This window comes from Salminus brasiliensis, chromosome 14, assembly GCF_030463535.1.
Source record: "Salminus brasiliensis chromosome 14, fSalBra1.hap2, whole genome shotgun sequence".
Classification (NCBI taxonomy): Eukaryota; Metazoa; Chordata; class Actinopteri; order Characiformes; family Bryconidae; genus Salminus; species Salminus brasiliensis.
In genome coordinates, this window is record NC_132891.1 from 32,383,671 (window position 1) to 32,455,293 (window position 71,623).

General features: G+C 42.5%; 3 protein-coding genes and 3 non-coding genes across 12 annotated transcripts in view; 2 read left to right on the forward strand and 4 right to left on the reverse strand.

Moving 5' to 3' along the window:
* Positions 1 to 1,105, reverse strand: part of ednrab (endothelin receptor type Ab) — a 10,106-nt gene extending 9,001 nt beyond the window's left edge. Inside the window, exon 1 of one of the 2 annotated variants that reach the window (XM_072696400.1) lies at positions 954 to 1,105. The gene's annotated coding sequence lies outside the window, so the exon portion shown is untranslated. Of the gene's footprint in view, positions 1 to 948 lie in introns of both variants that reach the window. The other variant, XM_072696402.1, reaches the window with a different exon arrangement.
* An 8,891-nt stretch (positions 1,106 to 9,996) lies between these two features.
* On the forward strand, positions 9,997 to 15,121 carry ttc29 (tetratricopeptide repeat domain 29). 2 transcript variants are annotated; one of them, XM_072697071.1, is made up of 10 exons: positions 9,997 to 10,403; positions 10,579 to 10,668; positions 11,130 to 11,347; positions 11,550 to 11,735; positions 12,055 to 12,267; positions 12,698 to 12,783; positions 12,878 to 12,969; positions 13,113 to 13,236; positions 13,943 to 14,165; positions 15,006 to 15,121. In XM_072697071.1, the coding sequence occupies exons 1-10, from the start codon at positions 10,330 to 10,332 to the stop codon at positions 15,017 to 15,019; spliced, it is 1,320 nt and encodes a 439-aa protein (XP_072553172.1). In that variant the 5' UTR covers positions 9,997 to 10,329; the 3' UTR covers positions 15,020 to 15,121. The 2 variants fall into 2 exon arrangements, with proteins under 2 accessions (XP_072553172.1, XP_072553173.1); XM_072697072.1 differs by having other exon boundaries at positions 12,701 to 12,783.
* A 1,271-nt stretch (positions 15,122 to 16,392) lies between these two features.
* On the forward strand, positions 16,393 to 47,101 carry calcrl2 (calcitonin receptor-like 2). Of its 5 annotated transcripts, XM_072696680.1 has the most exons (15): positions 16,393 to 16,479; positions 17,124 to 17,194; positions 17,834 to 17,989; positions 29,690 to 29,795; positions 30,661 to 30,829; positions 32,628 to 32,735; positions 33,468 to 33,580; positions 35,082 to 35,173; positions 35,456 to 35,582; positions 36,546 to 36,699; positions 37,086 to 37,146; positions 38,945 to 39,008; positions 39,288 to 39,506; positions 40,779 to 40,820; positions 43,097 to 47,101. In XM_072696680.1, the coding sequence occupies exons 4-15, from the start codon at positions 29,739 to 29,741 to the stop codon at positions 43,364 to 43,366; spliced, it is 1,476 nt and encodes a 491-aa protein (XP_072552781.1). In that variant the 5' UTR covers positions 16,393 to 16,479; positions 17,124 to 17,194; positions 17,834 to 17,989; positions 29,690 to 29,738; the 3' UTR covers positions 43,367 to 47,101. The 5 variants fall into 5 exon arrangements, with proteins under 5 accessions (XP_072552781.1, XP_072552780.1, XP_072552784.1 ...); XM_072696679.1 differs by lacking the exon at positions 17,834 to 17,989; XM_072696683.1 differs by lacking the exon at positions 17,834 to 17,989 and having other exon boundaries at positions 40,779 to 40,815; positions 43,097 to 43,298.
* trnal-uaa (transfer RNA leucine (anticodon UAA)) lies at positions 32,949 to 33,031 on the reverse strand. The gene has a single exon. It is a non-coding gene; the product is annotated as a tRNA-Leu (tRNA).
* Positions 47,102 to 49,473: 2,372 nt separating the features above from the next.
* trnaq-uug (transfer RNA glutamine (anticodon UUG)) lies at positions 49,474 to 49,545 on the reverse strand. Its single transcript has one exon. It is a non-coding gene; the product is annotated as a tRNA-Gln (tRNA).
* A 1,561-nt stretch (positions 49,546 to 51,106) lies between these two features.
* trnaq-uug (transfer RNA glutamine (anticodon UUG)) lies at positions 51,107 to 51,178 on the reverse strand. The gene has a single exon. It is a non-coding gene; the product is annotated as a tRNA-Gln (tRNA).
* Between the last annotated feature and the right edge of the window lie 20,445 nt (positions 51,179 to 71,623).

The following is a 71,623-nucleotide window of genomic DNA, read 5'->3' on the forward strand; positions in this document are numbered from 1 at the left end:
TTATACCCCTCTAGTCTACGCCTAGCATTAGGCAGCATGGTGACAACAGATTCATGCTTATTTGCTCCAGAGAGTCTTCTCTGTTCTATTGGCAGTACTACAGTTCTACAGGGACTAGACAAGCTGTGTATGTGCATTTGCACGTGTGCCAGCAATGGGTGCAACTTAACGTAGCTGAATGCATTCATTAAAAGGGGTGTCCACAAACATTTTGACACATAGCTTATGGTAACAAGTGATTTTATCTTAAACTCCTCAAAATAAAACGTTCTACCAAAGGTTCTTTAAACAATGCCATAGGAGAACCACTCTGGAATTCCATGAATACCATTTTGGTCATTTAGGAACCATTCATTCATCAAATAGTTCAAGCGAAGGATCATTAAGTCTTTAAATGGTTCTCTTTTCTTTGAGCAGTGCCATAGAAGAACCACTTTGGGTTCCATAAATGACCATTTTTGAGCTTTTGTAATGGGTCCAGTCTTCACAGCCCATCTTAATCTCACATGGGTCCCATCTGGGCCCCAATGTGCAGTGTGCAACCCAGATGGAGCACACGCTTAACCCTCATGGAACCTGTGGAAGAAAATTTCTGGTTCCCAGTTGGACTACCCATAAAGACCCCATGTGGGCATGTTATCTGGGAGAGCACCTCCAAAACTCCAAAACATCAGGCAGGTCTTGTGGGGTTTTCTGGTATGCAGTGGTCAGAACCTACCAAACGTGCTGCAGGGTCATGGCCATCCATAGAGAGAGAGAGGAATACAGATAGAGATCAGGAGCAGCAGGCACAGAGAGAGAGAGAGAGAGAGAGAGAGAGAGAGAGAGAGAGGCAGACAGAGGTTTACAGATGTGCGCTTGCACAGTAGGTCCACCAGCGTTCCCTCACAGTCAGATCAGTGCTCCAGTAGAACCTGGAGCTGAGAAATACAGATGTTAACGTCTTACCTTACCTTACAGATGTGTCAGACCAACGTCCTTCGGCCCAACCCTCTGCTCCAATGGTCGTGTGTGTGTGTGTGGAGTAAAACCAGTACAGAGGAGTGTGTGCGCTTGATCGGAGCGCACAGACAAGAGTGTATCGGAGTGTGTGTTGACAGTTTGAGCAGGACAGAGGTTAAATTGCCGTGACGCCCCTTATAGTTCCCTCCCTCTAACCCCAACTACCTACCCCCCCCCCCCGCCGCCCCCCTTCTCTCTCTCACACACACAAACTGTCTGTCTCTTTCTCTGTCCCTTTCCCTTTATTTCCTCTCTCACTTTGTACAGCTCTCTCTCGCCCTCTCTTTCACTTCCCTTTTCCACTCTGTCTTTTAATCTTATTTCATATGTCTCTCTCTCTCTCTTTTTCTCTTTCTCTCTCTCTCTCTCTCTCTCGCCCCATTTTCACTTTTATTTTATTTTCACTCTATTATTTAATGTGTCTCCCCATGTCTCCCTCCCTCTCACTCTCTCTCTTTCTCTCTCTCTCTCTCTTGTGGGATGTGGCTTTACAGGCATGTTGTTGTTATTTCACATTTAACCTATTGGAGACACACACACACACACACACACACAAACACACAAACACACACACTGGTTTACTACTATGAGAAAATCCTTTCTTTTAAATTGGAATCTGAATGTATTTAATCCACTTTTGGTACTTTTGAATGTATTTTTTTTGCCTTTCAAGTCAAACGCATCAGCACAACAGAGCCAAGCAGAGTGAAGACAGGCAGACAGACAGACAGGCAGACAGACCACCCAGTGGATTTTGTCCTGCAATATCTTCTGATTTTTGCTGCCAAAAATTCATCAAACCTAATCTGTGTTTCCTGCTGTTAATCCGACCGGGCTGAGGGACGACTGGCTGGGTGCTTTTCTTCAACCTTTCCAGGAACAAATAAACCAATCTTGTAAATACCAGGACATAACCATGCCAAAAGTGTCTGGAATATTCACCAAGACCACTCTGGAGAGAGTGCACGGGGGAGCTGGGGGTCAGCCGGAGGACGCCCAGTCCTGGGGCCCTATTTGGAAAGGTCTCGTGAGAGAACGCTCTGGTGGGAATCTGCTTCGGTGTCCTGCGTACGTGCGTGTTTACTGTAACTAAAGTAATTCAGAGTGTGTGTGTGTGTGTGTGTGTGTATGTGTGTGTGTGTGTGTGTGTTTGTGTGTGTTCGTGTGTCGTACAGAAATCAGATATATGGCATACATATCTAACAACATACACAATACACGGACAAAAGTATTGGGACACTCTTCTCACATCCCATGCCTAAACCCATAGGCATTAATATGGAGGACGACCCCCCCACCCCCATTTCACCAGATTACAGAACCACGCTGGAGTTCAGTGAGCTCTTCAGAACCACCCATCCTTTCACTAATGTGTGGAAAGGCTGACTGTATGGCTAGGGGCTTATGTTTATACACCTGTGGTAATGGGACTGAATGAAACACCTGAACTCAATGATTAAGTGTCCCAATACTTCTGCCCATATAATGTATTTGCACATATTGAAATACATGCCATATAAAAATTGGCCATCTTCAAATACGTGACAAATTTTATCTGTATATCAACATATGCAAACATATACACTCTGAGGACAAAAGTATTGGGACACCTGCTCATTCAATGTTTCATCTCAAATAAATCGATGGTAATTAAAAAAAGAGTTTCTCCTGCTTTTTGGGAGTAACTGTCTTTACTGTCCAGGGGAGGCGTTCTACTAGATTTTGGAGCACTGCTGTGAGGATTTGATTGCATTACTGAGGTCAGGATGTTGGACGATCACCACCCCATCTCATCCCCAACTCCCCAACTCATCCCAAAAGTATTGGATGAAGCACCATCATCATGTATTAGTCTTAGTCTAGTTTCGCATGTGCGTCCAATCTACTATGCTTACATATATGTATAAAATATATATGCATATATGGGCATGAATCAGATTTCCGTCTTGTGGCTGCTGTGTTTTCTGCAGTGCTGTCCAGAGGACGATTTGGACACGAGTGGTCCAGAAAGACTGGTAAGAAAGAACGGTGGCTGGTTTCACAAATACAGAATAGCATTCTTTCTCACATGATGGCGGACATTCCTCTTCCGCTGTGGAAATAGTGGACGTGGAAGTGGCCTGTAGGAGCTGTATGAAGAAACGGCGAAGGCAGTCACAGTTTACATAGCCAAGATTTGTCTATGACTGCAGTGATCCATTTATAATCCCACCACAATGCGTGTTGAGAGTGAGTGTTTACACCTGACTTTTCATGCGGCCTACTGAGATCTGAATGCAATCTGATCCGATCTGATCAACGAGAGAGAGGGAGAGAGGGGGAAAGAGAGGGTGGTTGGAAAGCGACAGCATGTTTTAGTTTGTTTTCAAATGAATATGCTTGTGGACCACACACATAGAGATGCACACACACATACACACACACACACCAGGTACAGACCTTCTTTCATTTCATGTACCAAGGTCTCTTGGTGCATAGATGCATGGTTGGACGGACAGATGGACAGATAGGTGGGTGGCTGGAAAGAAAGTAAAATAGCTTCTCATAATTCTGTAAACATATTCCAACAATTCTGCAAAGAATGTATCAAGAACGCACTTCTTTCAGAGCAGATCAAAGGTCGTCCTGTGCCGAGAGGCAAACCTCTGGGAGCAATTACTGTCATGACCTCATGACCTTTAGGGCAACATTACGATTGCGATCGCCTTAAGTCCGATTCTCAAAACTCTAGATCTCGCCTCTCGGACAGATACACTCCTACACATGAGAATTACTATGACCAACAACAGCAACAAACCACAACCTAAAGCTCACCCAAAGGTGTCCATTCTGCCCAGCATTGCCTTCCAGCATTGACGCTCCCACAGAGCCACTTTGACCACTTTCCTTTGTGCTGGTTTAGGGGCCATGTCTACTCACGTGCACTGAGGTGGGGGTAGGGGAGGAGAACTTCAGATCAGTGCTGTTTCATTAACTTTTACTAATGTTTTCTATTTGCAAACAGCATCTTTCTGGATCCGCATCTCCGCAATAAAGCCTGCTTCTTTGAATCCTCCGGTTACAAACATCTGCCGCTGATGAGCCAAACCTCAGAGCTCAGAGTTAATGGGTCTATGGCTCCAGGCTCATAGGAAGCCAAGCAGCTGTTTCAACAGCTCCGCAAGACAGATGTTGATCAAATCAGTCTTGTGTGGAAGCCACATCCACTTTTTTTTTTCATTGGAAAGCAGACTATATAACTATAAAGCGCTTGCAGTCATGTCATGAATGAATTTCCACATTAATAAAGAATAACAGAGACGCTCCGGAACCTCACACAGCACCTGGCACCTGTTAGAGAGACTGGGAAAAACAGAGAGGGAGAGGGAAGGACAGAGAAAGAATGAAATGATGGAAAGGAAAGAGAGTCCAGCACCTTCCAGGTTCCAGGTTCCATCGTTACAGCCTACCTTTATCTCACATGGGTCCCATCTAGCTCCCATATGCATTGTACATTCCAGATAGGGCTCATGTGTAACCCCTCCTGGTCCCATCATTGATCCTGGTGGGCATCCATGTGTGGGGCCAACGTGGAACCCTGGGACAAAACCTTTTGGTTACCAGTTGGACTACTCATACAGGCCACACATGGACATGTTAGCTGGGTTCCTAAAAAGATTCAGTGGATGAAAGCATCATTCTCTGTCTCCCAACGTTCAACCTCCACCACTCCAGAAGGAAGTGTCTGAGTTGCTGCCCCAGAACCTGAGTGAAGCTGTGGTTCTGATTAGCCGAGCTCGTCTACCTCTACTACCTAAATGTCCTTTGCTCGTTCTGATCGAAGGAACCCTGGGCACCCAAGTGGGAATGTGCCGAGGGTTCTGCTTAGCTTGTCTGCAGTCAGTTGTAGCTGAGTTATGGTAGTGTTTTCAGCTACATTTGCAGCTACATTGGAAGACCTGTACACCGACTCATTCATACCATTATCTAATCAGCCAATCGTGTGGCAGGAGTACAGTGCCATAGTGTGCATTTATAGGTAAAGCTGGCTAAATAAACTAGTGAGTAGGATATTCAGATAGGCTAAAGGCATCAAAGGCATCGTATCAGAGAATGCTCCCAGCAAAGGTGAAGGTTTACTAGCTACACCTTCCCAATATATCCAGAAATGACTAGCTACCCATGCTATCAAGTACATGTGCTACATAGGTGCATGTTGTAGGTGTGTAATTACAGCCTGTAACCCATTAGTCCTTGCTCAGTCAGACAGACTCAAACTCCATCAATTAATGGTCAAGGAACACCATAAGAACCACAATTAGGCCTGAACTAGACATGATAGGCCTCTACCAACCCCATTCGAGCGTACATCAACGTGGCAGTGGAGCTGTACTTCCACACAGAATATTGCTCATTCAATAGTAGTCTGTTGTGGTTTCTATTAATGTGATTGAATGCGGGCAAATAAACATGAAATTGCGAGTGTGCCGGCTCATAAAACTGCTTTAGATCTAGAGCTTTAAAGCTGGCTCTGTGTGTTTAGGTTATGTCATCACAATAACCTTAAAACCTTAGAAGTTTCTGCCTGGAAAACATCTAATCCTGAGATAATTTGTCTCAGAGCACCAACAGTTTATAGGGCAGTTAAGAAAAAAACGTTTTCGGGTTCATAATTTTTCTGTGGCAAGAAGCAACAACCCATCACACACTCATCAAACATCCTATATACTGTTCAGAACCTCAGAAGAGGCCTCATATTCCTCTCCAGTGATCCCATGTGTTCTAGTTCCCATAGGCTTGCGCACAGAAAATGAAGCCCTGTTAAGTGGTGAAGGTCTGCCCGACTCTTTCCACATAAACGGCACATATTGCTGGCCGCCAGCAGGAGGTGACAGTCTGACTCTAATAACAAATGGAACAGCTGGTGATGCTGTGGCCTGTGTGTAAACTAACATGGCCCCAGTGCTCGGAAAGCCTGTCCATCGGTCCTGCGGCCAAACGCTGGTGTCTGCTAACTGGGCCAGAGAGCAACGCCGGCTCGTTTCAAAGGGGAAGCCTAAAACAACATTCTGGTAATGATGTTGCATGGTCAGGTCTCTTGCTGATAGAGGAATTCTGGAGAAGTTGGAGAAGGGTAAACAGCAACCTGAACTCTGCAGGAGGTCACCGCTTTCACAGGCTGCGGAGTGACAGTGCATTTGTGTGTGTTTAACCATAAACAAACAGCAGATAACGGAGTGGATGCTTAGACAATCCGAGGTTGAGAAACACGCACAATTTATTTCAAATCAGGCATAAAATCTACCAGCAGTATCTGCCTGCCTGTGGTTCTGGCATGTGTGTACAGTGTTTAAGATGCAGGATACCATAGATATACATACACATGGTACTGTGTCTCAGGGCTCGTTGGATCACTGAAAGCAATCTCAGGCACCTGTGATAATTAGTTTGCCAGGTAAACCAGCCCAATTAAAGGTAAACTACTGAAGAAAGATGTTGCACATTATTAAGCAGGCCATATCCTGAGCAGCTGCATCACTGCCTGGTTTGGCATCTGCACAGTCTCTGACCGCAAGACCCTCCAACGCATTGTGAGGACAGTTGAGAGGATCATCTGAGTCTCTCTCCCCTCCGTCATGGACATTTACACTGCCCGCTGCATCCGCAAAGCAACCAGCACTGTGGATGACTCCACCCACCCTTCACACAGACTGTTCTCCCTCCTGCCATCAGGAAGAAGGTACCGCAGCATCCGGTCCAACACGACCAGACTCTGCAATAGCTTCTTACCCCAAGCCATCAGACCTTTCAACTCCAATGACTGAACTGATGGTTTTTCTGTTCCATGCACACACACACTTTGTGTCGGGGGGACCCCAGAGCGTGGATCCTTCAAACAGTCTTGTTTACTGATGAGCGCCGTGCAACCCTGGCTGGTCCAGACAGATGGAGGAGTGGATGGTTGGTGGATGGCCACCATGTCCCAACAATGTGACAGGAAGGAGGTGGTGGAATCGTTTAGGAGAATCTGCTGTACTTTAACTTAGTAATCCAGTCAGTTAACCTCTGTAGCAGTGGCAGTACCTAACTCTTATGAAATACATAATACAAGACCGGCACTTTTTAGAGATGCTCTGCCCAAGTGGTCTAGCCCCCCACCCCCCCACCCCCTTGTGCTGCTAAAACAGCTCTGACCTGTTGAGGCATGGACTCCACATGACCTCTGAAGGTAGCATGTGATATCTGGCAGCAAGACAACATTAGCAAGTCCTGTAGGTTGTAAGGTGGGGCCTCCATGGATCACATCAGTGAGCCTTGGAAGCCCATGACCCTGCCGATGATTCACAGATTGTCCTTCCATGGGTCACTTTTGGGAGGTACTGACCACTGCATATCAGAAAACCCTGTGATGTCTTTGAGGAGCTCTGACCCAGTTGTCTGGCCATCACAATTTGGTCCTCAATGAAGTGTCTCAGATTCTTATGGTTGTCCATCTCCCCTTCGAGAACTGACTGTTCACTCGCTGCCTAATATGTAGATCCCACATTCAACAGGTGTTATTGTAAAAGACAATCAGCGAACCGGTGACAGGGTCACCTAAGGCTTGTCGATGTGATCCACAGAGACCCCACCTCACAATTTAGAGGTTTTACAGAATCTGCTGCTAATATTGCGGTGCCATATACCACTGGATACCTTTAGAGGTCTTGCAACTTTGCGAGATGCAATGCAAATGTTTTATATAATATATTTATATTGTAAATAAATAATTAGCTTTAATAATAAAAGGAAAAATAAGAATTACTGTAATCAAGCACCCTGATCATCATCATCATCATCATCATCATCATCATCATCATCATCACCATCACCATCACCATCACAGCTTTCTCATGAACTAATGATACAGAATGCGGATCACTTCCCTTAAGAATTAGCGGCCTCTGGCGTTTAGTTGCTGAACTGCAGGCAAAATCCTTCTATTGATTCCTATATTCTTCTGTGAGTAAGGGGGTTGTCTAGTAATAATGAATATTTTGTGAGTAAGGGGGTTGTCTAGTAATAATGAATATTTTGTGAGTAAGGGGGTTCGGTTAGTAATAATTAATATTTTGTGAGTAAGGGGGTTGGCTAGTAATAATGAATATTTTGTGAGTAAGGGGGTTCGGTTAGTAATAATTAATACTTTGTGAAAAAGGGGGTTGTCTAGTAATAATTAATATTTTGTAAAAAAAAAAGAAAAGAAAAGGGGGGGGGTTGGCAAGTAATAATGAATATTTTGTGAGTAAGGGGGTTCGGTTAGTAATAATTAATACTTTGTGAAAAAGGGGGTTGTCTAGTAATAATTAATATTTTGTAAAAAAAAAAAAAAGAAAAGGGGGGGGTTGGCAAGTAATAATGAATATTTTGTGAGTAAGGGGTTTGGCTAGTCATAAATTAATATTTTGTAAAAAAAAAAAAAGAAAAGGTGTTGGCTAGTAATAATTATTATTTTGTGAGTAAGGGGGTTGGCTAGTAATAATTAATATAAAAAAGAGGGTTGGCTAGTGATAATTAATATTTTATTTTTAAAAAGAGGGTTGGCTAGTCATTAATTAATATTTTGTGAGTAAGAAATTTGGCAGGTTAGTCATTAATAAACCCTCTTAAGAACGAATAAATCAGCTACAAGAAATACACAATGACGTGTAATATCGCTATAATAACGGTATTATTACGTGTAATTCAATTAAAAAATGTTGAGATGGTGTTCTCGTGCAAGGGATTTTTGTAGGAAGCGTTTACAAAATAACATTCAACAACCAACAGCCAGGGGGCGTGCCCACACATTAAACACGTCCTAATATTATATGAATCAAAATATAATTAATATAATACAAATATAATTTCTTTTTGCTCTACTTTTTAATGCCATATTCCTTCTGTGGTCCTTCAAATGGGCTTATATTCGTTTTTTGATTAGATTTATTAATAATCACATATTGTACAAAAAAAACTTTACTTGATCTAATTGCTCCATAGAAAACATAACAACATCTGAAACATCCAGCCTTTTTAACATTTTCCTCATCGATTCAAAACACTTTATAACGAGTACACTGCTAAAGCATGTTTCCTTTCCTTTCTAACACACAGACATATTCAATAATAAATTAAAACCTTTTTAAAACACTGTTTACAGGGTATATGTGGTATATTTTATTATTTATACCGTATTTATCAGACCATTTTTATATGATTACATCCAATGTATGTTCCTAAATAGAAAATACAAAACAGAAGTTGGTTAAAAAAATATTTAATGAGATTTCCAAATATATTAGTACTTAGCCTTAACCCTTAAGAGCCACGGCCTGGTTTTGAACATTGTTTAAAATAATAAAATCAAATTAACTGAGCAAATTTATTAAGAAATTCAGTATATTCAGTTATATATTCAGGAGTTGTAGTTAGTTAGTAGTGTAATATTATTAAAAGAATTACCCTTAACTTGTGCACAGCAGTGCTCCTCCAACATCTAGTAGAAAGCCCAGAGACAGTTACTCCATCAAAAGCATGACCCTTACCCTTGTCCCAATATATGAGCAAGTGTCCCAATACTTTTCTCTGTGTAGTGTAAATAAATATAAGCTGTAAGCTGACATTTGGACACCCCAGGTGAAATTTTACTGATTTTATATGAAGTATAATATTTTGTCATATAATATATATATATATATATATATATATATATATATATATATATATATATATTATAATATATATATATTATAACATATAATATTTTGATTTTATATTTCATATTATATCATAATATATATATATATATATATAAATATATAAAATAATAATAATATATATAAAATATTATATATATTAATATTATTAATTATATTACATTAAGGTGGTTTGATGAGAACTCGTGCCAGGCACTGTTTGTTGGACCTCCACGCGCTGGGCTCAGGGGGTTGCTATGGCGACGCTTGGCACGTTGTAAACAAATGCAAAGGAATGCGAAGCCAGACAACCTGCTAGCTAACTAGCCACATCGCTAACCGACTAGCTGCTAAGTTTATTAAACTTAAACTTTAAAGAGTTTTATGTGCGCATTTCTTACATTTAATTAGTAACATTTGCAAATATTTCTATTTATTCTGAATTTACATGTTTAAATTTGAGAACTACACGCGTTTAAGGCGCCTTTGCTTTAGCATTTACAGCTAGCGGTTGCTAGCTATGCGTGTTAGCGTTCAGGCTCATATATCGTCATCAGTTTTTATGTTTTAATGGTAAAATGTGCTGAATTATGCCCGTTTTTCGTCGACCTGAATTATTAGTCGGGTCAGAATGTTGTCCGTGCAGAAAAATAGCACCAGGTTTCTTCCAGCCATCCGCCAGCGCCCTGCCTCCGGCAGCAGACGGTGAGCAAACAGCCTATGGAGGACACCGAGCTTCCTCCTGTATAGCTAGCTAACTCTTCCTCTACTCTAAAATCTTCCTCTGCCGTTGTTCTGTCATTAGTGTGGAGCTCTCTCTGGTGTGCAGAACAGCCTGTGGTTTTAATGTGATGTAGCTATATATATCTATATTTTGTAGACTGAAGGAAAAAGTCAAACAGCCCAAACCAGACTTTCCCAAAGACGAGAAAAGCCAAACGACCACAATCACTGAGGATGACATAGCGAGGTGAGTAGCTGCTGTCTTACCTTATCTATCTGCTGTCATTTTCCATAGAGATCTTATCAAAAGTGATCAGCAATATTCAACAATAAAAGTGCCTGGCTCAAATGACAGTGCTTAAATCACTCCACCATTTAAGAGCAAACCACACTAAACATCTGAGGTCTAAATAAGACTGGCTCCTCCAAAACCATCAGCTGACCTGCAGCTGCACCGGATTGTAATTTTAGACATTATAAGTAATAATAAATGTGGGGATGTTGAAACTTTCCATTCGCAAGAAAATTGCATTTCTATTAATTTAATTATACAGATCATTGTATGTGTTTAGTAACTTTGCCTCCATCTCTCAGTATTGTTCAAATGAAGATCAGATGTCTTCTGTCAGAAAGCTTTTCTTCACAGGGTGTCATCATTCATTTTGCATTATTTTATTATATTTAATTTCCATTTGTGTCTCTTCTCAGGTTTCGGAAGCCTCTGCGTCAGAACCTCTGTGTGTCAATGCTGAGGAAAGGGTTTCACCGCTCTTTTGCCGAGTTCTTTTCTTTGCTCCAGAAGGCATCCCAGCTGGCTGCGGAAGAAGGTAGCGCATTGTGGCAGCAGCGTCCACTGGAGGAGCAGCCACACAAACTGGAGGCACTGTGCGAGCACCTCACCCGCGCAGAGGCTGCTGAAAGATGCGGTAATGCTACAGCTAGTGATTAAAGAGTTATTAAAGAGAATTAGAGAGAGCATGTCCATATGGACAGGTATGTCATGTGACAAAGTGAAAAGCTTCAGTTGAAAACAGAAATATTGCATTGGGGTCAGACAATACTGTTCAATATCAATATCAGGAAATAATGGTAGCATCTCTCTCTCTCTGTCTCTCTCTCTCTCTGCAGATCAGTACGAGGAGGTATATGACAATTATTTGGCTCTGGCCAAGTTTTTCTCTGAGCCAGACGACAGGTGGCTCCAGCGCCATTTCTACGAGCTCAGCCTTCTCTCCGCTCGCAAAGTTAAGATGGACTTTGGCAAAAGGAAGGCCGAGGCCAGAGCACACATAGGCCAGCTGTACTTAGAGCAAGGTGGCTCCATGCAGACATACACATTTAAGGCTCATTTATTCTTAATGATAAATATGAATACCAATGGAGCCTTCTGTCCGTACTCTGCGTTTCCTCCTCCCATCATTCAGTGAGATGCTATCTTCATATGACTAGGAGGAATCACATACTAGCCTTCACCCTCCCTGCACTGGTCATGTTGTGTGATATGGGCAACATTATTTTAATTAGAGGTCAATATAACTCTGGTGATATAAAAACAGACTGATTAGGTTTTCATGTAATAGTCATGATATTATATGTATGTCTGTGTGTGCTTCTGTGTGTGTGCTATGCCTAGGCGATCTGGAACTGGCTCGGGAGCATTATGAGGCATATCACCACCTGGTGGTGGGACAATCATGGCAGAACGAGAGAGGACATACACACCAGTCTTGTGCATGTGAGGGGCTCTACAGAGTCTACATAAGGCTGGCAGAGAAACAGCTGCAGAATAAAGAGTACAGACAGGCTGTTGACATCTTTACAAATGCCTACAGTATGGCTAAAGAAGGTAAACACCACATATACACACACTCAGAGCCAACACTTACTTACTGGGTCAGGACCTTTTGTAGTTCCCATGATCTGTCCAGTTATATTTCAGTTGATTTTAGATGTGTTTTGCAAGTGTTAGCAAATTTCAAACTATTAAATACATAAATACATTCCAGTTATTTAATTTCTATTCATTTATGATGCGTATTTAACAGCAATATGCTACCATATATTCATATACTATTGTTATAATTTTTTATTCAGCTTAGTTGCACAGATATCAGACTCCTAATGTCCATTTCCCATTTAAAAACAGCACTATTTCATCAACTGTTGAAATATTTTTTAAATAAATGTTTAATTAAAATGAAATGAAAAGATACACTGCCATCTTACATTTTCTCTCCTTCTCTCTCTATTTTTTTCTCTCTCTCTCTCTCCTATAGCAGGTGATAAGAAGATGGAGGGAGAGGCAGCATACAAAGTAGCTCTAGCCTATCAGAGCATGAATGATTACAGAACTGCTAAACAGGTCCATAGCCTCACATACACATCTTAATCCATCACCACACACTTCTGCACAGGCACAAAACCAAGCCCACGTTGTTTTTGTCTTTGTGTGTCAGTTTCTGAACACGTTTGTGGAGATCTCCACAGCACTGGGGGACTCAGACAGTGTGGGGAAAGCATATAGGGCCTTTGCCAAGTCTCTGGAGGGGTAAGCATGCATACACACACTCACACATACACTGCAATCAAGCACTGATTATGAGTTATGAGGCACTTTTGTTAACATGTGTAAGCTGTTATCAAATAATGGAAATATGTGTGTGTGTGTGTGTTTGTGTGTGTGTGTTGTAGTGAGGGTGAAGTGACTGAGAGCCTCCAGTACCTGCAGAAGTATGCTGAGATCTCTCAGGAGAGCAATCAGGATCAGAACCTGCAGGACGCTTGCATGTGTCTTGGGTCCATCCACAGCTCCAGAGTAAGCAAGAAAGAGAGTGTGTGATTATTTAGTTAATTAATAATTAACAACAGTACCGCAAAGAGGTATGCACTTACAGAGCACTTTATTAGGAACACCTCTTTGTTCATGCAAGCCTTGTTAATAAGAGAGGTCACCAAAGAATGGTCATACTGGTTGGAGCTGACCGAAAGTCTACAGTAACTCACATAACCACTCTGTACGATTGTGGTCAGCAGAAAAGCATCTCAGAATGCACAACACCATGTCCAGCCTTGAGGAGGATGGGCTAAAACAGCAGGAGACCACGTTGGGGTCCATTTCTGTCAGGCAAGAACAGATAGCTGAGGCTGAGCAGTGGGCATAGGCTCACCAGCACTGGACAGTTGAAGACTGGAGAAGCACAGTATGGTCTGATGTATCTGGATTTCTGCTGAGGCACAAAGAGGGTAGGGTCAGATTCATGGACCCAGTCTGTCTTATGTTAACAGTCCAGGCTGTTGAAGGTAGTGTAAGGGTGTGTGCAATCGCAGTCATGTCCACATGGACCATGGAATCCATGCCATGAAGAATTGACAGCAAGGGAAAGCCCTGCCTAGTTTCAGTACAGTGTTCCTAATAAAGTGCTTGGTAAATGTATGTTATTAACAGCAGAGAGTATATAACAAGCAACATACCAGTCAAAGCTTATGGCCGTGTGTGTGTGTGTGTGTGTGTGTGTGTGAAGGGTGAGTTTGATCGTGCCTGTGAGTATTTTATCAGGGCCTATGAGATTGCAGGCAGACTGGGCTCAGTGCCGCTCCTGCAGAAAGCCCAGGCGTGTGTAGGCATCGCTCAGGCACACAGCATGCTGCGAGACTACAGCGCCCTTGTAGTAGACAACAGGCCACAGAGCATCTCCACACTCATCCGCTGGAAGGCACATCGCCAGGAGTTCCACAAACCACAGTGTAAGTGTTGCACATACATACAGTCATGTGACACAATTAGGACACCCTAATTATGTCTTTTTTAACATATTTAAACATATGGACATTCGGTCTTCATTTGAATGCTGAGAGATGGAGGTAATATGAAGGTAAACTCCAGTGTTCGGGAGCAGAGAGGGTTAAGGGACTTGCTCAAGGGCCCAACAGTGGCAGCTTTTTAAGCCCGGGTATCAAACCCACAACCCTGTCATCAATAGCACAGAGCTCTAAAGACTGAGCCACCACCGCTCCGATATAGTCCAAATCATACGGACTAAACAAAGCCCAATTTTCAATGTCTCTGGTCTTTTTGGGCTAAAAAAGTTCTTGACGAGCCTCAAAAACAACATCCATACGACATCTGGTGCCGGGTGGGGTACAGTCTAGTGTCAGGCTGTTTCTCAGCCAGCTAGGGCACAGACTAATACTTCAGATTTGCACTCAGTTGCTCAGTAGCTTTTGGTCTATTAAATAATGCCGTCAATAAGGCAGTACTTGCCAGTGATATGCCAGCCAGGGGCCAAAATACTGCTAGCTCAGGGTTTATTTGAAGATGCACTTGAAAAATGCACATATTTAATAGGAATTCTGAGAGCTGTTCCTGCCTGCTGCTTCAAATCCCATTTAGGCCAACACAGTGACAAGATTGTTCCCATTCAGGGGCAGCTTTGTGCACACAGCTTCAGCACAAACTCACCACAAAAGAAACATCCGCAATGGCCAAATTTCACTTGACCGTGCGGTTTAGTCCAAGACCTGATTAGTTTGAACCTAGGAAAGAAAGAAACGACCCTCAAACCATCATTCTCCCTTTTTCCACAGACGAGGAGAAATGAAGGGACGACAAAAGGATCAAAATTGAAGAGAGGTGAAACGGGAGGAACGGCGTTGGGGTGGGTTTGAACAGAAATCTGTGACTACACTGAATAAACCTTTCATAAAGCCACGGTTTCCAGTTTTCGTTTGTTTATTTAGTTTTTTATAATGCTTACCATTTATAATGCTTGACATGTATATGCTAATACGTACACAGTGTTTAATTCACTCTCATGACAAATTTGTGCAAATTTCTGCATAATTAAATTATGAGAATGGAAACAACGTCATTCAAAAGGGTTTTAAAGTGGTGTAACATAAAATGCTCCATTCTAGATTAGTTAATTTCATAACAATTATAACATGAAACCAGGCATCTTAAACGTTAAATGCCTCTAAAAGCTACAAGACAGACCATCATTACAGATGAAATGGTTACAGATACTCTGCCTGATGCCTAGGACTGAATTCTATGCTGTATGTTTGTATAATATTTGCAAAAATTCAGTCTTCATGTCACAGTGCTGTGCTAACCCATACTAGGTGGCTCCTGTGAACCATCACGGTGACTTACACCAGCCCATCAGAGCTCATTTTTAAATCAGCGTGTTGCATTCAGGGGCAAAATAACAAGGTTGTAAAAAAGGCTTGTGAAACCCCCTTTCTGAAAACACTCAATGAATGCAACTGCTGAATTCTGTGACACTCAGTGTTTCTGAGTTCAGCCATGTTCAGTTTCTCTGTTGTAGTCTCTCTCCCCTCTCCCCACTTCCTGACCATGACGCTGACACTGGCCTGCAAAGCCAAGAAAGGATCAGCCACCCCCTCCATACTTGATGGCAATGGTCAAAAGCTAATCAGCACTTTGAAGCCCTTCCAGCTTCAAGCACGGCTCGGTTTGCCCCGCCATTTTTTAAGATCCATGGAAGACAGGCATCCAGGCTTGTCTTCTGTCCTGGCACTAAAGTGGTGGACCGAACTTCCTCAGTACTTGGGCAGAGTGTTGAGTACTGTGGTCTCCATACTGACTATTTTCCAAGTAAACAGTGAAGCACTTCTAAATGCCCTCAATGTAAAGGAAATGTAAGTGTGAGTGTTTAATTGACCAGCAGGGGGCAGCGGTGTATAACAGTGTACAGTGCACTATAACAGTAGTGCACTGTTCATTAAGAATACACAGGCTGATTACTGTGAAAACTGAGCTACATAGAACTGTCTGGGAAGTATGTAATAACTGCATTAAAGGAGATGCCTTAAATGTCATCTGAAAATAAAATAAAATACAATGTGTCTGCAGCTGTGTTGTGAAGTCTCATCCCCCCCACCCCACCCCACCCCACCCTCCCCCCAGGCAGCCAGTCCCCCTTACTGGACCACCTTCTTCAGGCAGCTCCAACGCTCTAGCAATGACACACACACCAACATGGGCAGGCAAAGAGACTACAAGAGGGGCAGCTGCTGAATGTCTAGTGATTTTACGGTAGGTATAATATCTGTGCTTCATACGTATTGGTGGCGTGTTTAACTTTTACAGTTAACCTGATGAATGTAGAGTTTGGATCAGACTGTATCTCAGACTGCAAGTTATGGCAATAGAGTCTGACTGTGGTATCGATTGATAATTGATTGGCTGAGTTGATCAGGATTGTTTTATTGTGGGTTTAATGCATGATGGCTCACAGTGCGCATGTGAGTGAATGCGGTAATCGAGGAAGCCTGTGTTCCTATGTTAAAGGAATATTTCACTGGAGATTCAAATGTACACATATTATCCCTCAGACTGACTGTAGACACTTGCCCAAGAAATATTGAATGTCTGTCCTTTGTGTCTTTAGTTTTGCCCTGGAGCTACACGGCTAATGTTGCTAACATATAAGTGAAGTCTATGGAACCGAAGCGCACACTACTACAGTATTACAGTATTAGCCTTATAACTCCAGAGCAAGACTAAAGAGGCCAATTTCAACAACCAAGCATGTCTTATTGTGGGTTTAATGAGTGAAGACAACCTATTATTTTCATTTTTAGGAAAGTCAGATTTCTCGATTACTATTTCTATTATTTTATCTTATCATAAATATCAATTTCCCAAGAAATATTGATTTTTGACATTTGCTTCTTTAGATTTGCTCTGGATCTGCAAAGCTAATATAGCCAGCTAACAAGCAGTGGAAGTCTATGGAAGGGAAAAAAAGGTAATTCCGAAATTAAGCATGTTTACGAGATTTCTGGGTGAATCTTCCTTTTACTTTCTTTGTTAGTAAAATTATTATTTGTGTTATGTTAGGCTCTAGAGAATACAGTCCTGCTGTTTCCACTGTAACACATTTCTTTGGCCTACTGTAAATAAACCTACAGTAAAATAAAGACGTGATATCTGCTTTTGTATATTTTGCACTGGAGCTACAAGACTAATGTAGCTAACACATAGTGGGAGTCTATGGGACTGATATGTGCACTTCAACTGTATTGGCCTTATAACTCCAGAGCAAGACTAAAGAAGGTAGCTAATTCCAGCAATAGGCATCAGTCATGCTGATTGATTTTTGGGTGAACTGTATTGTTAACCCCCCTGCGGAAAAAGCCTCCATACAATACCCTCCTGCTGGAGTTTCCACTGCAATGCATGCCTCTGGTCTACAGCAAACTAAAGCTACAGTCAAATAAGGACTGACAATCAAGGCTCCTCTCCTTTGCCTCTGAAGTAGGATCATCCTCCTCTGAAATCCTCCACTGTAGAAACATGATGAGTTTGACAGTGAATGCAGCAGCTCTGAGATGGCACTGTCTTTTTGACTTTCTTGGTGTGTGTGTATGTGTGTGTGTGTGTGTAGGAGAGAGAGATAGAGGAAGACAGAGAGACAGAGAGAGAGAGAAGGAATACCAAACCTCATTTCACCACCTCAGCAAGTGCATAATGGCATACAGTACAGTACCGACAGCCGCTTGACGTCCACTGGTGTCAAGGACGTCGTGGAGAGCAGCCACAGGTGTCCGGAGGCCCTTTGCCCAGGCCGTACTGTGGGGACATACTGGCCCTGCCAGGCAGCTGTTTGGGGTATAAATAGGCGTTGTGTGCTGCCTGCTAGTTAGGGGTTCTCACTTTTGCAAAGTTGCATAAGACCCCCTCAGCAGCCGGAGTCACTGACATGCTGGTATTTCCAGTGTAATCAGTACAGATTTTTTTCCGCAATCAGTACCGGTACTTTCGTTTGTGGTTCCATGTTGTAAATTGGATCAGAAACGTGGGAAAAGAAAACCACACACTTTAGGACTAGATGTTCACTTGTCAGAGAAGAACTGGGAGCTTTTACGGCGTAGCACATGCGTCTGTAATGTATCAGGTGTCGTTAGTTACATAATGGGGCTATAACCAGAGATGGCAGTAATGTGTTTGTTTAGTAGATCAAAACATCTCAGCACTGTTGCAAAAAAACTCAAATCTCCAAACTGGCAAATTTACGGCTAAAGTAAAGTTAGTAATGTGAAGGGAAATGGCCAGAGGTAGACTCAGCCCTGTCCACACGTATCCGGATATTTGTAAAATTGAGCTTTTTGTGTGGGTTTATTGTCTCCCGTCCACACGAAAACAGCGTGTTTTTGGTCACTGAAAATGAAGCGTATTGAAAACGGTCTCCAAGATTAGAGCTGGGCGATATGGAAAAATTTTATATCACAATATTGAAAGACATTCTTTACGATATACAATATTTATTGCAATATTTTGTCATGTAGACATAATGCACTAACAGCACAATAAAAAAAAACTACTATCCAAATACTCTCCCATACTGAGTACGGTGATTTTGACTCAAAATAGGCTTCAGTCTATTGAATTTTATAAGACTGATGTGCAGTTTATGCACTAACGATGTTCACGATACACTCATAAAAGCATATTGTGTACCACGATTACAAAATATATCATGATACGATAAAATATTGTCATATTGTCCAGCTCTAGTGGAGATGAACTTTACGTTTTCAGTGCTGTGTGGGCTGGTTAAACGAAGCTTCATGAAAATGCTGACGTCACAACGCACGCCTATTTCTATGTGAATCTCAAATACCTCCTTACTCCCTATATAGTGAACTCCATAAGTCATAGAACTACGGCATCTACACACAGATAGCACTAGATTTCAGATTTCCACGTATCACTAATGCAAGTACTGTTCTATTACAGATGTATATTAATGCTCTGTATAGATTCGGAATCTGTAATTTCATGACTTGCATAGTACACTGCATAGGGAGTAGCAGTAGTACATTGGGAATCACTATCACTCCATACAGGGCTAGCATGCTCATGCAAGCGTTTTCGTCTTTGTGTGGATGGATATATGTAAAAAAAGAAAATAGAGGGAGGGGCTCTGAGCGGCTCAGCACTCCAGTACACTTCCACTATGGGGATTCCCAGTTTGAATCCTGAGCCATTCTCACTTTGCCATCAGCAGCTGGAGTCAGAGAGAGCACAATAGGCCATGATCTCTCCAGGTAGGTAGATGGTGCTCTCTTCCCTCATCACTCTTTGAAGCAATGTTGGCCGTCACAGCCGTCATCCAGTGCATGTTTCGGAAGAGAGTGTTTAGGCTTTCCCCTTCTAGTGTCAAGAGCATTGCTAGTGCTAAGCGGAGCTGTGAATGGGTGGGTTAATTAAATAAATGCCAGTACCAAAATTTCGACAAACAAATGATTTTTGGAGAGATGGAGGGAGGAAAATCTCCAGATACGTGTTGGCAGGGCCTAAATCTCTTGGAGTTTCCCATTATTTGCATGGTGCTCCTCTCCTTTTTTGCAATGTAAAATTGTACAAAACAAACAAAAACAATGAACGAGTCTTCAGCTTCATGCCTTTTGGAGATGTTGGAGACTCAGTTCATCTTCTAATCACTTAACTGTTCGCAGTCGCAGAGATTTTGACCAGGGGTGCCCAAACATTTGCATTGTAGACTGTTACTAATGTGAAATACCTCTTTAATATCAGAGTAGTAGACTGTGCTGGAATGAATGAACATTTATTGAACATTTGCTAACAATTAGATTCCTTTGTCTTTTATCTTTTGTCTCTCTGTAATCCTCTCATCCTCCCCTCCCTCTGAGCATGTGTGTATGTGTGTGTGGTGAGTACCGAGGAGGTGGTGATTGTCTTTTTCACAATGATAAATGGTGTGGTTGGTTATGATGTCGGAGCACACAGCTTACAGTATGGTGTGTATCAACTGTACTATCGGTAATACTATCCTTTGAAACTTAAGCAGTTCTGAAAGTTAATAAAACTAGGCTTTCTGTGCCTCGTTTTGTGATTCAGAATGAATTATTGATCGTTTGGCGGGACGATCTCCAAAAGCTCTGTGTACTACAAAGTATTCCTTCCTTTATTTATGTCGTCTCTGGGAACACAGAGTCTCGAGAGACCGTTCTCTGAGGCTAAAACATTAAGCAAGAAATCTGGACTGAACTTTTTCGGAGAACTCAGACTGTTTAAGATGTGCCGTAGTCGTCTTCATCTCTACCGTCTCGTTTATCATCGTCCACAGAAATAGAGGTAGAGTAGGGGTAGAAATTATTCACAGTTTTTACAGAATCAGCTAAATGATTCTGTTCATCCTCATTTCCCACAATCCCAACAGAATTCCCCTCCATATACAGATGTTCAGTGGGAATTTAGGTTCATTTTCAAGAGTTAGCCATCAGTTAGGCACTTCCTAGCTGAAAACGCATTCTGTAGACCTGCCTAAATGAAGCACATGCGATTTGGCAGTCCTCAAATACACGTTCATGCTAGGCAGCCAGTTCTTAACAGTTGGCCAGGTATACTTTTGCACCCTTGCTCATAGTGGATAGTTTCCAAAATGCATCCAGCTTGTTTAGATTTTTCACTGCACTGAACTTACAGTACTTTTGTGATGAGGACACAGGAAAACTTTACTTTCTGATGGTATCTCCTTCTTGGAGGGCTTTTGCAATCAAATATGGGTGTGAGTTACCTACCTACAATCCTACAAGCAGTTCTCCTGGAGAATCCTTCTGGTCTTCTCCGGCTTAGTGGGCATCAGTTAAGTTCAGAGGGCTACGCAGCGGCTTTGAGGAGCCCACGGCTGCTAATTGTTGGGAGAAGGTTTGAGGAGTTGCTGGCATCACCTAATGATGACTGTTCCATAACATTGACATGCTAATTAAGGTCTGAGAGCTCAAATGTTTTGGAGAATAATGATCAAAATGCTTCAAATTGACTGGGAATAAAATCTCCTTACCTTATCTTGACTTGTCTTGTCATGTAAAAGTGTCAGTTGTAGAGACACATGGTTATATATGGTTACAGTATCATAAAATATGTGGATTAAATTAGAGCATATGGTTGTGAAAGACGACTATGAAGGCCACGTCCGTTGCTTTGATGATGATTTTTGGGCCTTTTCTGGTATCTGCTTGAGCTCTTTGTTTACAGACTGCATATTCATTCAGTAAACCAGTCCTATAGGACCACCAGCTGGTCCACACTGTTGTTCTATCCCTATGTGATTGCCTATGTTGAGTTGGGGCAAAAAGCAGGGCGCTCTAGGATCTCTGACAGAGTCTCTGAAGTTGTTTGAGAACCTCTGCTATAAACACCAGTTTCTAAACTTTCGTCTGGACACTGTTGTGTTTTCATGCCGTGCGATGCTGACCGCTAAAGTGTTCGTGAGTAGTCGGACAGTTCTTTTGGTGAGCGTGTGTTGACCATGCTTTCTCCATATACACAGAGGGGTAAGCTGGCCTATCTCCAAGCACACTGGGCTATTTCTGGAGATAATATTGGGAAAATAAGCAAGCTCGTAATTACTCTCCCAGCAAACATCATCGTGAAATCCATGAACCCCATCAGCACGCACTCAGTGCTCTCACCGAGTTGAGTGAGTCAGTTATTTCCAGTGTAGCTCAGATCTGAGATCTGTACCGCTCAAAAAAAAATGCTTCAGCATGTTTAACAATGTTCTTTCGAAGCAGGACATACAAAAACATACATGGTATATCGCACATTTTTTAGTTTGTGACATAATGTAGATCTTACAGTTTACATTATGTCAAAATTTCATAATGAATGAACCAATAGAAATGCTCCAAAATGACTTGGAATTCATTGACTTCCATTAAACGTTAAGAAGCTGCCAATTTAGAGCAACGATATATTAGATATACAATCAAATGGACCCGATTTATAAACCAACAGCCATGAAGTGAATCTGGCTCCTCAGGGCCCCCCAGTGTAAACGTACAAAGCATGTCATATGAAGATCTTCCCAAAGGCTTATACATGTCTTCTGTATTTCAGCAATGGTGCTCTGCTCTCCATGTGGAATGGGTGGTCTTAAAAGTGGATGAGGTTTACATCAGCATACCCCTGACCAATCACAAGGCTAACACGGCTCCACCGCTTCATTGTGGACTGCATTTAGTTTTCTCTATTTAAACTTTACTAAAGGCTTTATTTAATACCCACCTTTAGTATTATACACAAATATACAGGGTCTTTAAGGCTAAAAAATGGTAGCTTGATCTGCATACTCTTCTGCTGTTCTAGCTCATCCTCCTCAAGGTTGCATGTGGTGTTGTGCATTCTGAGATGCATAGCTGCTCACCACAATTGAACAGAGTGGTTACTGTAGGAGTTACTGTAGCTTTTCCTTCAGCTACCAGTCTAGCCAACCACAGTTCTGTGTATTTGCAGAACTTTATATGTATATATAGAGTTTATATATATATAGGCTTTATATATATAGACGTGACCAGATAGATACCCTTCATCAACTGACATTTCTCTAACCGCACAGAGCAGGCAAGTCACGATGTATCTCCACCAGCCCGACACTGGGACTCTTCTAAATGCCATTCATGAATGATATTTGCTCTCTGTATTATTGTATTGTATCATTTGTGCAGAAAATGGAGTGGGTGTTTATCATTCAGAGCGAATCACGCACAGGCCGGCACAGCGCTTCCAGAAAATTCCACTTTCATTAAGTCAGAAGTCAAACCGAGTCACTTGCTGGATAGGAACAGGGACAGACGACTGCACACGCACAGGCTGGGCAGCTGCGGATGCTGAAGTATTTGTTGGCTTTTGTATAGGTGCAACAATGGCTTATTTTTAACCTGAACGTTGCCAGGCGAGCAGGCCAACAACAGCGGGCCCCTTCTTCTTCTTCGTCTTCTCATTCTTTTTCTTCTTCTCCTCTATCCTTCCTGCCCTTTAGAAGCTCTTGGTGCCCCCATTGTGTAAAAATAGCCCCTCTTCACCTCCCGCGACTCAAAGCAAGTGGAGCTGCCACTGACGCAGACCGGAGGGAGGGGAAACAATAACGGCTATCACAGCACACAATCGGCGCTGACCTATCAGCCGGATATTATAGGTTATTTTTTCTTTAGACTTGAGATAAACACGCCTCATTCAAAAAACAGAACACTCATCCCAAGGACGGCTATGCATTCTTCACAAGATTAGTGGTCAGTGCAGCCATTGTAGGGTTATAAGGACAATTATAATAACCAGATTTACTAAGAATGTTATCCACAGTAGAGTCAAGATCACCGACCATTTCTAATGCATCGTATTGATTCATTAATTAAAGATGACTTCATAGGCCTATTCTTGTATTTCAATTTTTCTTGCTAATGGTGTGCATAGGCCTGTGCCTAGTGACTACAACAACAGCCCCTGGCAATGGCAAATCACATTTACCATCAGTTAAATAATTTATGCATTTATTTATTTCATTCCCAGATAACATGCCCATGCAGAGCCTGTATGGATAGCCCAACTGGGAAGCAGAAAAATTTGTCCAGGGGTTCCATGTTGCCCTCACATATGGATGCCCACCAGGCAACACCAGGGTCAGTGATAGGACCAGGAGGGGGTAAACATGGGCCCTAACTGAGTTGTACACTGCACATGAGGCCTAGATGGGACTCACATGAGATAACGGTGGTCTGTAATGATGGAGCCCATTTGGGAAGCCCAACTGAGTCCCAGTAACAACACATGCACAAACTCACCCAGAGCCCAGGCCCACGTGGCTGCGTTCACACCATAGCAGGACCCTAAGTACTCATGCACCTACATACCATAACTGTACTTGCAAATGTACGTTTAGAGGTCATTAAAGGTGCTGTGTACGATTCTGGAGAACGACTGTTAATATTTTCTCCTTCAGAAGCTCCGCCACACAAATTTGACAGTACTACAGTACATTAAATAAATAAACAAATGCTAAGGCCAGTCTATCTGAGCTAACGGTTCCATCCTAGCCCTGTACAGCCAGTTTGTGAAGAGGTAGTAACCTGAGTAAACCTTAAATCAAGCATTGGGCATTAGTGTGGGCCTGCCAACGTTCAAGTCCTAAAGGAAACACTTGACTTCCATGAAGATTACGGAACCGTGCACCACCACTCTTGACTCAGCTAAAACGTCCTGCAGTTTCTCGGCAGTCATATGAGTCATAGTTGCCTTTCTTACCAGCATACTTACCTGCAGTTATCCCTAAGAGTTCTTCTTTCTGGCCTTCTAGATCTTAGCTTGACCTCCTCAGTTTCCCTGAACTACCCATTTTTACATTCTACATGCAAGCTGAAAACATACATCCCCTGCCTATAAACATACATACAGCCATCCCCTGTCTAATGGGCTTCTGGTACTTTCATTTCATCAGATGGTTCCTAATTACAGTTGGTGGCATGCCTCAGGCTACCTGAGCCTGCTAACCAAAGTTTGAGACTTTAGTAAAACGGCTAAGCTTCAACAGGCGTTCGCTTTGGTGTCAGGGGTCGAGGTATTCGTGTAATCCAACAGAAGTAACTTAAAAGTCATTCCAAATAAATAATGTCACATTATTGGTTAACCAGTGAATTGTAATATTGTGCAGTTGCAATATACAATATTGCTAATACAAATGTTGTGTCCCGATCATACAGCCCTACTGGCTGCCAGTCTGCTATTGCATTTCCTTTTTTGGTTTTACTTATTTTTTCCCCTTTTTTATTTTTAGAGACATCAGTAATTTGCTTTCCCCCCTGAGGCAAATGTTCCTTAGTTGGCTGTTGGAGACTAATTGCACTATTTTTATTTGCTTGGCTTCCCTGGTGTTCCTCGAATGAACCCTAGACCTTTTGGAAATATCCCATTGTTTTCATTTGAGCATAATCTTTGGTGGGCTGCAGAATCCATTTGTATGCTCACCAGTCTATTCATCAACCACAAGCCAATTCTGAAGAGAAACCCAAGTTCGAGGCCTGAGCCTTGTTTACACTCAGCATGCAGTGGAAGCGCTTTCTGCTGAGACTGTTGCAGTGAAGACCTCGCTGTGTTTACAGTGGACTGAACTGCTATCTGAATTATCCATAGTATTGAAGCTCCTGCTGCTATCAGTCGGGACGTTTCCCATGTTGAAAAAGGGTCTCTGGTTCCAATCCCACGTTCTTAACCTTTGACCTGCACTACCGTATGGCCCACGCAGGGCCTCGTGGGAACGGCCGAGGTCATGTGATCCGGCTATGTTTCCTTTTCTTAATGTCAACACAACTCTCACCCCAGCGTGCTTTGCTTAGTACACTCTAGCAGACAGGACGCACGTTGCTCACTCTGGCACTGAGCAGTGGTAGGGGTTAAAAAAAGGAAAAGGAGAGGAAAGTGCACTCCTGGGAATCTGTTAATGATGCTGTGAGCCCCATGTGCGTTTTCAGAACCAGAATTAACCGGTTTGACTGAAACGCCAGGCACAAAAGAATGCTGATGATGAGTGTACAGCAATAGTAAAGAGGAAGTTTACAAGCTCACATACTCTTTAGGGTTTCATTCTGGCGGTTGTGTGCAAGTGCTCCAGTACTGCAGGTGGCGCTGTGACATTTCATGGTCATTTGAATGATTATTGGAAACTACTGTCTTTTTAGCAATGACCAATGAAATGCTTTGTCTGCCATGTGCACAAAACAATCAACTAAGGCTGAGTCTCAATCGCGAACTCCACGCTAATATTACCATGTATTGACTATATAATATATAGTAATCTTAATAGTGCAGGTTTGGCAGCCTAGTACACTAAATATTAACATACTAACCCATTTTGTACGAACAGGAAGTGATGGATGAAGCGTTGACATGCCATCAAACATCAAACAAACGTCACTGCAAGTTCTCCTGATGGTGTCGCCACTAAATTAGCATTGCTGTTGCTGCTTTTTTTTTGTTCTTTTTTTCAGATGTGAGTTACTCCCCCCTTTACGTTTTGCATTGCTTTATGGGATGAACCTTATTAGTTTAAAAACATGGGGCTCTATTTTAGCTACCCTTTTGCGAACTGTTGAATGTATGGACGTGTCAGTGTGTCTGCACTATCGCAACGACGGCTCGAAATGCGCAAAAGTCATGTACTGAGTCTCTTAATTAATCACGGCTGTGTTTTTTGGGCATAACGTACAATAAACCTATCAGAGTGTCTTTCGCCAGAGCCAGGTGCGGTCTGACTTTGGCGGATTGCTATTTTAGTGGTGTAAAGCGGGGGGGGGGGGGGGGGGTATGAGCGTTGGGCTGCACGTGCCTTTGTTGACAATTCACTTCCAAGATAGCAACGAACGTCTGACTGATTGTTGACGTCTGCCTATGTTATTTTCAGTCAGTGGAGCTCCTGTATTTTCCATTGCCAAGATACACAGCAACACGCTCAAAATTTACCTAAACACGCCTCATTTTGAGACCACCCAAATAGACTGTTGGCGGGGTGTAAGATTGCGATGAGCATCATGACAAGCTTCGTGCAGGGTGTAGGATAGGGCCTATTAACTTACGTTATCTTGATTTAGCAGGAACAAAGTCAAAGATTCTGAATGATCTCCAGCGACAATGTTGAGCAGATTTCCAGGGTTTAACTGGTATATTTTACCATTATGCTCAAGCGTCATGGATGGTTTGGCCCAGTGATGCCACAGGTTCTACTCTATGGTGCTGTGTTATGTTCTGCTTGGAAGTCAATTAACGATCCAACATCAGACTGTGGATCCACAGACTTGTCTCCAGTTATGAGGGATTCTCGCAAATAACCCTTGACCCCCGACAATGAAACATTTACACTCTCATAGACAAGCTTCAGTATGTCCTTCCTACACTGAGAAGAACATACACAGCCATGCAGACAAAGCAGGCTCGCTAGAACAGAGGAAATGCAGAGGCAGCCGGTTTGACGTGCATTTCTCCATTATGTTTGACTGACACTCAGAGTATAATAAGTAAAATTGCAAGAAGCTTTTAAGGAACAATTTCCGCAGTGTTATTTTAAGGCAAAGCCACATGTGAGAGCTTACTGTCGTTTGGTAAGATGACTGAAAGTCAATGGGATATTTTAGACCCTTATTCTCAGGGAAGACAAAGTGCTCTCAGCAGTGAGGGCGACCCTGAATACATGGTGATGAAGAAGGGTTGTATTGACTGCCTGCCCTTAGGCCTGCAGGCCTGTCGTCTCTCTGCTTCAGAACTAATTGGAAAGAAAGGACACAGGGTTGACAGTGGTGGAGAGTGCAGCTTTAGGATTTGGATTTGGTTGGTCGTTGCCTCCTTGCTGAACGCTTCCATAGTGCCTTGACCTGCAGTTCATGGACATTTTGCAATATCCTCTTTAACTCCAAAAAACAAACGTGCCGTGTTTGTGGGTCACTGGGTCAAGCTAAAGTTTAATGACTTTTATTCAGTGAAGATCAGTGCTTGTGAAGATTCACGTAAAGCAAAAAGAGAGGCTTAATATTGTCAGTGCCCAGTGAAAAACATGTATCTCCTAATTGGTGGCTTTACAGGAGAAGGCAAACATTTTCCGAACTCTGAATGCAAGTCAATGTAAAATCTGATTTTATTCCAAGTCATTTAGCGCATTTCTATTGGTCCATTCATGTGGAATTATTGACACAGTGTACAGAAGCAGCTACAGGGTTCAAACCATGGAGAAAACTAAAAACGGACAGAATTGAGATACTATTTATATATGCTATAATTGATGTATAGCAACCAAGGATGTCCCCATCAGGTGTTTTTTAGACCCTGATCCAAGCAACATTCCCTAATGCTGACTGTGGGCTGATACTGATCCAATCCAATCTTTGCATTATACAAATAATATAGTCCCACAACTTTCTAAACTCATTTATTTTGTTCAGAAGTGACTTTTTTAATGACAGTTTTAAACTTTATATTGTATTTTCTTATAATTTTATTTGTTGATAGATAAAGTTTTGGCATAGGCCTGCTCGTCAGCCCAGGTCTTGCAACATCGGAACTCTCGTAGATCCTGCCAGACTTTAGTGGCAGGGGGTGGAAGCCTACCCCCAGGCCGTCGCCGGGACCAAACTGGTGGCAGAGGGGTGGAACATCTTCACTCTTATCAGCTCAAATAAAGCTCTATTTTGTTTTGTTCACTGTAATTTCATCACAAAAGGATTTTTACCTTCTGGACCTGAATTTCCCATCTCTATTAGCTTTTACAGTCTCTATTAACTTAGCTGCAGCAGAGCTGCCCAGGCAGTTGGAGCCTGTTTGCCCCCGTTTCCCCCCAATCTGAGTACCTTAATGCTCAGCCTGATATGAAATAGGTACTCTCTCGGATGTCGGCTAGTTGTATTCTTCAGCTTTGCAACAATACATCAGTAATATTATACTATATTTTTTTACTAAGCTGCAGCCGAGCTGCCCAGGCTGTTGGAACTAAATGCTGGGGCAGATTTTTGCTTTCTGGGCCTAAATTTTATGTTTTAGGAAACCCAACAGTTTCCTAACAGCATTCTGCAAACTTCAGGCCTAAATGATCAGGCACGTTTTTCCAACTGTACTGAGCTTTGAAATAATCTCAAGTAGACTTAAGTAGGTATCAGTATTTAAAGTAAGTGAAGTTGTGGAAATTGTAGGGCAGGCCCTGTCCAGTTTGCCCCCATTTCTATCCGAGTACCTTAACCCCTTAGGCAGCCTATGCCTCACCAGCGGCTGAAAGAGTTATACAGAGTGTTATTCAGATTTGACAGGGTTCTGGGCTTAAGAGTTTATACCATACAGCATTAAAACACCAGCCTGTTTCTATGCATCAAAACAGCTCCAAAGGTGTCGTTAAGGCCTGAACTCCACAAGACCTCTGAAGGTGTCGTTGAGGCCTGAACTCCACAAGACCTTTGAAGGTGCCCTGTTGTGTCTGGCACCAAGAAGTTAACAGCAGATCCTTTAAGTCCTGTAGGTTGTGAGTGAGATGGGGCCTCCATGGGTCGCATCAATGACCTTTGGGCAAACCCATTAGACTGTCTCCGGTTCAAGTGGTTGTCCTTACTTGCAGCACTTTTGGTAGGTACTGACCACATTGGGATGCATATTGGGAACACCCTACAAGACCTGCCTGATGTTTTGGAGATGTTCTGATCCGGTCATCTAGCCATCACATTTTGATTCTTGTCAAAACGGCTCAGCTTGACTGATTTTTCTGCTCCTGCATCATCTTCAATACCTGACTTTTTATTTCCTGCTTAATATGTTGATCCCTTTGACAGATGCTACTGTAAACAGATAATTAATTAAATTCCCTTTAGCTGGTTTTAATGTTTTGGCTGATCAGTGTATTGTTGGTTCTGTTTGTTATTTGTTTTTGATGCTTTGGTGAAACTCACAGGCTAAGCGTTTCTCTTTTCTGTAGGGTACTGATGTTCTCAGGCGCCCCCTTTCTATGACTCCTGTAGTGCACAATGGGAAAACACCAGGCATTCCTACTGCTGCTCCTGTCCCTGCTGACTGCTGCTGAGGTAAGGACTGCGTGTGTGAGTGTTTATGTTGCACATGGCAGATATGCATGTTAAAGATTATTACAGACATATATAGGCAGATATGTACGTATGTTTAGTACCTGTGTGCATAGAGGCATGTACTCCAATATGGATTAACAGCATGCTGCTGACTTTGCCAAGTTTACATGTTTAAACCTGAAAGAGCAAAGCCATTGCTTTTTGCTTACTGAGGACAGGTTCAGGGTTAGATTTAGACAATTCATTTTACATATTACAGATAGGCAGTTGCATATACACTGATCAGCCATAACATTAGCACCACTGACAGATATCAGGCAGGTCTTGTGGGGTTTTCCTAGTATGCAGTGGTCAGTACCTACAAAAAGTGGTCTAAGGAACAACAACTGCTGAACTGGGTCATGATAGGGTCATGATGCAATCCATCCACCTCTCAGTTTTCAGGACTTGATCTGCTGCTAATGTCTTGGTGCCAGATACCACAGGAGACCTTGTGAAGTCCATGCCTGGATGGGTTAGAGCTGTTTTGATGGCATGAGAGGGACATATTCAATACTAGGCACTATATGTACTAATTTTATGGCTGATCAGTGTGTGTGTATATATATATATATATATATATATATATATATATATATATATATATATATATATATAGAGAGAGAGAGAGAGATTATCAGGACAATATAATATCATTATATATTAATATCATTTAATATTAATATTAATATCATTCATTTCAGGAAAACTATGAATGAGAATGTGTCCCAATACTTTTGTCCAGGGTTTGTCTATAATGGGACACATGTTTTATTGTATATCCTCATATTGTTTTAAAAACAAACTGTGTATGTGTGTGTTGCAGGTGTGTCGGGGTGAGGATGTGACAGCTATGACTGTGATGTCACAGAGAGGGGAAGTGACTGATATCCCAGTTTCCCCTGATGTTGTGAAGGTGTCCAGAGGGCAGATCCTGGCTGCTCAGTTTGAGTGTTACCTCAAAATACTGCACGACCCACCACACACTGATGCAGGTCAGACACAAAGACACATACACAAACACACAGTTATGTCTGTAACTAAAATACACCTGAAAGCCTGGCGATCGCCGTTCTCTGATGTGAACTCCCCTCATCAATAACAGTGCCCCCAACACTAGGAGGGTGAAGACTAGCATGTCTCCTCCAACAAGCCAGCCGCTGCCTCTTTTTGAGCTGCTGCTGATGCAGCATTGCTAGGTAGCCAATGTGCTTGGTGGAAAGCGTGGCTCTGCAGCTCTGATGCAGAGACCTGCTAACAGAGATATAAAGTAATGCAAGGAGGAAGTACCGTCTACCCACCCTGAAGAGTCTGAGACAGCTGCTGATGGCAAACAGCATGACTCATGATTCAGGACTCAGGATCAGCAAACCAGCCTTAGTCCACTGGACCATTCGGATGCCCAGTATAACCTATTTCTGTTGAGTTGTGTGTCCTAGACTCAATTTTACCACTAGCCCTAATAGTCAAATAATACAAGAGAACAGATGTTTACACAGGTGTACAGGTGTAAGTTTGATTGGCCCAAATTAAGGTCCTTTGGTCTGGACCGTGGTGTGAGGCACCTTTCATGCTGACCTGCTATCATGGTTTGGACCAAACAAGGTAGGAATGAAAGAACCTTATGCTTATGTATGTTTATGTAGGCTTATGTCAGTTGCACAGCTTATGTAGGTGCCATGTGGCCTCATGAATGCTGCCCTACAGTGGAGTTAAACTGAGTAGTCTCAGCCTGGGGCTTCAGCATCTTCTTGTGGAGCGGATAAAGACATCTGTAGCGAGTGTCCTGATGCCGGGTTCAAATGAGAAGGTTGGATCAAAGATTATGGCAGGATCACAGACATCTCTGTAAAGCTGAGGAGCAGCCAGGCAGGGGCTGCTTGTGCGAGAGAGTGCTCAGGAGTGAAGGGGAAGACTATTCTCTCTCCTGAAAGAAAGGAAGTGGAGTTTGTCAGTGTCACTCTTGCCCAGTGCCTGACTTTCTTTGAGTTTCTTCCCTGTCTATGTGCGTCAGGCTTCCTTGGATTGTGTACAGGGCTCTGATTTGAGGAAGCACATGCTCTCGTCTTTTGTTTTCTGCTCCTTGAGGTTTGCATGTTGTGATTGTCGCACTGCTCCGGTCTCTTTCTCTATGAAGCTACTATAAACAGTGCGTCCGTCATGTCAGCTCTTATGAGGTTCTCACTGCCACCAATTATTTTTCTAGCCATGCGGAAACTCGGAAACTAGGGAATAGCTGGCCTTAAAGTCAGATCGAAACCGCGTTCACCTTACCCACGGTTGGGTCAGCCAACTTTTTTATTTTGACACTTTAGGTTAAGGTATTTTCTGGACCTGAACTTCCCATCGCTAGAAAATTCATACTACATATAGGCAGTTACATATAATACATATTGTGGTTGCTGAGTAGTACAACTGCTCTACACATGGGTCCTATCATCAAGTGATTGCTGGTTCAATCCCTTGGTGTTGCCACGGTCATCTGTGGCAGGGGGTCCCAGAAAGCATACCTGGCCTTGCTCTCTCTAGCTGGTCCAGGAGCTTCATAATTGGGTTAAATCAAGGGAGAGAATTCCCTCCGTGACTGAGATCAGGAGCTGTCTCCCCCCTGTACTGTACTGTAAAATGCACTGCTATCACCAATGCATGCATGTTTATCAGCAGGGAAGTCAACAAACTGTGCTGGGCTCCAGCCCTCCTCCAGCTTCAGAATTGGAAGGGTATGTGGACAACATCCTTACAAATACTTTAAGCCATAAAGTTAGAGCTATGTTTCTCTGCTGCCCCCTTTAGGACCCTACTGTAACCGCACGTGGGACGGATGGCTGTGTTGGGCAGATTCGTCTCCAGGGACGGCATTGCAGCCCTGCCCCAACTACTTTCAGGACTTCGATCCCGCTGGTGAGCCATAGGGAATATTTCTGATTGGTAATGTAAGGACCCGTTGAGTTAGATCTCAATCTGAAAAGCCTTGTTGCTTCAGGGTTCACAGTTCACAACTGACCACTCACATGTATATCTGAGCTAGTCTATGATGGCAATATCTATTTTACCATGCAGGGAACTGAACATAGAGAGTAGTGGTGCTACTACAAAATTCCAAACAGACAATTTTACCAGGAGTGGGGTTCGAACCCACGCGGACATACATCCATTGGATCTTAAGTCCAACGCCTTAACCACTCGGCCACCCTGGTGAGCATGTGGGCTGCTGGATGAACATGTGGTAAAAGTCATTAAGTAACACTGCATCAGCATCTCAGCTCATAAATGGTGGGGCTGTAGGGAGCGGTGCATTGATTAGAGCACGAGGGTATTGATCACATGGTTGTGGGGTCTATTCCGGGACTCAGTGTTAAGGTAATAGTGCTTAAACATGACCAGTTAGCTAGGTTTCGATCTCCCTAGTCAGCATACTCCCATGATGTGCGTTGTTACTATGGTAACCAGCAAATCACATTCAGCCACTTGTACACTTAAAATCTGAACAGTCTAGAAATCAGACTGAAGAGACAAAATTTGATTTGCCCTGCAGTGTGAAGAAAGCTCTAGGTACTGCAATAAGGGTTTTCAGCCTTGCCATGCATTTGGTTACTGCTGTGAAGTCTTCTCTAATCTGTACTGCTTTCCCAGAGAAAGTGACCAAAGTGTGCAACCCAGACGGTCAGTGGTTCCGACACCCAGACAGCAACCGACTGTGGTCCAATTACACCCTTTGCAGCGCGTACACTAAAGAGAAAGTCACGGTAGGTGCATTTTAACCTGTTTTTAGGCTAAAGCAAAACTTAAAAAAAAACTTAATTATTTTTACCTTCACAACAAATGTTTGGTGCCTGAAATACAATATAATAAACTGTTATAAATAAATAATGCAATAATGCAGTAACTCAAAAAACACCCTGCAGTCAGCTACTGCAGGGTGTTTTTTGAGTTAGCTCAACTTAACTCTCCAAACTCACATTTTTTACTTCTGCATCTCAGTTTGGTCAACAATACATATTGAGTTGAGCCTCAAAAACATTAGTAAACGAGCTGCAGCTGATTAAAGATGTTATATTTAGTCTGTGGCTCCTCAATTAGTTTACTGTTCCCGTCTGCAGGTCAGAACATCCTCTGTCACAATAGGGGGAGGCCTTCCTATTCTCAGACTCCCAGTCATGGAGGGCTGTGGTGTTGATTGGATTTGGACTTATGATCTCCTGAGTCTCTTGACAAACAGACAGTTAGACAGTTGCACCACTCTAGAGCTGTGAAATAATGTACAATTTCTGTGTCCAAGAAAAAAACGGAAATTTACTTTATTTAGTGTAATTTCACAGCTCTAGACCGGCCCTACGGTCTAACTGCTGCTCATCAAGTGTAAGGAGATCATACGTTTAAACCCCAGCGTGGACTCTAGCGCTCCATTGCCAAAAGCCTCCCAGTCTGGCGAAGTTATGTTATAGGGGAGGTTCTTATCTGGGTTCTGGTTCCAGCTGCAGCTCATCTACTGATGTTTTTTTGTGGATCAGCTCAATATGTATTGTTGACCAAACTGAAATACTGAAGTTAAAAATGTGGGTTTGGAGAACTTTTGACTAAACTAATGCTCTGAACACAGAATCAGGATATGTATTTTTTTAAACTGAGGTTTTTGTCTGGGTTGTAGCCTTACGTCCACACAAAAACTCAAACTAACGCTTGTTTCTGTCTGAATCTCAGCCAGGAATCCTTACTCCCTATATAATGAACTACATCTATCATAAAAATTCACATTTCCACTAATGAATAGATGTAAAGAAAGTTCTATTACAGATGTATGATGCTCCATTCAGACATCCATCATTTCATGACTTGCATAGTAATGTGTAATTTGGGATTAAACCATGATGTTTTAACATCTCTCTTTATGAGGTATTTATGTATGCGAATCAAATATGTGTGGAAAATATGTGTGGCTGGGGAATGAACTGAGTTAACTCAAAAAACTTTATCGTTTTAGATTGCATTTAATTTTTTCCTACACTATTTGCATTCACCTTCACTGTCCTTGTTGAAAGCAACATTTCCATGCAAAACTCAAGGCGACTGTAATCAGCTGCAGTCGGTCTGATTGTCTGATTACCTCGCCTAAAAACAAGTGCATTTTCTGCTCCCGGTAAAAGTGAATTATAAAGGGCATTTCAAGGCTGTTACAAGCATTTTGCATATGCAGAAACTAGTGAATGAGTGTATTCTCATATGTCTTTTCTCTCTCTCTCTCTGTAGGTTGCATTCACCATGTACTATCTGGTGGTGGTGGGTCATGTGCTGTCTTTGGTCTCCCTAGTCATATCCATCTTCATCTTTTCTTACTTTAAGTGAGTAAATGGAAAGAGAGCCACATAAACACACCTTACACCTTGACTTTATATGATAAATATAATTTCTGGATGTCTGTGTTGAAAGTATATATATATATATTATAATATATATATAAGGACCACTTACTGGTCATTACTTTAGAGGTCCTCTGAATGGTGGTGAAGTGGTTCCTCTTTGGCATCACCTGAAGGACCATTTGAAGCACCTTTATTTTAGGAGTGTACCCTCTCCATGTTGACGCTGTTATTTGAGTGTTTGTGGGGTTTTTTTGTGTTCAGGTGTTTAAGCTGCCAGAGGATCTCTCTCCACAAGAACATGTTTATGTCCTTCATCCTAAACTCCATACTGATGGTGATCTGGTTCACCATGGTCTTCTTTGACGAGCAACTGGCTGCTACCAACCCAGTGAGTTCATAACCATCAGCTGTATCAACAGTTTTTTTTTTTTTTTACTTTATTTACTCCCATCAGGTCAGAACTCCCCCTATCACATGGGGAGGCTTTTGACAATGGAGTGCTGAGCCTTTGCTAGGATTTGAGCTGATGATCTTTTCACACTTGGTGAGCTACAGTTAGACCGTAGGGCCACTCTGGAGCTGTGAAATTACACGCTAGAGTGCTCTAGAGTGGTGCAACTGTCTAACTGCATGCCTTAGCAGATCATAAGTTCAAATCCCAGCAAGGGCTCAGAGCTCTGTTGTTGTCAAAACCCTCACAGTCTGGGGATGTCATGTAATCTAACTGTTTTAGCTGCAGCTTGTTTACTGATGTTTTGGAGACATAATCCTAATACAAAGATGCAGAATTGAAAAATGTGAGTTAGGAGAATGCTTGACTAAACTAAGGGTGTTTTCACACTTGTCCCGAATGCTTACTTCTACTCTGTTGACCAATTCTGTGTTTGTTGGGGGGGGGGGCTTATTATAGCTGGTTCCATATGAACTGTGGATCGATTTCAAACATAACGTTTCTGAGTATATTTTTGCAAAATGGTAGAACCTATGTTCATCAGTTTGTTGCTTTTCCATATTGTCCGAATAGCAGCAAATAACAACCCTCTTACACCTGCAAACAAGGAGCCGTTCTTATAGGAGAAGGTTTTTATCCATGCCGGGGGAAAAGTCACACACAATCCCACACACAGCAGTGGGCAGCACCAGGGTCCCCTTGAAGCTTGAAGATTTTAGGAGGACCAGAGATCGGATCTTTTTACCAAACGTACCGAAACCGGGTCCGGAAAATAAGGCTTGTGTGAAAACACCCTAAGTTAAGTTAAGAGTTAACCCAAAAAACAATATTATTGTAAGTTGTCCTGACTTATATGTGTGTGTGTGTGTGTGTGTGTGTGTGTTGAATTCCCATTGCTAGATTGGCTGTAAAATCTTAGCCAGTTTGATTCATTACACGTTTTGCTCGAACTACTTCTGGATGCTGTGTGAGGGGATCTACCTGCACACCCTCATCATCGTGGCCGTGTTTGTGGGGGAGCAGCAGCTGGGCTGGTACTACCTGCTCGGCTGGGGTGAGCAGTCTGATCTTTCTGATTCGTTTCCTTCATTAGACTCTGATCCAGTCCTTTCAGTCTGATGTCCGTTTGTTTGCACCTCGTTAGGAGTTCAACCCTGCTGATTCACCTCGCTTTGACTCTGTGTGATTCAATTGATTGGAAGGTCTCTCTCAGCGGGTTCACCGCTGGTGCACAGTCAAGATGATAAAATAGCAGCACAGCACTGTAGGCATGAGCTGCATTCTGAAATACAGCAGTAGCTGTGTTTGTATTACTGACAGGGCTTTCATTTAAAGATGATTGAATTCATTTGCATCTCATTTCCCTCCTTTCCCCTGTTCCCTCTGGATGTTAATGAAATTTGAAGAAAGATTAATCTTATTTATTTTCTTCTCTTGCAGGATTCCCAGTTATCCCAGCTGTAATGCATGCTGTAGCCCGGCTGCTCTTCTATGACGACCAGTAAGGAAACTACTGTGATTTTGTGAAATAGGCTTTTTATTTCTTTTTCTAATGGATAGTAGAAAGAGTTAGATTAGTTAAGATAAGATAAGATAAGATAAGATAAGATAAGATAGTCCTTTATTAGTCCCGCAGTGGGGAAATTCACAATATATATCTTATCTTATTAGTTAGAGAAGAGTTAGCTTCATGATTATTTGGACAGTGGCACAATTTTTGTAATTTTGTACTTTGTGTGCAGTGCTATTCTGGGTGTAATTCAAGGAGGTTTAACAATAATATTGCCTGAACCATTTAGGAATCACAGCCGTTTTTACATAGTCCCTCCATTTTCACAGGGTCATTGACCAAACTAGTAACACGTAATTGACCAAACTAGTTCTAAGTACAAGGATCAGTTGCAGTAAGTACAAATTATTTGCAGGCTAAAGTGCTAAATGACTGCCTAAAGTCTGGAACCCATGGACATATCCAAATACTGCGTTCCCTGGCCAGCAGTCGATTGTCCAATTACTTTTGAGCCTATGAGTGGTTAGTGAATGGTACTACTGGATAGTTGATGCAATATTGTTGTTTAACCAGAAGTGTGTCTTTATGTACTGTAGTTTCACAGCTCTAGAGTCGCACGACAGACTAACCGCAATCACACATTGAATATTATTTCAAGGCCATTGTGGTGAAGTCAAAATTACAAACATTGTGTCACTCTCTAAATACGTATGTACCTGACTGTGAGTGCATTGTTATGTTATTAAAAAAGACTTTATTAAAAATTTTGGACAGGCAAGGGTCAAAAAACACAAGCAGACAGACTAACTAAGACATGGTCAGAATTACAAAGCAGGAACAGTCAAAAAGGGCAGAAACCTGGAGAGTAAAAGCTGGATTATAGTTTCATGATGGAGTGTTGGGCAAATGATGATGGTAGGGGCATGCCTTCCTCGCGACGAATATGATGCTTATACAAATATGAATGTTTATGATCACTTATGGCACATATTCAAAATTATATTTAAAATCTCCATTGTCTTGCGACCTTTGCGGCTTGTCAAGTATAAACCAGGCACAAGGCTTCATTCACACGTATCTGGATATTTTTTAAAATATTCGTCAATGCAAAGACAAAGATGCTTGCATTGGGTTTAATCCCAAATTACACACTACTCCCTATGTAGTGTACAATGTAAGTGACAGAATTATAGATTCTAAATCTAATTGGAGAATTATATACAGTATTTACATTTATTCAGATGTCGAAGCCTGAAATCTAGTGCTATCTGCATGTAGATGCTGTAAATCTGTGTTTTCATATGTACAGAGCCCAAAACGCCAAGAACCTTTAAAATGATCCGGATACGTGTGGACGGGGTCTAAGTGCAAGAAAGCAGAGAAGTGGGAAAAGTAAGACAAAAGCAAAGAGCTGCTGGGAACTGGCAAAAGACTCAGACTGGCTCAGAAATGTGCATGTAACAATGGCAGGACCTTGTAAACACTAAACACAGGGGACAAAGGGTATAATGCTGAATTCAGTAGCAGCTGCTGATTGTTGTATTGTAAACTCATGAACTATATGAAAGTCTTTTTAATGGCTTACTCCCATCCACACATAAATAGGTATGATCACATGTGATAGCGCTATTAAATAAATTATATAATAATAATAATAATAGAACATCCACCCCATTCCTCAGGCTCTCAGGCCCAGGCTCTAGTTTGTAGGCCGTAGTCAAAACTACAATTTAGTGTCTTCCTCTTTCTATGTATTTCAATTGATCAGTTGTGTGTGTTTGGTCCTCAGGTGCTGGATAAGCAATACTAACCTGCTCTACATCGTCCATGGCCCCATTCAAGTCGCCCTAGTGGTGAGTATCTCACCTGCACAGGTGTTACACACAGGTGATCTCCTCGGAGGTGCCTAACCCCTGGACTGCTCCCTGGATACTGAGGTGTCTGTGTTTTCCCTGCCCTATTCGCTAGGCTGTGTGTTCACTGCCACGGATGGGTTTAATACATAGGCTGAACTCTGGCAATGGCTGTAAAATGTGTTTCTAATATTCACACAACATTCAAACCCACTGAAGATGTACTAAACAAAGCCCAGAGCGTAATAACTGATGATATCTCTCCACTGCTGCCTGCAGGTAAACCTGTTCTTTCTGCTGAATATACTGCGAGTACTGATCACTAAGCTGAGAGTGACCCATAAGACAGAGTCTAACGTCTACATGAAGGCTGTACGTGCCACCCTCATCCTGGTGCCCCTAATGGGAGCCCACTTCATCCTTGTGCCGCTGCAGCCCGAAGGGAGGCTGCCGCTGGCTGTTTACGAGTTCTTCATGAACTTATTTACACATTTTCAGGTAAGTGCTCTTTACCAAACAGTCAGTAAGTAAGTCAGTAAGTAAGTAAGTCATTGTTTCGGTGGAAGATTAAAGCTAGCCTCGGCTCTTCTGTCTTCTTGACTCTTCTCTGTTCCTCTTGTTTCTTGTCATCTTTCTTCTCTTTTTGACTCTTCTATTCTCCTCTTGCTTCTTTTTCACTTTTCTTCTCCTTTTATTCTTGTCTTTTCCTTTTTTCTTCTCTTCTATGTTGATTCTACAAGACTCTCCCTTCTGACTGTTCTCTTCTCCTCTCAACTCTTCTCTGCTTTTCTCCTCAACTCTTCTCTCTTCTTTCTTTCCTTCTGGTCTTTAACCGACCCCTGTCATCTTCGCTTTTCTTTCTTTCTCGACTCTCATCTTCTCTACTCGACCTTTCTCTTTTCTACTCAACTCTTCTTCTCTTCTTTTGGACTCTTCTCATCTTTACCATACTTTCTTTCTTTCTTACTTTTTTGACTCTTCCCTACTTAACTCTCCTCTACTTGACTTTTTTTTCTTATCAACTTATTTCTCCTCCCTTCTTCACTCGACTCCTCTCTCTTCTGGACTCTTCTGTCTTTACCCTTCTTTCTTTCTTAGCTGTTCTCTACTCGACTTCTCGATTCCCCTTTTTTTCAGTCCTCGACTTTTCTCTGCTCTTCTCTTCTCTTCCCTACTTGACTTTCCTCTACTTTATATTTTTCTTTCCCTCTCAACTAATTTCTCTTCTCCACTCTCATCATCTTCACTCTTCTTTCTTTCTCGACTCTTCTCCACTCGACTTTTCTCTTTTCTCTCTTTTTGACTCCTCTCACCTTCACTATTCTTTCATGTTGATTTCTTTCCTTCTTGACTCTCCTCTACTCGACTCCTGTCAACTTCACTATCCTTTCTTTCTTTCCTATATAACTCTTCCCTATTTGACATTTTTCTTTTCTCATCAATTCATTTCTCTTCTCCTCTCCCTTCTTCACCCTTCTTTCTGTCTTAGCTGTTACTGTTCTCTACTCTTCTCGATTCCCTTTTTTTACTCCTCGACTTTTTTCTGCTCAAATCTTCCCCACTTTTTTTTCCCTCTCAACTCATTTCTCTTCTCCACTCTCCTCATCTTCACTCTTCTTTATTTCTCAACTCTTCTCTTTTCCTCTCAACTCTTCTCTCTTCTCTTGAGGAAACTCTCCTTCTTTGTGAGAACATTCCCAAAGACTTGTCGAATGAAATAATAATGAAACAGCATTCCTGAACTGTTCTCATCTGTGCCTCTCTCCATAGGGGCTACTGGTTGCCATCATCTTCTGTTTCAGCAATGGTGAGGTATGTGCCGATGTCTATATGTCTAATGCTAAACCCAGAATTTATGCAGAAATACTGAAGTAAAACTGATGAACTCTTCACTGGACTGTATCCTGCTTCTGTGCAGCATTACATTTCAGAGACTTTCAAGTATAATTAAATAAAAGTAAATTAAAAAGGCATTTTATTCCAGCCACCAGGATTAGGATGCCTTTAGATTAGCCACAGGCTAGGATGGGCCACTAGTAAGGGTGTTATGGTGAGGAGTTCAGGGCAGCTTTGAGGAAGGAGCGTGAGAAGCCGTAGTTTGGAGAAGAAGGGAGGAGATGAGGTGATGAAGTGAAAGTGGAGGGTATGTAAAGGGCTGAGGAGGAAGAGTTCAGTTCCATGATACCAAAATTAAGAATTTTTAAGCTTTGGGTCTTCTGAATTGTGAATGATCATTTTTTGCTTCTTATTACTAGTGGCATTTGTGAATCGGGAGCACAGAGCACACTTACTGCTTATTATTTTGCAATCAAAGCATAGACATTCTCCCGCCCATTCTCACTTTTCCCTATCTCCCATCTCGTTTACTCTTTTATTCACTCTCGTAATCTCTTTCTGTCCTTTATTAACATTCATAAGAATACATACACAAACATCCACTGTTTTGCGTGGCCGTGTCCCAAGGTTTGTTTGCTTTGTCTCGAAGGCTCGGGGCTGGGGAAGCAGGCTCTCTACACTGTGTCTCCAAAGATTTATACAACATACAGTGCCCATAAAAACAACAGAGGAAAGGAGAAGAAAAGCACAAAACTGAATTATTACTAAATACACACACCCACTCTCTCTCTCTCTCTCCCATACGCAGTCCGCGGAGAAAGATGTTTAAGTTTGAAAGAGAAAAAGAAATGAGGCAACTTGTTTAAAGTTGGGAAAGCTTGTAAAGCACACACAGCGAGAGAATGGATTACTGAAGCAAAATAAACAGGCTGTCTTTTCCTCCCTTTGTTGAGATCAGAGCTTTGTTGGATCCGCCTGTGGTTCGGTTCTTTAGTGTACCCTGACTTCTGTTCTCCCAGTTTCCAACAGGCTAGTGTGTCCAAACTCATTAAGAACAGCACTTTTTTCTACTTCTCCCACCAGGGCATTGTAGTTTAGTAGCTAAAACAAACACACACACACACACACACACACACACACACATACTATCATACTCTCACATAATCTGTAAGCACCTACCGGAGTGGAGAATGCAGCGGATGGCTGATGCGATCTCTCTGCTACCGTCACAGGCCTGTCCAGGTTAATAGAAACTGATTCAGCTCATTAAAGCAACATTCTGTAGCTTTTCTACCTTAAAATAACAGCTTTAAAATCATGTTGATGGTCCACCAATCTGTAATAGGGATAATAGCTCTGCTACCGCTACTACACTGGGCTCGACACGCTTCTAACTGCACTGTGGAACTCAATGGGGAAGCCGGCAGGACAGCGCTTGTGAGAACTGCATAACGCTGTTAAGTCATATTTGTGTACAATCCTGTAAGATTACTGGCCAATTCGGCATGCTTCACTTCATACTTTCACTTCAGTGCATTTCTGATGCCAATTCTGTAGCTTTCAGCTTGCTCAGAAATGCATGTGTAAAGCGTGTCCATTAAAGGTGGCTCAAAGCACGAATTACACTTCCTCACATAATGCTGCTTTAAGTCACTGTACCGAATGCCCCTCTTCCATATGTGACTCCAACATTCTTTGCCCCCAATCCAATTTGAGTACCTTAATGCTGGGTATCGGCCAGTTTTACCAGTTGAACACAGTGGTAAAAACAAAGGATCGGAGCTGGATTAGGCTTAAAACATCTGTTACATGTGCTATGAAATTATCCCTGAATCTGCACCGATCCCAGACCACTGGATCTAATCCGGACATGCCAACTTTGGCATAGGTCCACATGACGCTCTGCATTTACATGTAGGCGGAGCATCTGAGGGTAAGGGGTGTAACTTTTAAGCCAAGTTTGGTCCACAATTTCACAATATTCTACTTATTGGGCACAAAATGACTAAGATTTGTCCAATTTTTTGCAACACAGTTCTGTATACATGCTCAGTTTATATCGCTAGGCTTCAATATTAACAAACAAGTATTAGCTGGCTACATACAAATGACCTTTTGTATGAGCTAGGTGTTCCCAAGCATTAGACCAGCCAGCATGTGTGTGTGTGGTCATAGTATTTGGACATTGTACCTAAAAGCTCCTAAACCTTCAGTAGGCCGTTGCTGACCATTACTGACATGTCGTGTTCCAGGTGCAGTCAGCTATAAGGCGCAGGTCTGCTCAGTACAGAGCTCAATGGAGGAGACGCCTGGTCACCACAGACTCTCACTGCAACTACCACACCAACTCGTCCATCACTGAAACCAGCCGGGTCACGTTCAGCCTGGAGCACGCCCCGCCATGCACCGAGGACGAGAAAGCACACACCACCACACACTCACTCAACGGCCAGAGCAACGGCAAGCGCTGCTACAACGGAGGCCAGGAGGCACCCAAACTGCTGGAGTCATCTGACATCTGATGCTGCAGTGAAGAGGGAAAGAGACTGCTTTAACGCTGCGGGAGACACCAAAGCTCTGGTTGGGTTGCTCTAAGAGATATATACTTCACCCAAAACTGTAAACAGTGAATGAATGATGGGGAGGATTAGCATGTTCTCTGCACTGCTAACTGGACTCCTTAGTTGTCATCGTTTATCATCAGCATTTTTGGGGCTGAGGATTCATTAAAGCAAGGAAAGGAAAACCCAAAGTTATGAACATGCCATAAATGCAGTCAGTTTGGTATTCTGAGTTTGCTTTCTTAGTTTTGCACTGGAGCCATGGAGCTAATGCGAATGTTGGTAATAAATAATGGAAACTACTAGTGGTGTTTTTAGCAGTATAGGCTGTTTTTGTCCAAATGTTATAGATTACATTTGGTTATACAGTGACAAACTACATGAACGTTGTTTCTTGATGTATAAATGATGCAGTTTTACAAGCCTATTTACCACCCTGTTATTTTGTCTCCAAATGAGGCACGCAGATTTTTATTTCATGGAGGGCACGTAAAAAAAGCTATAGCTTACTGGATACTGCTGCTGTCCTCTTGTTGTGTCCTCTCAGCGCGATGTACAGTTAGCCAGCTGTTCCCATACTCGCTTCCTCGGGTTTGGCTTTCTCGACTTTTACCGGTTAAAATAAGCTGCTGATTTTCCTTCTGATGTGTGATTAGCTCCAGTGTGGTTCAGCTGAGGCAGTCCAGTTTATTTATGAGGGAGCAGACGATGTAGATAAGAGAAGAGATGGCAAAAGCTAGTGTTGGTTGATGTTAGCTTTTTGCATTGTCCTGGCATTTGCTTTGTCGTGTGCCGAGTTTGAGCTGCCCTTCTTTGGACAGGAAATGAGGCCTAGTTCCCGTAGCAGCCATGGTCTGAGGCCATCATTTAGGCTCCAGTGTGAAACTAATGAAGCAAACTTTATTGGATACATTTAGAGGAGGCGGAAAAGCAGGTGAGTATGAAAGCAAGATGGCAGTGACTCCATCTGCTGTTGTTAGTTCGGGACTCGACAGCACTGCATCTGCATCTACAGCATGTCCATTTGTTCCATTTAATTTGGGGAATTGCAGCAGAGAATCCCTCTACTCCCTCCAAATGAAGCACAGCAGGAGCTCAAAGTCATTATTCACCCATTCCACAGATATGTTTTTTACATTTTTATAGGCCAATCCAAAGTGAGATACCATTTCTAAGGTATGGAAGTAAGGAAATCCACATTTGGTTTCGCATATTTAGGTGCTTTTCTTACACAGCTTTTTGATGTAGAACCTATTTAAGAAATGTATCGATTTCTGTGGACTATCTTAACCACTACAATAGTTGAGCGACTGTCTAAAAAATGGCATTGCAAATGGCAATCGTTAGGGGTCCAAGCACAAGGCTCCATTATGGAGCAAGTAGTACACAAATGATGATAAAGCTAAGCAGAAATTTGAGGGAATAGTTAGGTGAGACATTCAATGAACGTGATGTATCTTTTAACTGAGATGCAGTCGGTCAGCCAGGATATCTGAAGTTTGCTTCTTCAGTTTAGAACTGAGATGCTTGGTTTACATTGCTAACAAACACTCACCAAATTCATCTTCATAAATACAAGCCCAAAGATGCCTCGAAATCCACTCGAAATCCATCCGGATCTTCATTTATTGTGGATTAGAACCTGATATAATTTCCTTTAGGCTATTAAAACAAAAATAAACTTCTTCACATAGCCGAATTAGGTAAAAAAAATTAAGTTCTAGCCTATATAAAGTCAGTATACGCTGTTTCATGTTTTCTTTACTTGTTTATGTATCAAATAAGTGTATATTTTGTCCTGTATTCACCTAGGTGAGCTTGGTGACCAAGCCTTGAGTCCAGCCATAGCTCCAGGCCTTAGCCTAGCATCTCCCGTTGTAAAGTAAAGAGGCAAATCTTTTGTAAATATAAAAGCACATATTGAAACTCTTACTCCAAAGGTGATTCAAACAGCTGAAAGTTTGAGGGCCTGATGAATGCTAACATTACAACACGGAGAACAAAATGCGTGGGCTTTGGCATTATTCCCCAGACAGCATTGTCACATATGCTGTACTGTCACAGATATGAAATGTGTGATATTATTTTCCCTCATAATGAAGGTGATTAGGCTTTAATACGTTATTGCTAGCAAACAAAGAAAGCATGGCTCGTTTGACTGAAAAATTGGTGTCTCCAAACAGGCAGTGTACACAATCCCACCCACATGCAATATGTATCTCTGTACAAGCCTGGTTAAAAATTCAGCAGTTCTGCCACTTTCTCATGAATACTCTGGTGAATCATTTGAGAACAGGTCAAAGAATCAAAACAAGAGTGAACTCATTCTCTGGAAATAATCTGTTTCTAAATATATATATTTTTAATATTACATATTTCCACCGTTTCATCCTGTCGAGTAAAGATTACACCAGTTAATTGCGATGCTTTGTGGTTCAAAGCTTGTAGACCACAAGTAGACCCAGTTGGGCCCCATCATTACAGCCCACCTTAATCTCAATAATGTATTGCAGTGTATTGCAATGTCTAACCCTTCCTGCTCAGCCCATCACTGACCCTGGTGGGTGCCATATGTGGGCCAACGTGGAATTCAGGGACGAATCTTTCTGGTTTCCAGTTGAGCTACCTGTACAGCAGGCCCCACATGGACATGTCAGCTGGGAAGGCTTTAGACTAGATGTTGTACCATTGCTATGAGAGTACATTCATCCACAAGAGCTTTAAAGCAGTAAGCGCTGAGGTTGAACTCTCAAAGCTCAAAGGTACTGGTAGAGCTCCATTACACAGGTCCAGTGCTCCACAACCTAGAGGCTGATATGTAGATGTTCAAAGAGTGTCCCGTTCTATTGCTAATAGATTTTGATGTACAGTGAAGATTACTCTGCATCTAATTGGAGGCTCATTCAGCTGGAGCTTGAGGAGTTCATCTGCTGTTCCAGGTTTGGAGGTCTGCTGATTTCTGCTGGTCAGTCAAACCACCAGGTCTGTCCAACCATCCACACACAGATCTGGACCTGTGCTCCCTTCAGCTGCCAGTGGGGAATATCAGTGTTGTCGAAGAGTAGACTAAATTTCACAGGAACTCTCTGGTGTAATCCTTACCCGACAGAAGGAATGGTCAAGTTCTGGAGAAGAAATAATGTACAGTATGTGACTAATCTGTACAGTATGTGACTAAACACCCCCCCTCCCCCAAAGTTTGCCCACATCAACAGTTTACCATTTGTAAATACCAAATATCTGGGGTTTCAAGGGGAAATGTCCATAGGTTTAAACTATGTATGGTAGGCCCAGGCTGACAGAGGGAGACAATGAGCGGAAATGAAAATAATGGATTGTTTTTACGAGCGGCGAAAACATTTCAGAAATGTAATTATTTCGAAGATATGTGTATAAACACTTTTGTTGTAAATACTTCAAATAAGCACTTGTGTTTTTTTTTGTTTGTTTGTTTTTTTCACTGACTGCCTGCTCTCATTCTTTGGGAAGGTTGATATTTTGCTCAATGTATGATAGACAATTATGACCTACAAAAATGTATTTGATGTATTTGCTAGCATGTGGCTCTTGTGTAAAATGACATGACAGACATTCCTTTTAACTCACCACAGACTGTGGATAATTGTGACTTGTTATGTGTCAGTGTGTAATGGATGTTGTTGTTATAAGGAGCACAATAAATCTTATTGCACTGGAGGGTCTGTACTGCTCTATACTGCTCTCTGAAAGCTTGCCTCATGTTGTGGCCCTGGCCCTGGCTTTCTGATATATCTGATGTACCAAAGTAACCACTTGTCAACATAAAGATCGCTTGAAATACCAAAGCATCCAAATGTAATACCATAGCAACCACCAAGAAACACCACAAGAAGACGACCCTGTGTTTTCTGTCAACGTGACCTTACGACCTTAAGTTAAATCCTCCCAATTTTCGGGAATTTGGTCTTCGAACATGCTCTGCAGGTACCTGAAACTAGCCCTACCAACAGGAAATCACAGGTTGATGGCCGAGAGTCTTAAAAAGCAAAACAGGCCTGGCTATCTCTGGGTGAGTAGAACGGTCATCCCTCTCTTGATCTTAGCCTTTAAGCACTTATAGGGGCACCAGATTGTGGGGAAGTTAGGACGATTCTAAGGGCCTGTGACTGACAGGAGTTCTAAAATGTAATAGAGCGTTTTTCGGGCCAGTGGGGTGGTGGGACCCAGTGTAATATCTTTTCATGGGGCCCGAAATCCCTGACATCGCCCCTGAGCACTTGATATAATTACATGAGGTGCTCCTGCCAGGTTGGAATGAAAGAAGCCCAATAAAGGTGAGGCTTCTTTCCAGTTTGTTTTCTGCAGGCAGGTTTTAATAAGTATGGTTACAAAGACAGGCAAAGGTACAGTAGTTCTCACCCAGAAATAGAGTCTACAGGCCAACACAGCCCTATATAGACATTATAGAGAATTATTAGATACTGGTTTCAGAACTCCAGTTAGCTCCACAGGCTTATGAAATGCTTGCTAACTGGTTATAAACCAGGTAAAAGCAAGAAGGCCTAATCCTTTATAATGTTAGTAGCGCTAAGGAGCTCAGCTCTGCTTCTGAAAGCACAAGGACAAGGACAGAAAATATAGTCTGGTCATTTATTCAAGAGCACGGAGCTGAAAGGAGTCATTCTGGCTTCTTTCTGAGGCTGTAGAAATAATAATGGCATTCTCCACTGCACCGCCACGGCTTTACCTTGAAGGCGACCCGAGGAGAAGGACTGCTGCTTCTCTGGGAGATTAGCTTGCCCTGATACTTCATTGTTATACTTTTCTTGCGTCACACAGGCATTCAGTGGCACACACATACTGTGTATAAGCTCTTATATAAGCGCTGACAACAGAACGAGACGCTCTGGAGCTGCACGGCTGTACGCTGTAAAACGTGGAACAGGGGTTCGAGAGTTTCTGAGCTGCGAATCGATGTAAAATCACTGCTATTGTTGGAGTCTTGAGCAAGGCCCTTAAGGTTGCATGGCTGACCCTGGGTTTCTAAGCTGAATTGTTAAATTGTTGAATCGTGCCGGGCAGGTTTTAAAGACGGCAGTTCTTTTTCTGGGTTGAATGAACCAACTGCTGAAGAACCTTTCTTTAGATTGAGAACCCTTGGCATGGCCACCATGGGCTAGAAAGCCCCCCAGTACTGAGCTGTGGAGCAGTGGAACCACCTTCTGTAGAGTGATGGAGCTCCATCCAGAAGCTCCTGGGTGAGTTGAAGAGTTGGAGAGCCATCCTGAAGAGGGTCTCTGCAGCAAAGTGGGGGTTCCTTGGTTTCAGAAGAAATGTTAGATGATCTTCTTCTTCAGAAAGACATAAAGAGTCTAAATGATGTGAAAGGAGTGCAAACCATCCGGGTTTATTTATTAGATTATATCAGATAAGCTGATGTGGCCCCATCATTACAGCCCACCTTAATCTCAATAATGTATTGCAGTGTATTGCAATGTCTAACCCTTCCTGCTCAGCCCATCACTGACCCTGGTGGGTGCCATATGTGGGCCAACGTGGAACCCAGGGACGAATCTTTCTGGTTTCCAGTTGAGCTACCCGTACAGCAGGCCCCACATGGACATGTCAGCTGGGAAGGCTTTAGACTAGATGTTGTACCATTGCTGTGAGAGTGCGAGCACTGAGGTTGGATGATTAGTTCTGCTACTCCAGCTCTGAAATCTCAAAGGTACTGGTAGAGCTCCATTACACAGGTCCACTGCTCCACAACCTAGACGGCACTTGGACACAGCACATCCTGAAGAGGGTCTCTGCAGCAAAGTGGGGGTTCCTTGGTTTCAGAAGAAATGTTGGATGCTCTTCTTCTTCAGAAAGACATAAAGAGTCTAAAGGACGTGAAAGGAGTGCAAACCATCCGGGTTTATTTATTAGAGGAAACGTTCAGATAAGCTGACGTCTGCACAGAAGACTCTCTGAAGTTACAGTAGTTCCTGTTTTGGTCGTTACCTGCTTCTACTGCCCACTCTTTCATATAGACCCCTTCAGAAAGCTGAGAGAGAGCTGTTAGCCTAAAGCCTCTGAAAAGGACGAGGTCCCACCGAGATTTGAACTCGGATCGCTGGATTCAAAGTCCAGAGTGCTAACCATTACACCATGGGACCGCCGCTCGCGCACGCTGCACCCTGCGGGAACAAACACCTCACGTGCTTCCACGTTTAACTCCGAGTCCTCGTTCATTTTAACGCCACAGCTCGACCGTTTTACCCGTAGAAACACGGCACGACGGCACGACGGCACGACTGTTCGCTGTAACTTGGCTTGGAAGCTTCAGCTGCGTGGTTTTGACTCCTGGCTGAAAAGTCCAGCCTGCTAGCCAACAACCAAGCCACAGTTAATATTTTTATATTATTATTTTATATATTATGTTTTACACCTGCTGGACGTTCATACGTTCATAAATCAATCTATTAATTATTAAATGTGATAAATAAATGGGTTGGGTTGTTTGGGTGATCACGCGTTGCATCAGCCTATTGCGCTAGTCGCCGCCTAGTGGACATTCGGTGTAATGCACGGGGTTAAATAATAATTTAATCTTTTTATTTATTGTATCTTTTTTATATAAAATATATTTATAAAAATATTATATTTTTATAAATATAAATATAAATGCATATATATATGTCAGTAAAATCTTTAAAACCCCCCTCTACATATAAATTATTAAATATATATATATATTTCTATGCATTTGTGTATTTTTATATTCCTTCATTCCTACATTCCATAGTAAACTATTGATTTAGATTTGAGCACTGTAACATATAGATTATTATATTATTAAATAAAAAACTATTTATTTTATTTTATGTTATTATGTTATTTTATTAATAATGTAACTGCTGTACTTATTTGAATGGTGAATCATCTCCTAACCTGGCTCCATATTAATAAGCTGCAGTATTGCCATCCAACAAACTCCAAGAGCACATATGAAATGGGATGGCAGTAGTTTCACATTGTGTGGTCTGACCTGCTCCCAAACCCATTCATAGTTAAGTGTTTTGGCACTTGCAGGCCTGCCTAACCTGAGAATGCTGCATGGCTGCTGGAGACACTTCCCCAGGTGGCACATAATAGATCTAATAAATAATCAAATCTATAATAATAATCTGGGGTCTCAAACAGGACCTGAATAATTGAAGTGTGTTTGTAATTCTGGAGAGCTCCTCATTCAGACATGTGTAATTCATTCCTATTATTAAATCTGTGTTTCTGATGTTTTTCAGACTGTCCGTTTACTTTTACTTCAAAATAAAGACTTCATTTGTTAAATATGAAATTATGATATTTATACCTCAGACTTTATGTTAAATAATATCTATTCAACTGTGCTTACCCAGCACTACAGGCTAGCTAACATACAAGGTCACAGAGTATGGCCTTCCTCTGAGCACTTCTGGTAGGTACTGACCACTGCACACCAGAAACAGCCCACAATACTTGCCAGTGATTTTGGAGATGTTCTGACCCATCACAGTTTGGTCCTTGTGGCTCAAGACGGGTCAGATCCCCATTTACACCCGGGGTCAGAAAACTCCAGATTAAGAGCCTTAATCTGTTAGAAATGCTGGATTAGCAGAGTTTCTCCACTTGGTTGTTATCTAATCTACTGTACCCTCTAGTATACAGTAACAGTATACAGTCTCTGGAAAAAGGACGAGGTCCCACCGAGATTTGAACTCGGATCGCTGGATTCAAAGTCCAGAGTGCTAACCATTACACCATGGGACCAAGGCACGCAGAGCAGCTCATCTACAGGGCAACTCAAACACGTACAAGTCAAAAACTAGGCAAACTTGGCGAACCGAACACTAGAGGGCGCTATAAGCACTCATATGGGTGCTCACAAATGCTGCATGTACACTGCATGTCCAAATGTTTGTGGACACCCCTTTGAATGAACGCATTCAGCTACTTTAAGTTGCAGGGTCACACACACATACACACACATAAAGCTTGTCTAGCCCCTGTAGAGGAGAACGTCCAATAGAAGAAGACTCTCTGGAACATGAACCTATGTCATGCGTAGGCTATAGAGGGATATAAAGCCCCCCAGCGTTGAGCTGTGTAGCAGTTGGACTAACTGTGTTCTCTGGAATGATGGATGCTGCTCCATCCAAAACGTTTGGGATGAGTTGGGTAGTTGGGGGTTGAGATAGGGTGGTGATGATGATCATCATCATCATCATCCAGCATCCTGACCTCACTAACGCTCAAATCCTCACGGCAATGCTCCTCAAAAATCTATAAAAAAAAACCTGCCATGGTCAGTAGAGAGACAGTTACTCCAACAAAAGCAGGATCATTTTTTTAATACCTTTGATTTCAAGAGAAACACTGAATGAGCTGGTGTCCCAATACTTTTGTCAATTGAGTTCATTTATAACAATGTAAAAAGCAAAGAAAAAAAAAATCTCAGATCTCCTCTGTGAGATCTTTTAAGCTAAATAATAACAAGCATTGATACGTGCAAGGCAAGCTGCTGTATTTTATAGAAGATAAGACTCATCAGATCTTTATCAGATCTTTAAAGGCCTAAAGTGAGGTTGAGTTTGGAGAAAATGATATCTGCGAGCGAGAAGGAAAAGGTCAAATAAGCTCCATGTAATTAGGCCTCTGGGGTTATTGGATTTGCTTGGAAAAAATGACTTGATTTCATGACCCGTACAGGAGGAGATATTGTCATGTGAAAATCGAGGCCGGGCTATATGTAGACAGACGTAATGGATACTCTCTCTATTTAAAAATCGTGACCTTTAGCTGTGGACATTGTGGGAGGCTAACAGGACTGAGCCGTTTTAATATGCTGTACCTGAGACTCCCCGAGAAGGAGATGACTGAGGTGTGCTGTAATATGCACAGTGTCATGATGTGTGGGGCCTGCTGTACAGGTAGCCCAACTGGGAACCTGAAAGTTTAGTCCTGGGGTTCCACATTGGTCCCACATATGGATGCCCACCAGGGTCAGTGATTTGTTGTGAAGTTGTGAGGTGGGGCCTTCACAGATCACATCATTGAGCATTGGGCGGCCATGACCCTGCATACCAGTACAAAAACCCACAAGAGCCACCTGATGCTTTGCAGGTGCTCTCCCAGATAACATGTCCCACATATGGATGCCCACCAGGGTCAGCAATGGGACCAGGAGGGGTTAAGCAAGGGCCCCATCTGTGTTGTACACTGCACATGGGGGCCTAGATGAGAGCCATGTGAAATTACATCAGGCTGTAATGATGGAGCCCATTTGGCAAGCCCCCAACACATATACAAACCCACTCCGAGCCCACTCAAAAAACCTCCTGGAACCCACCAAGCTCATATTCCACCAATGTGAACTTGTTGGCTGGGTTGACCCATCACAATTTGGTGACCTTTAGGAACTGACAGTTCACTCACTGCCTTACATGTGGATCCCACCTCGCAGATTAGCAATGCTATTCACTTCACCTGCCACTGGTTTTATTGTTATGGCTAATTGGTGTATTTTTAATCCTATATTATTATTAATTATATATTCATATAATTTAGTGTTTGAATAATTATAATTATGAATGTCTTCATAGGATTGAGGTGCATAATTATACAGACTAAAATCATGTTTTCCATATAATTCTATTACCGCTAGATGGCGCAATAGTCCACCAATCCCGATCCTCTTTCACTCTCCTTGCTGACCAAACCATTCGTTGCTTTTCCGAGGTCAGAGGGCAGATTGACGAGGGTAAACAGTGAACACCAGCTTTACAGTGACCCATTTCTTTAAAGGGCAATTTCACCAAGGCCCTGCTGAAGAATCCGGGAGCTGGAGGCCTAAGCTGGTCTGGTGATGGTGAAGGTCGTGGTGAAGTTGAAGCCGGTCGTTACCAGCATGACCAAGCTGAGCTCAAGCATGTTATCAAGCTGGTTGACTAGTTTGGTCAAGTTGTTCGATCCAATTTTGTTCCAGCCAGTGAATCAGCTCGGCCATGCTGGACGACCAAACGTGTGGTTGCACTGGTCTGGCTGGTCGAATAGTCTGGTCATGTTGTTCAAGGTGGTTGACCAGCTTGGCCATACTGTTTGACTAGCCTGGTCACGTTGGTCATGCTGATAGACCAGCTAAACCATCAAAGTCCAATGAAAACACAACCTGTTGACCAAGAGCTGTGCTGGTCAAGCAGCTTGAGCTGAGCAGTGTTACACACTGTCTACAACACAAACAGTGCTCTTAGCTATTTTACTAACTATCCTAAACCACCAGTGAATTTATGGGCCTTCATTTTTCCCCATTTTTTAATTTAACCTTCATTTATTTTAAATATGCATTAAGGCCTTAAGTCATTAAGCATCTTTGCATATTTGTACAGCCTGGAGTTTTTACGCAATGTTAATGATGGGGAAATAGTGCCAACAGCTATTCTTTGGGGACTATTTTGCCTCACAACACCTCGCATGTACCTTTCCACCATGAAAAGGCTTAAAAAGTCAATTTAAGGCCAAAATCTTCTCGAAACCTGTACAACTTAAAAAAAACGTAAAACGATGCCCCAGTCATCTGGCAGTGTATTCACATGTCAGTTCAGGTAACAGCTTTCTGTGATGTACGGTGTAGAGCAGGGGTATCTCATTACAAATTCAGTAAGGTCCAGTTAGAGACCATTACCTCAAGCCAAGGCCCAGTTACATTATGATTTACTGCTATATCCTGTATAAGGACGTGGCCTAGTAATTCAAAATTGAAGTATAATTATAATTATAATTCAGAATTCAAAATGTATTGGCAGTTTTCACACCAAACTAGACGAATTATTAATAAAACTGTGTACCAGTCTGTCAATTCTTCATTAAAAGCTCGGCTTTCACTCCACATTTCTCTTTTCAGAGCTCGGCATGTTTATTATTTTTTCTCTGACTCGCTAGCTGCGATCCAAAGCCTAGGCTGCGGAAATGTTGTAAATCCATTGCTGTGTTAAAGCTTTTCAGTTTTATCTGGATCCCAATGGCTTTTCTTGTTTGTTTTTATTGGATATATGAATATTGAGATTGCATTTCCTATTCTTATTTGTGTTTGACCTGGTTTGATTGGATGATAAATGCATATATATATATATATATATATATATATATATATATATATATATATATAAAATAATAATAATAATAAAATAAATAAATGAAGGGGAAAAGGGCCTAGGCTGCAGCCAAGGAAGGGAGGGTCCTATGAAAACTCCTTCTAAGCAGCCTGATTTGCGCAACCTGTGGGATTTGGACTGCCCATGCATTTCTATGGGTAAATGTGATTATTCATATATAGTATATATATGATTATTCACACCTGGGAAGATAACGACATTCAGGTTGCCTGATTGTGACTGTCTCTATTTTAAGCTGAATGGATTCAATGGTGTTTACTTTTAGTGATGTTTATCCATGAGTACTAAGTTAACCAGCAGTAATTAATAAATGTACATATCATACGCAAACTATAGCACATAACAGGGGATACACACCCTGATTTGCTTCCATATCAAATCATTTTAATCATCATTATCACTTTAAGCATGTATATGGCTGCCACTGTAAAGTGACATGTACAGTCCAGAGAGGAACTCTCAGCACAAGTATGCCGAGCTCGGACTGCTGTACTTAGTGGTTCTGACCTGGCAAGTGCGCCTCACGAGTACGAACCTCCGAGGACGGGAGGCCGCTGTACTCTAACTCTGCAATTGGAACAGCAGCACGGTGCGCAATGCATTCTGGGATATTTGGCTAGTGTGCCAAGTCCACAGAAGTCACGTCCTGATGGGTCCCCGATAACCCGGGCGGAACAGGAACTCCTCCAGGCGGTCGGACCATACTCGGCTAGATGTGAACTTCTGAATGGAGCAGTACTTGGGCTGCAGCTGATGACGTTCCCACAGGAAGGAGGTCCTCAGGAACACGAGTACCGGGTAACTTCAGGTAGAGACAAGCCTATTGGTCACACAAATGGAACGAACGTCTAAGCAGGCCGCGTGGTGGTGCGTAACTTGTGTGCTTTTCATTTCTACACGGAAATGATTTATAATTATATCATAATAAAAACAAAAAAACTGATGTTTTTTTATTGAACTCTGCTCTGGAGGCCTCGATTTCCATCATTTTCATCTTCCTGGCACTGCATTGAATGTGCGCAGAGAACTGTGGGTAACCAAGGCCCAAAAAAGGATACGGAATCAGTTGCGTTCTCCCAAATGCTCCGAACGTAGGCTGAGAAAGGTCCTTCCTTCCCTGTGGAACAGCCGTCTATGATGTAGCGGCTGAGAAATGCAGCCTAGGCGTTGGAAGGCAGCATGCTTTCTTCTCCGACTGCTGTTTCTCAGTTTTCCCCTGTATGTATTTTTTTACACCCTCAAGTTGTAGAGGTCATCTTAATGCACAGATCTGATTGGCTGCGTTAGTTCTCAATAGATTACCGGTTAAAGGTCCGGGGTTTGGACCACAGTTTATCCACACTGGAGCATTTCACAGAACTGTTTTCCGTTCACCATTTAATTACATTAAAATGGGAAAAAAAGAAGTGGAATTCCCCCTTAAAGCTTGCGTTGGGGGTCTAGAGGAGTTGGTTCTGAGACAGCATAAATGGGAAGCATCTGTCATAACCAAGAGAGTGCCCTTTAGATCAGCTACTGTGGCTTCTCCCTGGCTCAGTTCACCCAACCTTGTGGCGTGATCGGTTGACTCAGTACACCCACGTGAAGTCAGTGAACCGAGGGGTCAGGGTAGGCCCGCTGCAGTTTATGTCTGTTAGTAATCTGTAATTCTGCATGCTCATGTCCTGTAATTTGTACGTTGGGGGTTATTTATAGTATTTATTAATTCGTTTGTCCGTGGTCAGTTGCCTGTGTGGCAGGCCCCTAATCCTATTCTGTCTAATTTGGGTCGACATCCTTATTAGAGCTAATCTCAACTTTTGCCTAATTGGGGCGCCATAGACCCCCCACTAAGCTGGATTTCCAACCCAATCAGCTTCAGGGCTCTTTTTGGATGTGCGTGTGTGAGCTGAGTGACACTAGCCCCTCAGACTGAAGGCAAGGTGTCCTGATATAACCTGCCCTATTGTCCAGAAACCTAATTTCACCTTTCTTAAGCCCTGTTCTCAGAACTGTTAGCCTTCCAGATCAGTGTTTTTGTTCTCCCTGTGCCGGACAGCCACATCATTACATATGACCTCATATTTATGTTTACTTTTATTCGCTTAGCAGACACTCTTATCTGTGGCTTACACAATGTGCAAACAGCGGACACCAAAACAAGTGCCCAGATAATCTGCATTGATCTATGAGCTACAAAACAAGGCCTCTATTGTAGGCCCATCTCCTTAAAGAGGAGTTCCACCTGCTTTTTAAATTTACCTCATGGTGAAATGGTTAAGGTGTAAACACAGCCATTCGAACTGGTTTGGTGGGAAATGCTTCCTTCTAGAGAAATGTACGGAGTCAGAATTGTTGACAGTGGTGGTAAATGAAACCAGACATCTTTAGAGTTTAGTGGCCCTAAAAGTCTAAAAGTGGCGCTCCCAGACACTTTTCAACAGAAAATTGTTGGTTATGAAGAAGACTGGGTCAGTTTGCACAAGGACAAACAGTAAGTAAGTAAGTCAGTTTAGCTACTTATTTTAATAACAAAATATTAAAGCAGCAGTATGCGAGAATTGCCGTTTCTTGCTCCTGGGCTCCCTCTACAGTCAGAAAGTGTAAAGTGCACTTTGAGCCACGCTTTACATAGCATTAGAGTAATATTCTCGGGTTAGGCTTGGTACACACTAGAGGATTTACGCCAGGTCTCCTGTATCCGAGTGAGGCACACATGAAAAAATCTCCCACACCCCAAATTCCACATAAATCAGCATGGAGCCTTTTACCATTTTACCATCACCAAACTCAGTACACTAGTACATCTCAAACTCAGAAGACTTGTGTTTAGGTTCATTGGTGGTTTTGGATAGTAAATAAAATGGCCAAATTTCCGTTTCCGATATTGTGACCACCTGGTCCCATTTTCCACCACTGTATAGAAATCTGAGTCACCATTATAAACTATTATAAGCCCACTCAGGCTGACCAGAACATCTTAACCACTGAGCGATGATGTTCAATTAAAAAAATGGTGGATTTTCCCTTTAAGCTAAAGTTGAGGGTTATTCTGTAGGACTGGTTCTTGGTTCCTCTCCTGTTGAACAGGCTTGACCCTGGGCTCCAGCCAGCTTAGCTGAGAAAACCATGCTGTATGAAATAGCCCTAAGGTGTTCCTCAACGTCTGCAGAAGCAAACAGCAGATGTTTTTCCTGTGTTTTTCTCAGGTCAATCATGCTTAAAGTGGAGTGAGTGTCTGCTATATAACAATGTGACGTACTAATGTTGAGTTGAGTTGTACACTGGGTGGATCCTCCCTCTCTTTCTCTCTGTCTCTCTCTCTTTCTGTCTCTCTCTTTCTGGCTGATTATATAAGCCTTAAGTAGACAGCCTTTTGGGCTCCTCTGTAGAGCATCACTTAGAACAAGTGACATTTCACAGAATGTTCCTTAAAAGCTCCTTCGATAATTCACTTGCTGCTGAAAGCGTACCATCAGACGAGCTCGTCAAAGACCACATTCGTTTCGAGGGATCATTTCATCCAGTCCTTTTTTGCCGGCCTGTAATTCCACCAATACCCTTTTCCACAGCGTTCCTCGCAACGCCAGCAAGGCCCATCCCAAATCCACCAATTAGACTTCCAACAAACCCCTTGCATTCCAGCGTTGTCAGTTGGCTTAAGCATGTGGCAAGACAAACAAGTCCAGTGGTACGGATCAGGAGCCAAATTCCCAAAGATCACAAGCACATCTGAGGTAGCCCTAGCACCACAGAAGCTAGCCCCGACCGGACAGCTTAACTATAGATGGCCTGCTGGGCTATTTATGTGTGCTTCAATCTGAGCGGACCCTTCTGCCTTCAAAACACACAGGCCTTTGGTCTAACATTCACCCCCAGCAGCAGCAGCAGCAGAAGGCTATGGGCAAACAAATAAATTCCCCTGGCTGGCATTTTGGTACAGTGTGCCGTCTGTCTGGTGCCCAATCGGAGCGCTGTCCAGCTGAATGCAGTGCAAACAGAACGGCTTTACTGGTCCCAGTGTGGCTTCAGTTTCTGACCGAGAAGCATGTCTGACATTTTCGACTATCTCCGACAGAGTGTGGCCCGCCTGCAGCAGCCTAGCCAGCACTGGCCTGCTTTCATTGGTCAGTATAAGGCTAAGAGGGCTGGGAGGAAAGGGGCCGTCAGACCATCTACTGCGAATCATGTTCATGCGCTATGTGTCCAAATGTTTGTGGACACCCCTTCTAACAAATGCATTCGGCCACTTTGAGTTGCACCAATTGCAAATGCACACACACACACACACACACACACACATACACACACACACACACACAGAGAGAGCTTGTCTAGTCCCTGTAGAGAAGTACTGCCAATTGAATAGGACTAGAGCCAGACGTGAGCTAAAGAGGTATAAAGCCCCCCAGCATTGAGCTGTGGAGCAGTGGAAGAACTGTGTTCTCTGGAATGATGGCTGGTGGAGCTCCATCCAGTACTTCTGGGGGAGTTGGGGATGATGAGGTAGGGTGGACCTGGACAGTTACTCCAACAACAGGATGCCTGTCTTCCATACATCTTAACTGTTGATGCTTGTCTTCCATACGGTGAGTCAAGCCAAATCTTTCTTGAGTGGCAAGGTATACCTCCCTCAGAGCTGGAGGAAGAAACCTTGGGAGGAACCATTCTCTTCTGGTTCAGGATACAGGGCCGAGGCAGGAAGCAGTAGCTGGAGGGTAAGTAGTTGGTCTGAGGAAGCGGGATAACCCAACAGTTGAGCATTACCTGGGGTCCAACTATCAGCCTGGAGTATGATGAGCTTAGTCATGCTGGTCAACCAGCTTGGCCTTGGTGGCCATGCTGGTCAACCAGTTTGACCTTGGTGGTCATGCTCATCCAGCTTAGTCATGCTGGTCAACCAGCTTGGCCTTGGTGGTCATGCTGGTCAACTAGCTTGTCCTTGGTGTCCATGCTCATCCAGCTTAGTCATGCTGGTCAACCAGCTTGGCCTTGGTGGTCATGTTGGTCAACCAGTTTGACCTTGGTGGTCATGCTCATCCAGCTTAGTCATGCTGGTCAACCAGCTTGGCCTTGGTGGTCATGTTGGTCAACCAGTTTGACCTTGGTGGTCATGCTCATCCAGCTTAGTCATGCTGGTCAACCAGCCTGGCCTTGGTGGCCATGCAGGTCAACTAGCTTGGTCTTGGTGGTCATGCTGCTCAACCAGCTTGGTCAAGCTTGGTCATACAGGTTGTCTAGCTTGGTCAGGTTGATCATGCTTGTAGACCAGCAAAACCATCAAAGTCAAGCGAAACATACTCTATACTGGTCAAGAGCTATGCTGGTCAATCAGCTCAACAAGATTGAGCAGCTTGAGCTGAAAAATCAGTTCGAAATATAAGCCTCAACATCTGCCTGAAGCTGAAGATGTTTTTTTGATGATCTGCCAATACTAATATGATTGCAGTGTTATCTGGCATCCCTGGTTGTTATTATGTTACTGTGCTTGTTTTATTAATAATGTCAATTATTTACGCTATTGACATCTGTGTCATATTTTTGTCATTTCTTGACATGGAACAAAATTGGGAAAAAGTAAGATGATGAAGCTGGTAATAATGGTGTGTAAATACAGGCTAATTCGCTGTGTAATTAATTGTGTAATTACATAATTACAGAAAATTATACAAACAAACAACAACTGCGTCATGTGTTTATCACAGCGCGGCTGAGGTAGCAGCTATATTCAGAAAGCCAGTTGCTTCTCTAAAGGGGCTTGTAACAGGGTGGTCTGCTGACGGGCTCTGGGTTGCTACACTGTGTCGGTGATCTGCTGTCACACTCCATCTCTCATGGAGAGATCTGCTCGGCTGCCAGAGGGGAGAGCCTCTGTCAATCAATCACACACATGTTACAGAGGTCCGGTAGGGATAACCTGGGCTCCAACTTTCAGCCTAGAGTGTGATGTGCACAAATGAGTGACGATATATGGACAAAAGTATTGGGACACCTACTCATTCCTAGCTTTTTCAAGAGCAGCGTTAGTGAGGTCAGGATGTTGGATGATTACCATGCCCCTCATCACCAACTCATCTCAGACATATTGGATCCATCATCCATTCATCATACTTTCCAAAGAACACAGTTCTTCCACTGCTCCACAGCTTAATGTGGGGGGCTTTATACCCCTCTAGCCCACGCCTGGCATTAGGCAGCATGGTGCCAATAGGTTAATGTTTATCTGCTGCAGAAAGTCCTATTCTTTTGGCAGTACTTTTCTACAGGGGCTTGATAGCTGTGTGTGTGTGTGAGCACCTGTGTCATCAATGAGAGCAGGTTAAAGCAGATGAATTCATTCATTAGAAGGAGTGTCCACAAACATTTGGACACATTGTGTATTTCTGTATGTGTTTGTAATATGACTGATAATGGTGTAATATACTGACACCACATTAAACTGTGATTCACCGCCAACCTCAAACTAAGACCTATCCAATATCATTAGCATACCAGCAGCATGATGGAAAGGAGGGGGTGGGGGGGGGGGGGATAGAGAGAGAGAGTAAGAAAGTAGAAGAGAGAGAAAGTGAGAGAATCTGGGCGAGGGATGAGAGAGAGAGAGACAATGACAAAGAGAGAGATAGAGGGGGAGTGAAAGAGAGGATGTGAGAAGAATGAGAGAGAAGGAGTGAGAGAGTCTGGGCGAGGGAGATGAGAGAAAGAAGAAGTGAGAGAGTTTGGGTGGGGGATGAGAGAGGGAGTGAGAGAGTCTGGGCAAAGGAAGGAGTGAGAGAGCCTGGTTGAGGGATGAGAGAGGGAGTGAGAGAGTCTGGGTGAGAGAAGACTGAATGAGTAAGAGGGTCTGAGTGGGCGAGGGAGGGCGAGAGAGAAGAGAAAAGAAGTGAGAGAGTTTGGGTGAGGAGGTGAGAGAGAGAAGGAGTGAGAGAGTCTGGGCAAAGGAAGGAGTGAGAGAGCCTGGTTGAGGGATGAGAGAGGGAGTGAGAGAGTCTGGGCAAGGGAAGGAGTGAGAGAGAGAAGAGAAAAGGAGTGAGAGAGTCTGGGCAAGGGAGATGAGAGAGAGAAGAAGTGAGAGAGTTTGGGTGAGGGATGAAAGAGAGAAGGAGTGAGAGAGTCTGGGCAAAGGAAGGAGTGAGAGAGCCTGGTTGAGGGATGAGAGAGGGAGTGAGAGAGTCTGGTTGAGGGATGAGAGAGAGAAGGAGAGAGTCTGGTTGAGGGATGAGAGAGGGAGTGAGAGAGTCTGGGCAAAGGAAGGAGTGAGAGAGCCTGGTTGAGGGATGAGAGAGGGAGTGAGAGAGTCTGGTTGAGGGATGAGAGAGGGAGTGAGAGAGTCTGGGCAAAGGAAGGAGTGAGAGAGCCTGGTTGAGGGATGAGAGAGGGAGTGAGAGAGTCTGGGCAAGGGAGTGAATGAGAAAGAGAGAAAAGGTGTTAGACAGATGGTCCAATGAGCGAGTGAGAAAGATGGAGCAAGGGATGAGAGAGAGAAAGAGAGAGAGAGAGAGAGAGAGAGTTAATCTGAGTATAGTGTTAATCTAGTTGTGGTGTTACATAAGGCACCACACACACACACACACACACACACACACACACACACACACACTCTTAAGCCAGGCTGGAGCTGCAGGTAGGTCGGATCCTGAGGCTGGGCTGCCTCTGATAGGCCGTTGTGACATAAATAGTGCAGCACAGTCAAACATTGACTCGTCTGGAGGTGAAGGGGCAGCCTGCGTCCCGGGAGAAAGAGCCAGAGACACGGAATGTTTCCACAGAGCTCTTCACCAAGCCCCTTTTTAAAAATAGACGTAGAGTCCACATTGCATCATGGGCCTGGCGTGCTCCGCGCCGCAGCACTTTAAACAAAAATGGACGACAGACGGCGACAGGAACAGGCAATCAGACATGCTGGCATTTGAAGCAGTAGTGTGGGGAAAAATCTCATTTACATAATTGTCCTTCTTGCTCCAAATGCAGCCGATCAGACAGCACATGCCTGTGCGGTTCCAGAAGTTTAGAAGCTCCTTTCGTTTTGCACTGCAAGATCATACCGCACTAATTAGCATCATGCAAACTGCATCACACACACACACACACAACCTCAAACTGCCTCAAGATGTTCTGTGAGCTCTAATTGACTTGTGCATGTGGTTTCTGACACTGCGAGACATCCTGCGCTCTATAAAAATGAACAAAAGTTGGGTGCCACTGCTGTTGTTAGGTAGCCATTACATTAAAACTACCTGTCTACCATAGTGTAGACCCCCCAAAACAGCTCGAACCCCATGAGACAAGGACTCCACAGGGCCTCTGAAGGTGTCCTGTGGTTCAGAAAAGGCTTAATAATGCACAGCACTAGTCTAGACTAGTCTTCCATTGAGTGATATGGACTAGCCAGTCATTTGCTAGCAATGAAGCGGACAGCAAAGGAAACATTAGCTGAATTTTACACAAAGTGTATTGGATTAAAATTGTATACAGCACCTTTAAGCCCAGCAAAGGTTTCATGCTCAATAAATGATAACAAAAAAAATATGGGTAAAATGGGTCAGTTTGACCCACGATGTAACAGGAGGGTAAAAGGGGAATAAAGAGGCTACATTTCTGCATAATTACATTAATAAGATATTCTAACAATATAATAATCTAGTAAGAAATGGCTCATTGTACTGTAGGGAAACTCATTAAGTCATAATCGGTCACAGGTGTGATGACAGGACGACTGAGCAGTCTAATGCTTTTCTAAAAGCTACTCGACAGATTAGTCGTGAATATGCGGCCTCATGCCTGAGACATTATTTGTCAACAGTTTTGAGGCTTAAATATATGTGTAAAATGAATGTATGGTGGAGGGATACATGCACATGGTCTCCCCAAAAATAGTCCCCAAAGAAGACGTATTTTTGTCAGTTTTTCCACTATTTTACCATCATCAGCATCACATATAAACCCAGAAGACTTCAATAGCCTTCAATAGTGAATGAAATGGCTATATATCTGTCATAAACGTCATGACCCCTGGTTTGTATCACTGCCACTGTGAAGAAATTCAGGGGTGTAATTTTATCCGTAATGCAGCGTTTAACTCTAACCGCCTCTGAAGGACTTTGTTTACATATAATTGATCGAATTATGCAGAAATGTAAAAAACACTGGTGGAATTCCCCTTTAACCCAAAGCTACACGTTTCAGACTTTTCAGGGCTCCGCCAAGCACTGCAATTTTCAGCGATGACATCATTAATTAATCAGCTGCTGTTTAACCATGATTGGCTGTCCTTCTCTCAACCACACCCCAGCTGTCTCAGTGGAGTTTAAGCTTCCATTACTTATTAGCCGCATTAGCCCCGTAGCTCCAGTGCTGTAATATTGCTGTAGTATTCCTTTAAGTCTGCCTGCACTTTCTCTCCTGCCCTGTATATGTGCGTGCATGCAATTCCCTCGTGGTTGTTTTCTACAGCGTTGTGCTCAGAGCTGAACGGGGAATGCTGTAATTTTCTAAGTATAGGCCTGGCAGAGAAGGTTGATTCCTCAGGCTGCCAGCTTGGCCTTTGGGATTGTTTTATGATGGGAAGTTAATATAAGGACAGTGGGTGGGAGCAGCCCTCCCTCCCTCGTGCCTCTCCTCCAGCTCCGCCCATGTCCCGTGATCATGTTTGTAGCCCTGCTGACGGTTCACGTGACCGACATGCCGCTGTGGGACCTCCATCGTGCGTATCTTAAAAAAATATTGAATCAAAGATCTGGGCATGGTCTATTTTGTTCTACGCTTTAGCAAATAGTACACGTAGTTTTGGCACTAGGAACCACTACTGGGGCCTAAATGACCGAAATATGAGGGCATGGCCTTGCCGTGTGACAGCGTGGCCTTCAAAAGGCACTTTGCTGACAGCGTAACTGCCTTATGCTCCTGCTTTGTACTTCTAGTTGGTTTCATGTCTTAAAGAAGAGAACGGACCGTTGCTGACCTCCCAGCTCCAGTAGTTGGTCAAAAGTGGACACAGTGTAAGAATTTGACGATGTGGTCTGGAAAAAAAAGAGGTTTAACTACCTCTTGCTTGTTAACACTGAAAAAGTGAGAAAAAAATAAGAAGCAAAAGGGCACATTTTGGTAACTCTTGTAAAAATAAATGTATAAAATACATATAACACATAGCCTGTTAGGTGGCCTAGTTCAGTTTACTACACCTAGGTCCCCACCTCAGCCTCAGCCTCGTTACATGTGTCATGATAATCATTGTAAATGTTCTGAAACTACCCTATAAAACCCACAGACATTTAATGAGTGCAAGATCTGTTTACTTTTACAGCACAGTCCTTGCAACAAAAGTTATTGTAACCAAGAAACCTGTGGTTAGCATAGTAGCCGTCACTTGCTATCAATTTTCTTCCCAATATGCAAGACATTACTAATATATATCAATTTTAGTTTGTACCAATGATCACACAGGCCTGACATATCTTCCTAAAGTCCACCAGAAATGTTGTTCCCCCCAAATAAATCAGTAACCAAGAGCATGTCAGCATCATGAAACAAACCAATGTCTGCCATACTCCTAAAGTAAGGCAGAAACTGAATGACAGTTGCAGGACATTTTACAGCCTTAACAAGACCTGCTATACCTGCTTCTGCTGCCCTGCCTGGGTGTCCGTTTGCTAGTGTGGCTATTCCACAACCATGCATGGATGTAAGGTCAAGTGAACCATGGTTCGGTTCATTTGCAGTGTAAAAAAGGATTTCATACCAATTACAGGAAGCTGAGACAAGCAATCATCGCCTAAGCTGTCATTAAACAGCAGAAAGAGACAAATTGTAAGAGAAGAAGCGGAATTGAAGTTAAACTGAGGGGCAAAGCACATAGAGATAATTCTCGAGTCTCGAGCACTGTGCTTATTAAATACCCTTGATTTTAGAAGAAACATTTATGTGCAGGTGTCCCAATACTTTTGTCCATGTCGTTTCCACAGTCAGTAAAACAGTTAAAAATGCCAGAGTGGCCGGATATGCTTTTTCTGCTCCAGAGAGTCCTATTCTACTGGCAGTGCTTCTCTACAGGGACTAAGCCAAGCTGTGCTAGTTTGTTTTTGTCATAATGCTAACTACCTAACTCCACTCCACTCCAATCGGGCACCCCCCAAAATCAAATTCTAGCTACGCCACTGGTGTGTGCCTGTGTATGTGTGTGTGTGACAGAGAGAGAGAGGCAGAGTGCATTAGGTCGGAGTGTGTACTCAGTTTGATTAGTAGTGGTGACCTTTCGTCTCAGTGTGCTGGCCACAGCCCAAACCAAGCATGCGAGAGCAGCATGCGCTACATTTATAGATATTGCAGCGCTGTGCACAGCTCTCTGCAGGAATGTGACTACAGCCGCTTAATTGAAGTCTTCATTCTGAGTGGGATCCCACCTGTCAGGAGCACAGAGGACGAATTCAACAAAATAATCATTTCGGGCCATTAGGAGAAGCCCAAGCTCCTTTCATCTGCCCGCTATAAGTTGCAGCTAAACGTGGTTCTGAGGTTTGTAGGCTGGGAGATCATTCCATGGAAATCCCGCTTACAGTTTCAAAACACGGGTGAGCAGTTCATACATGCCAGAGGGAAGATGAGCTCAGCTCGCTTTAAAGTAGAAGGCATTGTGCAGCTCTGGCATTGAAGATCACATTCTTTCAGGTCTTGCAGACAGAGATTTGGATGAACCCCAATGAGTTGATCTGCCTACGTTCTCAATCACATGCCTTAAGTTGTGAGCTGTAAAAGGGCTCATATCACTTATAAAATAACTAATAAAATAAAATAATTATTAGAATAACTAATAAAAGAGTCAGTATCATCAGTATCAACATTGTACAGTTATATAACATACCTAAGGCAAAATTATTAAAGATATATTGAGGCCATAACTTTGCTATCAGCTCTACAACAACCTTTACCATCAAAGACCAGCTAAGACCATCTGAAACCAGTTACCAGCTAAAACTGGGCTTGAGCTGGCTTTTTTCAGAAGGGTAAGACCTCCATCTCTCAATATTGTTTGAATGAAGATCAAATATCGATATTTAAATATGTTGAAATACATTAAACAACAGACAAAGGGTTTTCATGGGGTGTAAAAAAAATGAGGCCTATTGTTGTGGTCAGGAAGGAGTGCGGCTCATTTGAAACTCGCTCTGTTTTTCCTAATGCTCCGGTTGCCGTGCCAACTGGAGCTGAGCATCCAGGACTTGCACTTTTAACTGGTGTAGACTTACCTGCTCTCGCACACTCCGCACACAGCACACTCAATGGAAAAGTACCAGTCTGACAGCTACTTACTTTCTTGCATTCCTACATGGGCCTCAATTAGCTGTCGACACAGAACGGCTCTAATTCTGAGGAACGACACTGTATCTCAAACGGGTGGCGCTTTGGAGATCGACAGGCCTCTAGCTGTTACTACGACATCCTATTGTCCTATGACTGTAACCTAATCTAATTACTGAGCTGTTATTAGGCTGTAGTTCGTTCAATCAGACTTTGTATGCGTTTGTAATAGCTGCCCACGCCCTGGAACCAAATTCTTTTTTTTCTCTCTCTCACTGAGCTTACATAAAGATTTGGCCAGCTGCTGCAATCACTCCACTGTACAGGAATGTGCTGCATTTTTTTCCTTCTTCTTTTTGTTTTTTTTTTTTCAACACACACAATTATATGTTTATACCCAGTTCAATTACAGTAAATTTAGCCTAAAGAGAAATGCTCGCTATTTCCGGGTGAATGTTCGGAATATTTGTTTGATGATTTTCATTCATCTAAATGAAAAAAGGGGCGGTGGGCACGGTTATGCAACACTTATTAAATTATAGTGCATTGGATTTTTTGCACACTCTCACTCGCAGGAGCTCTTTTTTCCCTCTCTTTCCTTTGTTTGTGCCTCTCCCCAAAATTCCTGCTCAAATGACTTGCTCCTTGACCCTTTCCGCACTGTTTGCATGCCTGTTTACTTGAGTGTGTGTGTGTGCTGTTATAGGTCTTAGATGTATTTATTATCCCCAAACTTTATACCCAAAGACTTTCAATGGAAGTCAATGGAAAAGGTCATTTTGCAGCATTTCTACTGGTCCATCTGTCATGATGCCAGAACAACTGCCAGATTCACATTATCTAAAAATGTGAAAAATGGCAAAAATGAATACCAGTTTTTGTATGTGTGTCTCTGTGTGTGTGTGTAACAGCAACGATATATTATTTCCAAAAAGCTTGATATGAATTTATGAGATCCTAAGTGTGGTCCCCCTGCATGGCCTGTGCTGACTAACATCCCCATAGGCAAGTATAACAGCCTGTAATAGTAAGAGTCTTGCACTGGGCCCTGCATGTATTCTAGTCTTTTTTCACAGATCTAGATCAATGATTTAGTACAGGGGACTGTGAGGAACGTGACAAACCCCCTGTGCTTCACAGCGTTCCTGAAATTCTGCACCCATTGTATGGTGAAATACATACAGGTACTACGCCCCGACTGGGGAGGGAGCCCAGGAGCAAGAAATGCCCATTTTCCATAGAGCTACTTAAATTTTCAGAATGTTAGAAGAGGCTTAGAGATGCACATGGTCCATTTGGTGCTGGGCAGTTCTGATGGAGTTCTGGTGACACGAGAGGGCATTGATAGTGCTGGGGCTAAGGGCCGTCTACTCCACCCTTTGTTGGCACTTCACCTTTAAAAGCAAATAAAATCTTCTCAGCCTCTTCTTCTCATCCACGGGCTCTTGTCTTAAAATATTTATTCAGGATTCATTCAATATGCTCAGGTTTTCATATTTTTCATATTTCATATTTTTATACATACAGGTTTCATTCAGTATTCTTAGGACTATTTATAGGCATTTTACTAATGCATATACAATGCAATATATATATATATATATATATATATATACATATATATATATGAATAATATGTGGTCCATTTTATTCTTACATGCAGGTAGTTGTTTTAGGTTTGTTTTATAGGTATATAATATATAGGTTAAGGTATATATTCCATATGTGTGTGTATATACATATATATATATATATATATATATATATATATATATATATTATGTGAAATATATACCTATACGTTGATATATAAATAACATAATGTTATTACCAAAATATAGAGTACAGATATTATATATATATATATATATATATATATATATATATATATATATATACATTGTGTGTGTGTGTGTGTGTGTGTGTGCATGCATGGTGGTTCACACCAAGTCCTGTCTTTCTTATCTTCACCATGAGGCCCGTGCGAGGGGCGAGAGAGGGAGAGAGGGAGAGAGGGAGGGAGAGAGAGAGTGCTGTGGCCATTTTGTCAGTGACGTTGTGCAACACTCAACATTGATCTGGAGCTGTAGAGTGATGAGGCTGCAATCCACCCCTCCCTCCCTCCCTCTTTCTCCTCCCTCCTCCTTCTTTGTTCTCTACCCTTCCTGTCCTTCACTCCCCCCTCCACCCTTCTTTCCCTCCTCCTCCTCCTCCTCCTCCTCTTTCTTCTCAGTTTCTCTCTATTTTGAGCCCCCGTTCTTCGGGCTGTTGTTTTGTTTCTGTCCTTCTCTGTGACATCGCCCGCCGTCCCGGGACTCCGCCCCTCTTTTGTCTGGGCACCAGCGTTTGTTTTTTCGGTTTATTCCTCCAGTTTGGAGTAAAGAATTGCTGAAATGCCCTTTAACCTAATTACAGGCGGCTGCTTCTGTCCCTACAGGCTGTGGTGACCTTTGACCTCATTTTGTATATGGCCTGTTCCTCTTTCTGCTGGGGAGATAACCTCGTTTTGGCGCCGGCCGTACGTTTGTACATGTGGCTTGTGTTTTTTTTCAACAGCGATTTCCTAATTACTACAGAGGCAGCTAAGCTAATGCTCATCAACAGGGTTTTCTCATTCTTACCCTCTATTCTTCTCTCAGCCTCCTCCACCCATCTGCTCTCCCAATCCATTTTCTGTGATCATTTATTCATTAAATAATAATTACCACTTAGGGATAGAAGTGCCTGAAGACACTAACCCATGATTGAATTAAAGGAAAACTCCTGTATGTTCTCCACACCAGCTGTATCTGCTGTATCTGTAGCGTACAGTTGATCACCACAGACAGTCATGTTCAGACTCCCCCTGTATTCAGCCTAGGAACAGAAAACCTGCGGCTGCAAATGGGCAGATGCTTAATTAGAAATATTAGAAATACTTATTTGACAGTCTTAAACATGAAGGTTCCTAAATGGCTTGGCTTGGACATACTGTTGTAGAAAATCCTTAAGTAGTATAGAACCTTTACCTTATGCTGAGGTCCTTTCATCTTAAACCCTATCAGACCGTCTTAAAAATTAATGTGCAGTTCAAGGTAAATTCTTTATTGGGTATAAAACCATGGTTATTTGCTTTCATTTTTCATTTTCAATATTTTTTGTATGTTCGAACCAATAAAAATAGGACAATTTTTAAATGCATGGTGTAATATCCTAACGCTAGGATGACTGCAGAAGTGAAAAATGTCTACAAGGTAGCATACAGCTAACATATGCATGTGGGGAAGCCGAGAGGCCACATGGGCGAGAGCACGTGGAAACACACGGGGAGTGGCTAAAAAGCTACAAAGCTAAAAACACCCAGCCCACTAGTGAAAGGAGCAACGGCTGCTTTGGGAGAACATGGAAGCCAGACTTAAAAAGGCTAAAGGTAACGCTAGACCAGCCAGACGGAAGAGGGGATGAGCGGCTAGTTAAACTGGTCTGTGGTAATTAACCACGAGCTACAGATGCAGGTAGAGATTAGGTGGAGCAGTGCTGGAGCGTTTCTGTGAAAGAGGAAATGTTTAAACTGATAAGAGCATGAGAATCTACAGCGATTGACCGCGGTCAATACATCCTGTCAAAAGGGCACGGCCCCTGGTCAGAGGTGACGATGGTGACGATGGTAAAGAAAGTGGAGGTTGTGACAAAGGCCAGTCCTCCTACATCACACACTGGTGAGCTCTGATTGGAAGGGATGATACTAGCAAGTTTAACCCCAGAGGTTAAACACCCTCCCCATGCCGAGCACGATGGGGGACCTTCAATTAAGAATAAACACACCATGACAGGAGCTGCCGTCAAAGAGTTTAGAGGTGCATTGATGTGTCAATCCGAACATGCTGAGTTTAATAAAACTGATTAGAATTAGATTAGAACTGATTTTTTATTTAAATTATATTTAATAGGGAATGTATTTATTTATTTACTTTTAGTAAAAATGGCTTGGATTGATTGAAATATGGTTCTTATATGGAGAACCTAAAACTTTTTATACTTAAGTACAAAGTCCCTGAATCAATAATTAATAAAGTAATTGAATTGAATTGAATCATTTCTTCTCAAGCATTTGTTCTCATAGAACTGAATTTTATAGAATCAGGATACATTTTTATAAGAGTTTTCTTTTATATGAAATGTAATAAAATCAAATAGTGAAATTACCAATCAAGCTACAGTGAAACTTATGATGAGATTAGTTGATCTCATCATAAGATCACCTCAAGAATTATCTACTAATCTAGTAATTTCTCAAAAGAATGCATTGAATCATTTCCTAAAGAATCACATCATAGTTTAACTTAATTACTGTGTAATTAAGATTTAAAGATTCACTGATTTCATGATGACAAAATATAATAAATTGTGAATGTTTTTTTATTTAAAGTCCTGCCTCATTTCCTAAAGTATCATAATATAGTAAGAATTGAACTGAATCTCAGATATTCAAGATTGCGTGATGCATTAAATCATTTACTTTCATTAATATATTTTTAGTGGTTTAGTAGAGTAATTTTGAATCATTGAACCAAATTAATTGAATCATGGTAAAATGTTAAGTTCACTGAATCATTTCCTAATGAATCTAAATATTAAATATTAACTGAATATTAGAAATTATAGTATTATAATTTACTAAGAACTCAATTAAATCATAGCAATATTCAAGATTTTATGATGCATTAAATCATTTACCTTCTATAGACTCTTTATCAACTTTGAATAAATGATGGCAAACCTGTTAAATACT

Excerpts from the sequence above, each read along its gene's own strand:
- ttc29 (XM_072697071.1), top strand. The coding sequence starts at position 10,330 with ATGTTGTCCGTGCAGAAAAATAGCACCAGGTTTCTTCCAGCCATCCGC. Across the intron at positions 10,669-11,129 it reads ACTGAGGATGACATAGCGAG|GTTTCGGAAGCCTCTGCGTC; the intron begins GTGAGTAGCTGC and ends GTCTCTTCTCAG. Across the intron at positions 13,237-13,942 it reads GGTCCATCCACAGCTCCAGA|GGTGAGTTTGATCGTGCCTG; the intron begins GTAAGCAAGAAA and ends GTGTGTGTGAAG.
- calcrl2 (XM_072696680.1), top strand. The coding sequence starts at position 29,739 with ATGGGAAAACACCAGGCATTCCTACTGCTGCTCCTGTCCCTGCTGACT. Across the intron at positions 32,736-33,467 it reads TCAGGACTTCGATCCCGCTG|AGAAAGTGACCAAAGTGTGC; the intron begins GTGAGCCATAGG and ends CTGCTTTCCCAG. Across the intron at positions 36,700-37,085 it reads GTACTACCTGCTCGGCTGGG|GATTCCCAGTTATCCCAGCT; the intron begins GTGAGCAGTCTG and ends CTTCTCTTGCAG.